Raw genomic sequence first — 72,089 nt, forward strand, 5'->3', positions numbered from 1 at the left:
TTTACTTTTATATCATTAATTCTACCTCAAATATATACAAATTTTAATTTTAAGGGAATAAAAGTAAATTTAAAGAATGCTTGTACCTGTAGTATTTGGACACAACCTTAAAAAAAAACAAAACAAAACAAAACAAAACAAAATCACAATGTTATGAAGTGTTGAAAGTGTCCAACGAAGTCAGTCCAGCATTGTCCATATTAAGAAACATTTAAGTACTCAAAATGCACATCAGTATCACAATTGACAACTGCACAAGTTTTCACAATTTGAGTACATTTTTAGGCCGAATCCGTATTCCTGAATCAAATGGTCAATACTTGCTGTGAACATTGAATACTCCCAGTGGAAAATACAACTGCAACATATTAACCAACAAAGTAATATTAAGATAGCCGCATGTTATTTAAGTAAAAGTATCACATAATTTTTTTATTTTTATGATTTACCGAGTCTTTTTAATTAACAAGTAGGAGTGTCAATGGGTTGGATCCAGTTCGGTTCCCAAGAAATTTAGTATCATAACTATCATATTTACTTTGGTTCCGAATCTGATTCTAAAATAAATGGAACCAAAATCAAAACCACCAAAAAAACATGAGTACACCAATCGGTTCTGATTCTCAAGAACAAATGAGATAAAAAGTATTTCAAATTATTATAGAAGTAAATTTTTTTTCTTTCCAAAAAATTAACATATAATGAAAAAAAAACTGATTAACATAGTTAAAATTTGTTATACTAAAGATACAAGTTAATGATTTTTTTCAAAAATAAAAATTTATCAATAAGTAATAAATTTTTAGAACAAATAATTTATTTTAAGCTCTAATCAATAATTTATAAGAAAATTTTTTTAAAAAAAATTATATAACATACATTCAATTATGAAATAAAAGAATACCTAAATTCACCAATAATATAAATAAATAAAAATGATAAAATAAATCAGTTCTAAGTACCCGAAGGAACCCGATGGATAGAACCTAACGGTTCCAATTCCTATTGATTTGGTTCCATGTTAGACCCGGCTCTAATCAGTTCCAATAAAAAAGGAACCGGGGGTTTTCGATTTTGGTTAAATATTGGGTACTCATTGACACCCCTATTAATAAAAATTATTTATGTAAAAATAATAACAAGTAAATATTTAGAAGATGAATAAAGATACGTAAAATAATTATCTTACTTCTACAGGAAATATTCATATTAATCTAAATATAAACATTATTTTTCAGCAGTGGCAGCACAAAGAATTAAATTACATACCTTGATAAAGTGATAATACATTGGGAGTGCGATGATAGATACGAAACCAAGAGCGCCACCAAGAGTTAGCTGTTGAAAGCAAATGGTTATAACATCAAGAATTTAATAGAAGCAGTTAGTAATAAAAGAAAACAAGGGTGTTTTACCAAAACGGATGAGTATTTTGTGAAAATTATTGGCCTAAGCACTTTTTAAAAATATTTATGAGTCGTGTTGGAGTGACCTCAAGCTGGAACCTCATATCACACTTCTTAACGAGAAAGTGGATAGGAACCATAGATTCTTTTTCACTCATATCTCGATGAAAAACATCTATGGTTCAGATACGCTTTCACGTCAAGAAGTGCAATATGAGGTTCTAGCCTGAGACCACTTCAGCATTATTCAATATTTATTTGGTATTAATTTAGACCCTTCTTCTGAACTTGCAGCAAGTACCCATTTTGGTCAATATAAATACCAAAATGGATCAATCCCTTTTTGGTAAATATGTAATTTTATGGGTAACCCATGACCTCAAATTGCACTGTAATATGTCAACCAACTGAGTTACATCGTAAGGAAGGTTGAAAATTGAAAATGTTCCTAACCTTACATGACTTAATTATTTTTATGTTATCGGATATGCTGTTAACTAATTTTGGATGATTTCCATACAAAAATTCAACATATATATGGCGACCCAAGCCAAATTACAACAATAAAATTTGACGAATTTTAGATTTATATAATTTTTCTATTTTTATTTTTTTGCTAGACAAACGGGATTAGTGGTATGCAAAGCCTAGGTCATGGTATCGCTATCAACAACATTCACAAACTTTCACTCATTAAGATTTTGAACCCCTACAAATCCAAAGAAAGAAAAAAATTTGAATCCGTGACACTAGTTCCAAACCATTTTCAAAATAGTGTTCGACCTAATGCAACATTCTAGATCATTTATTTAGAATTCAGAATACATCAATTGCCAATCTGTGGAAACAATCTTCGCTTAGGTTAATTGGTAACGTAAGACACATGCCCCCAAAGGTACTGTTACATACCTTTCCCTTTCCATACTTCCACCCCACTCTCTCTCTCTCATCGTACCCTAAGATTCACTTGAGGCCTCATTGAACTCAATCTCAAGGTTGTTAAGAAAAAAGACTAATGCTGGAAATGCTGGAATGACACAGAAGGGGACATAACCGTAGATGTTTTTTACGCATATCTTGTGGAAAAGCATCCACCACGTCATTGTGTCAGCCTTGTGTCCTCATTTGTGTCACCCCAACACGACTCAAGAAAAAACTAAAGCAATGGAGAGTCAAAATGCAAGATGCAATCACACACATAAAAACACAAAGATTTTACATGATTACCTCAAGATTGAGTTTTGTCCACAAATCCACACCAATTCCACGATAAAGAAAAAAACTCCCTATCACAGATTATACCCTTTCACCGAATAAAAAGAAATATATATATTCCAAAGAAAATATGACTAGGGTTCACATATGCAATTTTGGACCGATGTAGTTACTCTTTTTAACCAAAGAGTTAGGTTCAAGCCAACTCCAACCCTAAAGGTTGAACTAAAATGGTATTAAAAAAAGGACATAGACTGAAGATAACATGTGAGAATTGAATTATTACCACCTTGAATTAATGGCAGTGGAGCTATTGTCTTGAGGACCAAGTTGTCTCTATCTACACCTCCAACAGGAAGGCCGCAAAGAGAACAACCGACTACACCTCCAATAGGAAGGCCGTAAAGAGAACAACTGAGTACACCTCCAACAGTGTCGGTTCCTAATCCTCTCCACAAGAGAAATGTGAGCATCCCCAACGTCGACAAACTCTGACATTGTACATGTCTCTCATTTTAAATTTGGGCAACTTAAGGTATAGTTATAAAATATCTTTCTAAATCACAAGACTACCTTAAATCATAGAATTATCATGAGTTGATTGTATAAGAGCATTTTCTGAAGACATCCCAAGATTAAAGCTTTCTTTAAACATAAAATTGTTATTATACATACCTTCCTAGAGTAAAAGATTAATAAATGATTTGTCTCACTTGACATTAAGATTTTGTGAAAACTCTTAACAATTAAACACAAAATTGAACCTATATTTTTTTTGTTACTCATTTTAATCTCTCTAACCCATATCCCAAAAAATTTATATAACACTTAGGAATAATTTTTATTTTATTTCAATATAAAATTTATCTACAATGAAAGTGATATAGATATAAAAATTAAAATGTAAAATAAAAAAAAAACTAAGCAATAACATTACTTGTAAATGATCAAAGTAATGAAGAAGAATAATGGGAATTCAACTATTACCATTACGAGCAGCAGTGAAGATATCGTCTGGAGGACGAACCTGTCGATGTCTCCATCGAAAGGGCCATAAAGAGGACAACCATCTCCACCTCCAGTGGCGTCGATTACTAACCAATTCCAGATGATCATCATCATCATTCTGATCAAGGGGGATGGGCAGCTCATGTCGACAAACCGGGCATGAATTGTGTATCCGTAACCAAGGAACAATGCACTCCGAATGGTACAAATGTTTGCATGGCATTTCCCTAGCTTCCTCACCAATCACAAATTCATCCTTGCAGACCGAACAATATGAATCATTGATCAAATGGTTTGGCGTGATCTTAACCATTGGAATTGCATCAATCACTGATTCAGGAGCGGGTGGTGGGCCCGGTCTATCATTTTGAGTCAGTTCCTCTATCAATTGATGCAGCCCTGCCCCCAAAAAATAGTCCATAGGATTGACTCCAGGAGGAACCGGGTTTTCTGGATCGGTTATGGTTCCGGGTGGATGAATTGGGTCTGACGGTCGGAGGACAATCCAAGGCCAATGACGAGGTCCACGCTCAGGTTCAGATTCAGGTCTGGGCTCAGGTTCCCACAAATATCTCCCATCAAAATCATGATTGGGTCGTCGGATTGGTGGGAACATCATGAGAGACAGAGCCTCTAATAATCGGGCCTCTGGAGAGGGATCCGGGTCGGTGAGGTCGACCACAAGTCTAGGCCTGGCTATGTCGAGTTCGGTAACGAATTGGCCAGAACAACGTGGACAAACGATATCTGATGGGTCTGAAGATGTAATCCTGACCGCCCGATTGCATTGATAGCACCAGTAAGGACGATCTCTAATTCCATTGACCGTCGTAATAGGAGTAGGAGTGGCCTCAGACATGTTAATGGGCTTTAGGATGCAAATGGGTTCGGGTTTGGGGAAAAAAAATGTTTATAAAGATATAGAGGAGAAAAGCAAAGAATGGCTTTTGGAGTTGAAGAAAGCAATTCTCTCTTCACTCCCTCTTCTTCATCCATTCTTCTCTCCTCTCCTCTTGAACAAGGAAAGTATGTTTGAGGAATGAATCAAAGACTCTTGTTTATAGGTTTTTAATCTTAGAATACTTGACTTGAGAACAGTGCCTACTACCAACAACTAACTAAACAGGAGGAATTTATCATGAGCTTTTTTGGAGGACTTAAAGCCCATGATGACAAATCTTAGCGTCAGTCCAACCTATGAAATGGTTGGGTCAAGACGGGCCAGACAACAAAATGTCTAGGTCCAAACCTTGGCCTAGCCTGCATGTAGTCGGGCCGGTTTGCAAACTCCATAATAGAATATTTTAGTTTCTTTTTTCAGCTTTAGCCATAAATTTTGGACTACTGGGCCTCTCAATACCCAAACAGGCTATATAATTACTCTCCTCAAACCCAATCTATGAAGGATAGTGCCAAAACCCAACTCATTGACAGCCCTATGAGTCGGAGATGAACCTAAAAATGTCAAATTGGTCGGACGCTGGTTCCATAGTTTGACCAATTTGCAATTATTAAAATTTTCTTTTAATAATATGTAGATGATAAGTTTACTTAGGAAACAATGATCCACCTTACTTTTTGAATTAGACTACCATGACAAAATTTATAAGATTTCAAATATTACTAAGGGTTTTTGGGCTTATACAGATTATCAAATTAGAAATCCAACAACACAGAATTCTAAGTTTCATGGAAAAACTCAGTTCAAAAATAATCTTTTTAAGCTTCATCGTAAGGTGTTGAAAATGAATGGCTACCAAACTCCCAAATTTAAAAGGATAATTCAAAGTTGAAAATTTAAAAAAAAAATTTTAATTTTTTTTTTCTTAGAATTTTTTCTTTTATAACCTTATGACATCCAATTATGTTTTTGGATGCCACATATTGATGCTATTAGAAGTCACTCAAAGGTATGTTAAGTAACAAATGAACTTCATAAATTTGGATTTTACAATGTGGATCTCCACTCCAGGGTTTGCTCGATAACAAACTTGATAAAGTGAGGTTTGGTGGGTAACAAAACAAACTTCATAAATTAAGGTTTCCTTTGAATTGTCAGAACTCCTAAGGGAGTTTTTGTAATTAATAAAAATGCAACAGTTGGATCTGCCGGCTGGCTAAATCTCTCTTATTTTTTTTGAACTTGGTATCCATATGACATAAACAGGATTTCTATAATCTTTTTAATAGGCTTCCAAGTTGGTCAACCTATGGTCCATGATCTGTTCATGAAGATCATTATTAAAAATACCTAATTTAATAGTTAGAAATCGCCAATAAAGTTAGATATCTTGTATGTTTATGGAGAAAAAGACAAACTTTGTACCAATTAGCGAAATAAATTGCCCTCATCAGTCATCAATCGTTGACTCTTGGAGTTTTCCGCGTAACCTTCATGATATTGATTGGTGGTTTTCCTAGGCCTTTTGTCACCTATTTATTCTAGGTACATTAATTGTATATTAATATTATATCACATAACACACCAATTCATTGATATGGGCCTTGACGAGGATAATTCGTTGATATGGGCCTTGAAGAGGATGGTGGATCACATCTTTGTGTGGATGTGAGTATTGTTTGATTCAAGACCAAAGACTGATTGGAAGCCAGACTCGTCTCCTATAACCGAAGATCTACGACAATTGCCACCATTCGATGGAAAAAAAAAAAAAAAAAAAAATTGAAACGAGGAAACAATCCAAATCTTCAACCATTGACTCTCCCTTTTCTTTCTTTTACTATTAGAGAAGTCTCACCACCCATGTAACCTTCTCTATATCTTCTCCTCTCCGTCTCCACCATCAGTGTTAATTATCATCTTAAAACAGATCCAACCATGCCAATTGCACTTGATCAATACCTATACTTGTTCCTCGGCCTCTATGGTCTTGTGCACCTAAGTTATGCCTCCAACACTTCCTCCTACTATTACGACCAGTGTGCGCCGTCGACATGTGGTAAGTCCCTCCTACAGTTCCCCTTCGGTCTAAATCCACTATGTCGTAGTGCGTACATAAGGATGGTATGTGAGAATGAAACGCTCTTCCTCATCGATGAAGAGAATTCTCACTTCAAATACAAGGTCTTACAAGACCTTACCAAGCAAGTTTACTCTAACAAGTCGGTCAAGCTCGCCGACGTATCGATCTTCGGTTGTGGACCCATCCCTCCTTTCTCCAGTTTAACGCCCAACGATGCATACGGGCCACAGAAATGGATCATCCTAGCAAGCTTAAAACTCTCATCGGAATATCGAACGGGTACGTTCTTCAATTGCACCGATCAACCTGATAGCGACACGTTGCAGAGGATGATTAAGGCTCCTTGTTTGGAGTGTGGGGAGAGTAAGAACTTGTGCTATTTCTTTGATGGGTTCAGAAATGACATACCTAATTGTCTAGCCTATAGAGTTGCAATTCCTATTGCGATTCTCAACAATAACTTTGTTGGGGTTAGGAACTTGAGGAAAGTTCTTCAGGAGGGTTTTCCTGTTGGGATGGATGGGATTTGCAATCCATGCATGGAGATGGGCAATGGGAGATGTGGATTTCTTGATGATCAAGAAAGAAAGAAGAGTAATGGGGTTTGTTTCTGTAAGGATGGGGTCCATAAATACAACTGTTCTGATGGTAAGTTTGTCAAAATCAGATCATCATCTTTCCTCAATTAATTTCTTTAAATTACAAGATTTCCCAAAGTTTACACACCAATTTTGATGAATTGAAGGGCTTATCATTCAACTTAATGCTTCGGCTGAGAAGACTCATCAATTGACACCATCACATACAAGGAAAATTGTGATGATTGTAGGTAAGAAATTAGAACCTCTCGTTACTACTACTGATATGCTCTAACACTGAAGCACACAATTTCATCCTAAACACAAGTCCCACTTTTACCTGTTTAGTTGAGTTTCTAGGCCAATGGTTTTAAAACTTGTCCGAGACCGACCCAAAAAAAATTGCCAATCAAGCTGGTTTTCTGTGTGAAGGTTCACCAATAATGGGCAAGTATTCATGGTTCAGTAGACCCACAAAACTGTGCCCCATGGAATATGTGGAGCTGGATTAAGTAATACAACTCCCGGATTGAGGAGGTCTTAATTATCTAATGCTTCTTAGGAGCATCATCATATCATCTAGGGTCCACAATTGGCATTGATCCGGACTATCAAATAAACCAGCTGTAGGGTCTAGATACTAAGTCACATATATATATATATATAAGCAAAATTCTTTTCTATGATTAACATTTGTCATTGTTTGTGTACAAAGGAATTTTGGTGGGAGTAGCCTTGTTCCTGTGCGTGTGCTACATATACCACAAACGAAGGTATAATAATATGAGAAAAAATGAGTTTAGAGGCGAAGATGAGCAAGTACTAAGGCGCTACCTCGAAGGAGACTACACTACACCAGCTTCTATAGAGATTTTCTTACAGAATTACACCTTAGGAAGGCCAACCAGATTCTCCTACAAACAGCTCAAGAAGTACACCAACAATTTTACCCAAAAACTAGGCCAAGGAGGTTTTGGTTCTGTCTTCAAAGGCCAACTTCCCAATGGATTCACCCTTGCTGTTAAAATGCTTGGCGAGAACGATCAAAGCGAGACCCAATTCCTCAACGAAGTCCTCACCATTGGCCAAATCAACCATAACCATTTAGTTCGCCTTCTTGGATTCTGCTTTGAACGATCAAAACGAGCTCTTATTTACGAATTCATGGTGAATGGGTCACTTGAGAAATACATTCACCAAGAGAAACAAGGATCGAAGGAAATGTTGACTTGGAGTCAACTTCATGACATTGCTATTGGGACGGCAAAGGGGATCACTTATCTTCATGAGGAATGTCAAAGTCGAATACTACATTGTGATATAAAACCTCATAATATACTTTTAGACGATAAATTCAAGCCCAAGGTATCGGATTTTGGATTGGCATTGGCCTTGAATAGGGAGAAGAGTCATGCATCACTCACACATGGGATGGGTACTCCAGGCTATGCTCCGCCCGAAATGTGGTTGATGAATTGTGGTCCATTGACGGAGAAGTCCGATGTTTATAGTTTTGGAATGGTAGTGCTGGAAATGGCAGGGAAGAGGAGGAACTACAAGGTTGATGCTAGCAAATCGAGCGAGATGTACTTTCCCGAGTGGGTTTACGCACACCACGTGATGAATAATGATGGTGGCAATGGTGGATCGAAATGGCACGCTTGCAATGGGAAAGAAGAAGAAGAGATGGCTAGTAGGATGGAATTGGTGGGACTTTGGTGTATTCAATTCGACCAGTCTAAGCGACCTTCCATGAGAAAAGTGATCGATATGCTAGAAGGTAGTATGGTTGTTGAGATTCCTCCGAGACCATTCAATACCTCCATAATTTCCCATGTAACATCAGAATGTTACTTGACTTCTTCGAGTTCGAATTCGAATTCAAATCTCTAGGGTTACAATTTGCCAATTAATGATTTATTGTGAGATTTGAAGAGAGCGAGGTGGAAACTAAACAGTATGTTTTAAGATGTACATCACTTGTGGTATAATTCTATTTCTTTTATTCCTGAATAACTCTATCCCCTAGAGTTAAGAGTTAAGTTGCAGCCAAACACTGATGAAAGTGATCCCAACATCAATGACGCGTGTTTTGTGGTTGGTGATGTACCGTATGGTTGGGGGAGACCCGTAATGGTAGTCAACTATCATTATTAGGCGTCTCAATTGACCAGGCCAAACCAGGCTTGTGGTTGGCCTTAAATTGGCAGAAAATTCAACTCCGACGCCTGGCTCATGAATTAATTGGTGGATGCCCAAACCCGAACCAACTATTTCCAAACCAAACCCATAGTAAAGAAAATCTATTTGTTTTGTCATTTCTTTTTATTATTATTATTATAGATAATTGAAGGCTTTCCTACTGCTAAAAGTTAATAGATATTACAATAAGACCTTTGAATTTTCATGAAAACTTTAAAGTAAGTCATCTCTTCTGAAAGCTTATTAGCTGTAAAGAAAATTAATTTTCAATTTTTTTTAAAAAAGTTTAAACTTATATCTTTATCAAAATAAATTGTAATTATGTTGTTAATAATTTAGGTTACGTGGATAAATAATCAGTCCCTTAAGGTTTGGGTTTTGACCCATCCCAACTCATTGACACCCTTAATCATTGTCGTTTTTCTAGGTCTTAATATCAGGCCATTTGGTGTTATTGTGGATCAAGTCTGTGAAGAAATTTGAATTTAATTAATAATTCTTGGATGAATATTACATGAATCTTGATAGGATATTTATAGGGATTACATCAACTAAGATAAAGAAATTAACCTAATATAAATATTTTTATTTATTAAAAACTTTCTAATATAAAATATCCTAATTGATATTGTTACATATATTATTCTTCAACATTCCCTTACTTTTGAGATGAGATACATTGATATGATACAAATGTATCTCATGTATCATAATATGTTACATTTGATTCTCTAACATTTTGGTGATCGACTTATGAAAAAGCCCTCAATCCCTATTGTTAAAACACAAATTCTAACGTTCGAGATTTATCCTTGGGATGCATATAAACAAGACATGTATTATCAAAATATGCATAAATTCACAACATTAAATTTATTTTATTAAAAATATTACAAGAGAAATGGGCATTTATTTAGATAATAGTGCCACTTAATGCACGATTTTAACATACTCAGATCTCACACAGAACATAACTAACGCCATTTATAAAAGGGTACGTATTTGAAGACACACTTCAAAGTAGAATACTAACGTTTAGGATTTGTTCAAGAATGGGCAACCAAGAGATGAAGGTGCTGTGGGTTCACACCCATCCAAGGAAGGACCTTTGAGAAGTTGTCCAATTAGTTCACCTGGATCATAAAAGAACTCGACCTTCTCAACTCTCTGTGACTCATCAACCTGAAACATAACCCACATATGAGAAAAATTCATTTAATAATGATCAACTAATTTGATTTCATCACCATTCCTAGCCTAAAATTTGGGATCAATCTCAATTAAAATATTTCATTGAAATATATCTAAAGTCGCGTCTTCAATCAAATCTAAGAGAATTTAATCCCAAAAAAAATAAAATAAAGATGAACAAGGATGACAACGAATCATCATTAAATTAAACCTTATCCTAAAAATATGGGGTCACCTAAATGAAACTTGTTCCTCCATTCAATTCTACCTAAAGTCAGATTTTAAAAAATCAAATACAGAAGAATTAATCAATCAAAAAAGTTAAATGACATTAATATTGATAGTTCATTAAATAAAACAGAGGAGATATATTTAGGGGAAGAGAAAAGAAAAATAAGAATACCTGAAAGATGCCTATCCCATAGAATTCAACCTTCTCCCCAGTGGGAGCATGGCCTTTGAAAGGACCCTCCATGAAAGCCCAATGCCTGAATTTGTATGCAATTACGGGAGGACCCGAATAGACTTGAACAATTTCCAAAGCAAATCCTCGATGGAAAGTCGTGGTGAATACATTATGAGATGATTCTGATGTTTCGACGGATGGGTTGTAGCCACGTAAATTCTCGGGCAAAGAAGTTTGCAACAACACATTGTAGCCTCCAAGTTTCACTATATCTTCAAGGGCTAGTGGTGTTGTTCCTGCACATCATGAGAGACCCACCATTTCAATGACATGTTCCTACGACCTTCATATATACTCTTATTGATAGATAAACAAGTACTAAATGGTGAGATGATCGTGATGAAGTGTGTAGTAGGGTTTATAACAAGTGTGTTAGTTAATACCGTTGAGACTGAGCGTATATTTTTCAGGGTTTATGGTTTTGAAGTCTTCTACACTTATTTTATGGAAAATTTCCATTTCCCATGTCTTCACCAGTCGTTGAACTCTTCCCTCCAAGGATTCCTCTGACCATTCCTATAAAACGATGGGAGATGTTAGAGTGAAATCATGGATAAATTATGAGTATATATTCGACCTTGTTTGGACACAAAATCAACAAGATCATGTTAGGTGGGATGCCTGGAATTCTATCCATGTGTCAGCTAGCCATCGAGTCATCGGGCCACATGGATTACCACATTGGCAATCCAACACTACAACCCTCTAGATTTCATTGTAAAATAAATTTTTAAAAAAAAATGGAATTTTAAATTTAAAAAATAAAAAAAATCTTTTTGACTTGATCCAAGATTTTGAAAATGAATGACTTAAAATTTTGTGCTCTACATCCGATCATATTGTTGGATGCACATAACATAAGTGGTGCGGTCATAAAACTTTCCTTATCTTAAAAAAAAAAAATTTAATTTAAATTTAACCTAAGAGGTGTCGGATATAGATCCTTTGACAAGCCAATAAATTGTACCATGTGTATCTAAGAAATTTGAGAAGAATAAATGAAAAACTTAAATTTCATATTGAGATGCATCTTGTCTTAACCTTCCTAAGACTACAATTTTGATCGAAAATCAAAATTTTATTTTATTTTCTCTCTTTCTTTTCAATGCCACAACCATCAAATAATTGTATTCTATCTTCTTTTTTTTTTTTTAAATCTCTTGGAATATAGGAAGTGTAAGAAGTATGATGACCTGTGAGACCATTTTTTTTTTGCCATGACTTAAAAAATCGAAAGAAAATATAGAGAGGCTTTTGAAAAAAAAATTAATTAAATAAAGGATTTTAAATAAAAATAATAAACTTTTATGATTTTTTATATGTAATTATTGTAAATTTCACCACATATCTCTATGTTAGTATTGGTGGCTGATGTTTGTTTTAATAGCTTAGAACCTAACCTAGCTTTACTAACAACAAATCCTATTGTGATTGGAACTTAGTTCGTTCTATCCTTTTAAAGAAAAAGAAGATTAGCACAAAAAAACATTTAGATTGTATAGAATCCCGAATTTTTCAATCACAAGACATCGTGTGTTTTGAAGACTTCAACGTAAATATTTTTATAAATTAGGAATGCCATCACTGCACGCAACTTCCTATGATTTGTTAATTTGGATTAGGTGAACTCTCAAATTGACAACTATGTGCACTACTATCCTCTTTTTTTTCCCTCTTCGAAAAGTGACTCCACAAAGGTAGCCTATGTTTCTTCTCATGTGTCACTATCTCGTTAGACGTTAAAGTATCTCAAATAATTAAGGATACATAACATGTGTAGCCAGGCAATTGGTTCCCCTTTTCTTTTTTTCTAGAGAGAATGATTAATCCCCTAATGGTTGTTCGTACCTCTTCCACGTATCATTATCGAATTTGAAATATTAATATGAGGCTGTGTTTATTAGTAGTGCCAAGAGCTATTCATCCATTATGGAATTATTAGATATCTTGTAAGTTAAAGTCAATACTTCACTAACAATGGGGTTTTAATAATCATTTTGCATGACCCCTCTAACAGTACCATGTTGTGAAAAATGAGTCGTGATAATCCGACATAAAAAACATATGATTTTCAAAAAACATGGCTGCACTATCCTATAAAAAATTGTATCTCAAGGGAACCATGTATCCCAAGGAATGCAGATCTATGATTTTCGAATTTATCACGTCAAGTAGACGATTGAGTATGCCATGTGGGGTAGTCAAATTATCACGACTCTTTAAAAATCAGTTCTCTATTTAAAATGCACAAAAAAATAAAAAAATGAGGTCAAGTTGACCATTTGGTAGGGAAGAAAATGGATTCCAATCTTATCGATTAAACCTTGATATGAGCCAAAGAAGCAAAGCTGAAGTTTTCTTTCTTAAGGTCCCAAAAAAGTAGCAACCCGCAAATAATGTCATGTGGCGGAAGAGACAAATTATAAACAATTTATAATGTCAGTAATTAATTTACAGTCATGTTTTCAAATTGATGAGATGCCCCTTTGACCTTGTTCTTCTCTTATAAATTAATTCTAGATAACTAAAATACCCTAATCTTTAGTCTTTACTTTAAGAACCCTCAATTTTTCCTTCCAAATATGTCTTCTCCAAGTTATTTAACTTTTATATAAAATTTCTTTTAATCCATTTATATTCAATCCATTGTTTTCAATCTTGCCTTAAGGGGTTGAAGATGGGATTGATTATGAGGGGAAAAAATAATGGTTTTTTTTTTTGCTTACATGTTGAAGATCCTCACATTGAGAGCCACTTTCTAAGTTTCTACTAGTTTTTAAAGAAAAATTTCTTCAATAAAGGATGTCATGATTTTGAAAACATGGGCATCATTGAGGGGTATATCTAAACAACCAACAATAATTCTAAAGAGTATGTTTTAAGATGTACATTATTTGTGGTATAATTCTATTTCTTTTTTATTGGCAAGCTGGGCTTCTAGGGCCCTTCCTTTTGCATTCAAGAAAATTTTATGATCTTAAACATAACCATAAGTCTTCAACCTAGACTTTAGCCAAACCAGGCGAAGGAATCTTTCATCAACTGTAGCAAAGAAAGCATTTCATAGAGCCCTTTTATGAGCTAATAGTCCTGCCACTCTATTGGGTTCACTCTAGTAGAAAGCAAAGTTTTAGATAATTAAAATAATAATAATATATAAAGATTGTGATCTGTAGATTCATGAAAAAGAAGTCATACAATCTCGATCATATAAATGGAAAATCCAAGTGTCGGAAGTAATTATCTTAGATATGTCGTTTATTCCAATTATTAGATTTCTTATTTGAACAATAGGAATTATGTATGAGCATATGAATTCCTTTTTCATGAGCCTATGAATCCCTACTCGTATATAAATATAAGTCATGATGAGCTGATGTTCTTTATGCACTCTTTAAGTTACAGTACATAGAATTATAGATCTTTTTCTTCGAGATACACAAAGAAAAAGATCTATTGTTCTCGTATAAAGAGCGTCATGTTTTATAGCGTCAAGTTATCATTAGTCTACAAGGTCTACATATTATAGTAGGAGAACCATTAGAAAAGTCGTATAGAACATAGGAGAGGGAGAGAGAGAGGGTACATGGATGATGAATTAAGGTTGTTACCTTGGTTCTGCCTTGTTCAAAGAGCTTATTGACAACGTCATAGTTGGGAGGAGCACCAAATCTCCATTTGGTGTTCTTCTCTCTCCAATTATATGTGATCGATACTTATCACCCTTCACTTCCCTCTCAACACTATCAGAGGAAGCCATCTCTTCTTAATTCAGAGAGAGAGAGAGAGAGAGATTGGGTGTGGTATGGTGTGGTGTGTTTGGAGAGCAATGACTATTCTATATGGAAATGGGGATAGGTACATCCAATTGATTTGCTAAAAACACCACTTATGGATGTGTCGTGTGTGGACAGACCGCACACCAAATTTCATTTATTATCATTTATCATCATAAATAACACCCAAAATCTCCAACCATTTAGGTGTGCAATTAACGTGTCAATAAATATACTTTAGAAATTGGATTGAAAATGCTCTTATGAAAATCATTATTTATTGCACTTTAATGTGTGCCCATCCATTTAAATACTAAATCCATCCATGGAAATTTAACCTAGAGATACTTTTTTTAATTACCCCCTCCCATATAATCGTCATCTTATCTTAATTATTGGAGTTGATAAAAATGAATTTTATTTTCACTATTTTTATCTATCAATTAAGAATTATACTAATTATTTATACAATCTTATTAATTATTAATTCACCGTTCTAAATAAATAAATAAATAAAAGAGCCAAAAATTAAAATAAAACATTTCCCATGTGAGAAGTTCTTAGACAAAACTTAAAAGCAACAAAAACTAGTTACATTGCATGGGCCCAAAAAAATAAAAGGTCAAAAATCAGCCCCCTTATTTGAAAGGGAAATTTATTTTTTTTAAAAAGAATAATTTGTAAAAAAGTAATAATTTTGTGAAAATCAGCAAAACGAATCTATTTTAGCCTTTTAAGGATCAAATTTTTTTTAATTAAAAAATTAAAATTTCGGCCCTTTAAGGGCCAAAATTTTATATTATTATAAAATTATAATTTTCGACTTTTTAAGAGCCGAAATATTTTTTTATTAATTTTATATATATATATATATATATATATATATATATATATATATATAATATATATATATATATATATATAAATAAATAAAAAAATAAAAAGTTAACAATTGCGGCTGTTAAATTTTTTATTTTTATTTATTTCTAGCATGTTTAGGAACAGTTTTTAATCATTCCTAATGCTCCAAAATATTTTTGTTTTAATATTTGCAAAATATTTGTTTATTAGGTTTTTTTTATGATTTTCCCTTTGTTTAATCACGTGTTTGACCCCACACGTAGACGATTAAATGGAGGGATAAAATTTTCATTCTGATTGTTGATCCTGGTTGCAAAATAGGGAATGGACCGTAGGATACCAAATTTTGATCAGATGTTTACATGATCCATCTTTAATGAGACTTATTACCTATTTTGTAGTCGAGATTAACGTTCGAAATGTAAATTTTATCCCATCATTTTGTTATCTATGTATGGGGTCAAACACGTGGTTAAACAAAGGCGAAATCATAAAATAAAATAAAAAATATATTTTACAACAATCAAAACATATTCTGGAGCATTAGAAGCCGTTGAGAACGATTCCTGAATAATTAGGAACGGTTTTAGACTGTTCCTAAAAGTGTCAAAAAATAAAAATAAAAATAAAAAATATAACGACCAGAATTGTTGACTTATATATATATATATATATTTCAGCTCTTAAAAGGTCGAAAATTCAACCCTTAAAGGGCCGAAATAAATTCGTTTTGCTAATTTTCACAAAATTATTACCTTTTTGCGATTTTATTTTATTTTTTTTTTAGGTTTTTTTTTATAATTTCCCCTCTTTGAAAAAAATGAGTTTCTTAATGTTTTGTGCTGACTTGATCTTCTTGTTGATCTCACCAAAAGATACCAATCATGATTTTTCTTTGATCTCAGTGTGTAAAAATGTGATATTTTTCACAAAAGTGTCGTCCTCACTGGTTGGAAGATTAATTGTTGAAGCGAACAAAAAAATGATCAACGTCCCTAGTTTTAGTTTTAGTCATCTAATGTAATATTTAAATTGACATCGATTCCCACAATGTTGATGTGGAGCACACATGATTTTTATTCGTATCTCGATGAAAAGCATCTATGGTTTCATACATACATCCACATCAACAATGTGAGAATTGATATCAATTTTAATATTATTTCAGCATTTTCCTTTTAGTTTTCATCCTCGCCACACAATTTTTTAAGATAGACTTGGACGTATAATAACGTCGAAGATTCAAATCTAATCTTTCAGCTTAGTCCATTATTGAATTTTTCTTGCGTGTTGGTCAAAGTTAGGATTGGCTTCCATGTTATAAAAATCATACTGAACCAGTTGACTAATAAGGTCTGACCGAATTTTTTAACACATTCGGTACGGTTCAAATAAGTTCAGTAGCTTTGAGAGAAACATTGATTTTTTGCAGAATTGGTGGTTCAATGATCGAATCGACTGAGCTGCTTTATTCATGAACCATTTAAACAGACAAAATTTTGGACTATATTCTTCTTTTCTGAGATAAGATGCTTGGGAAAAGACTAAAATTTCAAATTAATGAAAGATTCTTTAATATCATACTTACTAATACATATTTAGTACCGTCCGATATCAAAGTCAAAGAAGACTGTTTGAAAAAAAAAAAAAAAAAACCATATTATATTTTTTAAATTCTTTGTTAAATGTTAATCTGTCCAACTAAATTGACAAAAAATTTATCAAATCATCAGCTTGATTCTTAAAATCATAAATGTGTATTAGGAAATTATTTTATTAACTCTAGAGGTCTTGAATTCAAATCACCTCGTTGGCCCCCCACAGAGATTAATCCTTATTTACCTAGCATGTGTGGTTTGTCTGGGTATTACATGTGCTTGAAGGATTTTTGGGTGAGATATATATGATGCTCTAAGAGACCTATTCCCTCGCCTTTGCTAATCAGACCTGCAGGTCCAAAACCCCGTCGTCCAAAAAATAATAGATAATATAAATCAATCAAATTAAGGAAATGAATGATTTGCATCTAATTTATCCTTTTTTGTACAAACCAAAGTAAAGATTTCGGTATTGTTAGTTGGCATCTACTTCCTAAGAAAAATAAGATAAGAGCGATGACTTTGAAAATTATTTTATCCTTTTTTTTTTCTTTTTTTTTCTAATTTAAGATTTTTTTATGTGTACGCTAGACTTGAATCCAAGACCTCATTTTTGGCAATTTGTCAAACCAATTGAGCTATGGGTCTAAAATTTCATTTAAGATTTGAATTAGGCTTGCAACTTGGTCAGGTTGGGCAAGGTTGGAGATCAACCCACGCCTAATCGGAACTTGACAAACACCAACCCATGCCCATGCCTAACTTGACCTCGAGCTTGAGATGCTCAACCTAAACCCAACCCAAGTCAGGTTGTTCGGGTTAATTCATTCCCCGTTAATACTGGATAATTTAATAATGAAAATCATTACATGACAATTGGGAAATTCGAAATATATATATATATATATATTGACGGGTCAAGGGCCATGAATTTTAGAAACTGAATGTTGACAGTCTAGGACCGTCGAAATTCTTGATGTTCCCAGATTTGATGATTTAGAGCTATCAAATTTCTCCCATCCTTCATTAATTTGATAGTTTTGACCTGACGAAAACAAAAATTTGATAATGAAAATTTTGACTCCTTGGTCCGTCTAATTTTATGAAATTTGATAGCCTTAGAAAATTCGATTGCCTAAGGCCGTCAAATATGGGCTTTTTCATATTGTAAATGACTTATATAAATATAAGTAGTATGTAAAACAACTTAAAATTTATAATTATATTTCTACAATTGCATTTCAAAATTTACAAATATAAAATTATTAATTAATAAGCTGGAGAAAATGATGATTAACCAAAGCTACCATCTTAATTTATTTATTGTTAATCGTAATTTTCAACATAACATGCATTCATATCCATGATAATATAGAATTACATAAATAAGAACATTAATAACAAAGCAGTTGTTATTAAATGAAAATAATCACACATTAGCTTTGATATGTAGAGAAACAAAGTATACATACTAAGTTCAGGTTAGGGAAAATCGGGTTGCCACCCATGGCTATACCCGAATCCAACCCGATTTGAGTTGGGCATTTTTGTTGTTGCCCGAATCCAAGACCAAACCCAAATTAACTATGTCCAGAGACCTAGCCTAAAATCAGGCTCAACCCATCACTTTCAGGTTTGGCCCACCCAAATTGTAGCCCTAATTTGAATCAAAGATATAATTAGTATTGTAAATTGAAAGAGGGACATTAGAATGACACTAGTCTTCTTCTTGGCTGCTGCATCTTCTTGCACCATCGGTCCTTGATGGAAAATCTGTTAGTGACAGAAAATTAGGTTAAAATTTGATATTTGGCTACAATTTGTAATCATCTTTAAGGCAAATGGTTAAAGAAGATTTTTTATTTTCCAGTGAACGTTATTTAGCACTTGTTGCAATTCATATCATATCAAAGAAAGAATACATCCCGAATGATCATAACCGTCTAACTGAACTTTACACTTTTTTTATGTCGATTAATCCAAATATAATAACTGTGAGATATACTTACGAATTTTCTCCACATTAATGATCAAACACATCTTACCTTGATATTATAAGTATCACTTTAGCCATTCGATATATTAAGTCAAGATAAGTTATTCCTAAGCTAACTTATTGAGATATCACCCAAAATTAGTGAAAATATTATGTGTTGGTTTCATCTATATATATAGGCTGAGGTAGCAATGTAGCATTATTGGGTGATTGATACTGACCTCATTGTCTATATGTGAGTATTTTTTTTCTTTTGCTTAGTGCCCAAAAATCGGTTTGACCTCAGCAATTGAACACTTTAATTTTCTAGATTTTATGAAAAAAATTCATTATCAAAAAGACAAAATAAATTGAGCTTGATCCAATGTGTTGAAAATGAACAGTTACCAAGTACCCAAATTTATAACCAAAATTAAAATTTGGTGGTGAAAAATAACTTCTTTTTATTATAAAAAATTCATAGAATTTCGTCCTCTACAATAATGTGGTATTGGATCAAATTTTTGAATAACACAAGATGACCTAATTAGGAAATTTCATTTTCTCATACAGGAGAGAAAATATTGCTTATGTCATTTGTACCAAATGTCAAGCCTGTGTTGGGCTGTGAGCAAAAAATTACTCGTCTATATAGCACATCAATGCCTTATTTTGTCACATTGTTTCTTAAAGTTGCGGCAATATATCATATAGTATTCAAAGTTGGATCCGAAACTACCTCTTCTTTAACAATGATGCGTGGAATTTTAAATTTTTTAATAATTCTTTGATGAATATTATATAAATCCTAATAGGGTATTTATAGAGATTATATTAACCAAGATATAAAATCTAACATGAGATATAAATATTATATTTTATTAATATTCCTAACATTGAATATCCAAATTGATATTGCAACATTAATTGTTTTCCAGCACTACCTCACTACTTTTCTTTTGTGATGAAATACATTGACAATGATATAATGTATCTCATACATCATATTCTCTTACATATTGAGGAGCTTATAAGGTTGTAATGTCAATGACATTTTAATTAAATCGTAATAGCTAATCTATGTTTCTTAGGAGTGCAAATTGGTTCGGTTTGAAGCCAAATTTTAATCGAACCAATATCGGTCGATTCCATTAAATGAAAATCGGAACCGAACCAAATTGCCATAGAACCAAACCAACCTGAACCAGACTAAGGTCGATTTGGTTCGGTTCAATTCTACAGGTTGTCAATATCTTAAAAACCAAATTGAATCAAGACATTTTTAATAAAAGTTACTAAATATAGACATGAAATTTCATGTAATGAGTTATTAATCTATCCATCAATAATTAAAAAAAATTCAGTAATGTATTTATTCAAAAATATATATATATAGGGTCCCGTTCAGCAACAAACATTTTGGCAAAACATTTTTCAAAACATGGGTTAGAGGTTTTGGGATGGGCTGATTTTTGGTGAGGATGACCTCTACGGTGAGGAGATCATCCTCACTAAAAATCAGCCCATTCCAAAACTTCTAGCCCCAGTTTACAAGTTGAAAAATCGTGAACCGTCCATTTTTTGTAAGACATTTTTTATGGGATTAGAAGTTTTGGAATGGGTTGATTTTTGGTGATGATGATATCCTCACCGTAGAGATCATTCTCACTAAAAATCAGCTCATTCCAAAATCTCTAACTCATGTTTTTAAAAATATTTTGCCAAAATGTTTGTTACTGAATATTTCCCATATATATATTCATTAGTTTTTCCATCAATTAAAGAAAGTCATTAATCCATCCATAAAAGAAAATGTTATTAATCTACCCATAAGAATAATAATCAATTTATTCATACAACATGCCTATAATTTATTAAAAAAAATAATAATATTTATTTATAATTATATTAATATAATAATTATATTTTCGATTTGATTCAATTTTATATTAGGCTTGAACCAAGAATCAAATCAAATTGATCCGTTCACTACTTTGTTAATCAAAATTCATTATAAATCAAATCAAACCAATTCAAAACAATCGATTTGATTTGGTTCTAGTTTGAATCAGACCAAAGTGCACATGTAATGTTTACCATCCATCCATCATTGATTGTCGTTACCTTCACCTCAAAATTTGGCGCCAGTTCAACGAATCTAACTCATCATTTTGATTTTGTCTCAACATGTTATATTATGGTACAAATGGCTTTATATCTGCTTTTACCATGTCAGTCCCTGTTTTTTTTTTTTTTTTTTTTTATTATTGTCTTCTATCTCTAACCAAACAAAATATGGGCTTTGTCAAAAATGAAGTCGGTGTTACTTGAGGTCTCAAATATCTAATCCATACCTACCCACCCATTTATCAAGATTGATGGACCAAACCTACACAAAAATTGTTAAGTCCAAGGCAGATCAATCGTATTTGGTCACTTTACAGGTCAAGTCTGGCTTTATAATTTTAGTTTGGGTGATTTAATTATGCCCCTCCCCATTTTGATGAATATTTGAGTTATACTTGCGTTTTGAAATTGATGACATGCCCATGATTTTTAAATTTGGTATCGCGTCTCGTCTCGTTCAACTCCAATATCGAGTCGTCTTGGACAAGTTTTTCGATACGTTTGAGACATCTCGTGAGATAACTCAAAAAAATGAACTGTGAGATGTAAAATTCGATCAAAAAATGACTTTGTGAGTTGGTCTCGTTCAATTCTGATACCGAGTTAACTCGAACAATACGTCTCGGTCTCGGACGAGTTTAAAAACTATGGACATGCCTCCATGATCTATGTCTACTATGGAAGATTAATTAAACGAGACTTAAATGTCCTCATCTTTAACCTCTAGCAAAAATAAAAACAAAAAAAAAAATTTATTCACCTTCAAATTCTTTAGAGAAGAGTTATTTTTGATCCATTCAACTTCATCTTCAATCCATCATATTTCTAATAGAAACCATTCATTTTTCTACTTATAAATTCTAATTGATTGTTGAGGTTAAAGAAGATAAAACCTAAAGTTGCAAGATTAGAGTACATAATTTTACCTTTGAGGTTCAAGACAATGGCATTTAGACTATATTTTGTTAGTCTTGCAAATATTATGGAATATTTGAAGAAAACACAAGGTATCTGATAAATTTGAAGGTCTAACTCAAAATTAATTGACAATTAGTGAAGAGATCCAAGAGCTTACAAGGAGAAAAGTGTGAGTCAGATTGACTTAAAGCATGTGAAGATATAAATTAGGTGGCGTGCAAGAGAGAAAGGTCCACTATGATACCATGATAAATTTGGGAGTTCAACTCAAAATCAATTGAGAGCAAGTGGAGAGACCCAAGAGTTTATATGGAGAAGGACAAAGTAATAAATGTCTGACGTGGGACTAAACTCAATAGTATCTCAAATATTCTTTGTGGTAATGCCTAATTCACCCTCTTTATTTTCTCTTATGAAAAAATTCTTTTTTTTTGGAAGCTCAAATATTTTATGTCTTCTTCTTTTCTTAATATTAGTTTTTAAAAAATAAAGAAAATGTACAACCGTACGATGGATAATATATATTTTTACAATATAAAAATGGGTATTTTTATTAGGTTGAAATGCAACTGTCCCACAACTATTCATCTGCAACCAATTCCATAACATTCCTAGATTTTCCTTTCCACTCCTCGTGAGAGTTGGAAGTGCTTTCAAGTGATAGTGCATGCATTTTCAAACATAGTTTTCAAACTCGTATACTCAACTCAATTCTAATGTTCATTGACTTGTTGAGTTATGACAATCGCCCAAGAGTTGACTCAGATACGTAATTGTAAATATTTATAAATATATTATTATTTTAATAATATTTCTTTTCTATTATGTGCAAAAAAATATTAAATATAACAGCACAACTTGACTGAGTTTCTTTTGGGATTATGAGATGACTTGATTGGGTTTATATTTGACTCAGGTTTTTGTTAATTCGACTTGGTGAGTTGGGTAGTCAATTTTTGCAAACATTTAATAATTACTTTACCAACTTTTTCTATTAGTGCACAATTGTTGTTGGGGTATGGTCAGCTCAAGACTGAAGAATATTCACTAAACACGGCAAAAAAAAATAACAACTCAAGACTCGACTCAATTCAAGTTGGATGTTCATTGAGTTGAGTAATAAAATATTTATCAAAATTATTAAATTCTGTAAACATAAATCATGAGGGATTGCCTCAATAAACAGTTAATACCCATAGATCATAAGTTTGATACCCAAAATGAGCATTTATCTTACCAGGTGATAAAAAAATATATATAAATATTTTTATATTTTAAGCGTATAATATTTTCTTTTTCCCTGAAAAAAATAATATAGTTGTTTATATAAATCGGCATAATTTCCTAACAGACTCAGTGAACTTCGTGTTGACTCGGTAAATTAATAATTTTTTAGTTCTATAATGATTTTCAGTGAAAATAAATCCGTTCGCACACCGTAAATGATTGAACAGACGGCACGAGAAAAAGCACTGATCCTTCTTTGTTCATAAACGTATCCTTCTTTTGAACCACGTGGTTTTCAATATTAGACCAACAACAGATTTTTATGGAGAAATAATTACCAAATTGTGAATAAGGTTTTGAAAAACCCACCGAATCATGCCCAAAAAATTAAATAAAACACAAGGATGGGTATTGGGTTCATACCTTCTGACACATTGTGTAATTATTTCCATACTTTTTTAAGAGATTTACTATCTGTTGTAATGTTATTATCAGAACTCCCTTACTTTATAAGTTTGTTACTTGAACAACCCTTACTTTATGAATTATGTTAACATGACTAAGATAGTAAAATTTCAAATCTTACTAAGGGCTGTTGGGCCCATTTGAATTATCAAATTAACAATCCGATAGCACAGCCTTCTAAGTTTCATGGAAAAACTCAGATTAAAAATAAAAAATTCAAAAACAAAAATCTTTTATAGATCTTGATCGTTGGTGTTGAAAAGGGATAGCCATCGAACTCTCAATTTTAAAATTAAAATATAGTGATGAAAATTAATTGTGTTTTTTTTTATTTTTTCTATGTGACATCATATCATATTTTTATGTGCCACAAATTGATGCAATTAGATTCCTCTCCCAATCATGTTAAGTAATAAATTAACCCAATAAATTTGAATTTTATGACGTTGATCCCCACTCCAAGGTGTGCTCAATAACATACTTGATAAAGTGAGGTTTGGTGGGTAATAAACTTCATATAAAGTAAGGTACTTTTAGAATTGTTAGAACTCCAAAAAAGTTTTTGTAATAAAAATCTACCAGTAAATCTCTCTAATTTTTTTTTTACTTTTTCATTTTATTTTGATTACTGTGTAGGTTAATAGTAATTACATAATTATAATTACATTTAAAATGCAATATCCTCTTTTACCTTGTTTTATTTTACTTATTTATTTATTTTGGATGGTTAAGTATTGCCATGCCATCTTTTACTTACGCCACCCAAGTTCTGTGTTAATTCTTTAGTGAGTTACATATGAAATGGGGTTGTGTTAGTCAAAGTTGGTGTAACAGTATAAGCTTTCTTTCTATATCCTGTACCTTTCTCACTTCCGTTTCCTATGGTCACTACTTGAATGGTTTATCCAAATAATAATTGTTTTTATTGACACAATTGATTATTTCAACCAATCCAAAATCAATATCTTGGGACAATATATTTGATGACGACCATGTTCTCGATATTATTGAAATCTAACAATAACCAACACAGGGTTGTCAAATTAACGAGAGATAAGGTGATAAGGTGACAAGGTTATTATTAGAAACTCGATGAGTTGAGGGATTCCACTAAGTTGAACTATTAAGTTTGTAATTCAAAATTTTGATCGAGACAAAGTGACTTTGTCAAATAGTGTAACGAATAATTAGGAATTCGGTCGAGTCAAATAGCTTAGTGGCTTCGTCAAATAGTGTAACGAATAATTAGGAATTCGACCGAGTCAAATAGCTTAGTGGATTAATGGAAAATATATGTGAGGGTTCAATTTAACCCCGACTCACCGAAGCATATGGGAAACCAATCCCAACTCACTAACATCGACTCAGTAAGTCAATTGATTTTAATTTAGGGGGTAATTTTATAATTGAGATTGGTACAATCTATGGAGTGGCACAGATCGACAACACCAGACTAAGAACTAATTGCCTTATTGTTTTATGTAATTATTATTGTTTTGTGTCTATGTTATTTTAAAGATGCAGGATACAGATGAATTGACACACACCCGACTCATATGGGGAGTCCGGTCTATATCCTAAGTCGGTCATGCAGAACCACTTAGTGCCACACCCGACTCATATGGGGAGTTCGGTCTATATCCTAAGTCAGTCGTGTGGGACCACTTAGCGCCACACCCGACTCATATGGGGAGTTCGGTTTATATCCTAAGTCGGTCGTGCGGGACCACTTAGCGCCACACCCGACTCATATGGGGAGTCTGGTCCATATCTTAAGTCCGTCATGCGGTACCACTTAGTGCAAAATTCGACCATTAGGGGTCGGCCTACAAAGAAAGCCTTGGCCCTTCACTAATGCCGAGCCCAACCGAGGAGTTGGTATAGCGGAAAGCCTTGATCTTTCACTAATGCCGAGCTCAATCGAGGAGTTGGTATAGCGGAAAGCCTTGGCCCTTCATTGGTGCAGAGCCCAACCGAGGGGTTGGTATAACGGAAAGCCTTGGCCCGTCTTGGAAGCCAAGCCCGATCTAGGACTTCAATCGATTATTTTATTATTTATCAAAGTCTTGGATCGCTCTGGGATTCAAGCCTGATCTGGGATTTCGATCGGTTCTTCTGACAAAGCCTTGGCCCTTCATTGGTGCCGAGCCCAACCAAGGGGTTGGTATAACGGAAAGCCTTGGCCCGTCTTGGAAACCAAGCCCGATCTAGGACTTTGATCGGTTATTCTATTATTTATCAAAGTCTTGGATCACTCTGGGATCCAAACCCGATCAGGGATTTTGGTCGGTTCTTCTGACAAAGCCTTGGCCCTTGATTGGTGCCGAGCCCAACCGAGGGGTTGGTATAACGGAAAGCCTTGACCCATCTTGGAAGCCAAGCCCGATCTAGGACTTCGATCAGTTATTCTACTATTTATCAAAGTCTTGGATCACTCTAAGATCCAAATCCGATCTGAGATTTCGGTCAGTTCTTCTAGCAAAGCCTTGGTCATTCATTGGTGCCGAGCCCAATCGAAGGGTTGGTATAACGGAAAGCCTTGGCCCGTCTTGGAAGCCAAGCTCGATTTGGGACTTCAATCGGTTATTCTACTATTTATCAAAGTCTTGGATTACTTTGGGATCCAAGCCCAATCAGGGATTTCGGTCGGTTCTTCTGGCAAAGCCTTGGCCCGTCTTGGAAATTGAGCCCGATCTAGGACTTCGATCAGTTATTCTATTATTTATCAAAGTCTTGGATCGTTCTGGGATCCAAGCCCGATCTGGGATTTCGATTGGTTTATTCTATTATTTATCAAAGCCTGGGAGTCAAGCTCGATCTAGGACTTCGATCGGTTATTCTACTATTTATCAAAGTCTTGAATTGTTGTGAGATCCGAGATCGATCTGAGATTTCGATGAGTTTTTCTATTATTAATCTAAGTCTTGAATCATTTCAGGATTCAAGCTCGATCTGGGACTTCGGTCGGTTCTTCTATTATTTAACGAAAATCCTGGTTCATGAGAGGAGCAAATCTCGATCGTAAGGGGGTCGGTACACAACGAAAATCTTGGCGAGTGAAAGAAACCAAACCCGATCAATGAGGGCCAGGTTTACTCATCTGTGTTTTTTAATTATATATATAACGATTGGTTTATAAGGGAGGCAAGTCCATCCATTGGGGGTGGGTTTAATTGATTTATGTTTCAAACCCGACAATAGGGGGTTATATCTATTGGTTTTGGAGATCGGGTTTATGATGGTACCAAGCGCAGTCAATAATCAGAAAATGACAATTTATGGGGTGTGTGACCACGTGTCACATATTACCATTCATTTATTCTCGGGCGCTCGGACTAAAAGTCCAAACCCCCGAGAGGGGGTATTGTGGAGGATATTTCTCACTATGAACTAAGGGGTGACACGTGACACCTAGGGATTCAAGTTTGGTATGGATATACGAAGGTAAGCTCGGTAGAAAGTACAAAATATGTACGAGATACGTCCCAAAATCCCCTTCTAAGTTGGAGAAGGGTAAAATCGGTAGTTGAGTCCAATTAAGTCCTAAGGTCTCATCTCTATATATATATATATGGGAAATGTTCAGCACCCTAAGTTTTACCACACACTTTAACAAATGTGTTTTGTCCTACATGGGTTAGAAGTTTTGGAATAGGCTGATTTTTGGTGAGGATGATCTCTATGATTAGAAGATCATCCTCCCCAAAAATCAGCTCATTCCGAAATGTTTAGCCCCATGTTTACACGTTGAAAAATCGTGGACCGTCCATTTTTTGTAAATCAATTTTGATGGGGTTAGAAGTTTTGGAATGAGCTGATTTTTGGTGAGGATGATCTCCTCACCATAGAGATCATCCTCACAAAAAATCAGCTCATTCCGAAACTTCTAACCCATGTAAGACAAAACACGTTTGTTAAAGTGTGTGGTAAAACTTAGGGTGCCGAACGGGACCCTATATATATATATATATATATATATATATATATATATATAGATGGACACATGAGCTAAAAGGTATGATTTTCTCCCCTCTCCAAACTTCACTTATTTTTTGTACTAAATATCTGACTTGGGCGTCGGAGTGGTGTCATTGTAGGCACACCTAGGAGAATGAGAAGAGGGGATCGCAAGGTGGCATCTTAGATCTTATAGTAGAACGAAAATCCGCATCTACAGAAATATATCTAAAGTTGCGTCTTCAATCAAATCTAAGAGAATTTAATCCCAAAAAAATAAAATAAAAATGAACAAGGATGACAACGAATCATCATCAAACTGGGCATGAATTGTGTATCCGTAACCAAGGAATAATGCACTCCGAATGGTACAAATGTTTGCATGGCATTTCCCTAGCTTCCTCACCAATCACAAATTCATCCTTGCAGACCGAACAATATGAATCATTGATCAAATGGTTTGGCGTGATCTTCACCATTGGAATTGCATCAATCACTGATTCAGGAGCGGGTGGTGTGCCCGGTCTATCATTTTGAGTCAGTTCCTCTATCAATTGATGCAGCCCTGCCCCCAAAAAATAGTCCATAGGATTGACTCCAGGAGGAACCGGGTTTTCTGGATCGGTTATGGTTCCGGGTGGATGAATTGGGTCTAATGGTCGGAGGACAATCCAAGGCCAATGACGAGGTCCACGCTCAGGTTCAGATTCAAGTCTGGGCTCAGGTTCCCACAAATTTCTCCCATCAAAATCATGATTGGGTCGTCGGATTGGTGGGAACATCATGAGAGACAGAGCCTCTAATAATCGGGCCTCCGGAGAGGGATCCGGGTCGGTGAGGTCGACCACAAGTCTAGGCCTTGCTATGTCGAGTTCGGTAACGAATTGGCCAGAACAACGTGGACAAACGATATCTGATGGGTCTGAAGATGTAATCCTGACCGCCCGATTGCATTGATAGCACCAGTAAGGACGATCTCTAATTCCATTGACCGTCGTAATAAGAGTAGGAGTGGCCTCAGACATGTTAATGGGCTTTAGGATGCAAATGGGTTCGGGTTTGGGGAAAAAAATGTTTATAAAGATATAAAGGAGAAAAGCAAAGAATGGCTTTTGGAGTTGAAGAAAGCAATTCTCTCTTCACTCCCTCTTCTTCATCCATTCTTCTCTCCTCTCCTCTCCTCTTGAACAAGGAAAGTATGTTTGAGGAATAAATCAAAGCCTCTTGTTTATAGGTTTTTAATCTTAGAATACCTGACTTGAGAACAGTGCCTACTACCAACAACTAACTTAAGAGGAGAAATTTATCATGGGCTTTTGGAGGAGCCCTTGAAGACAAATCTTAGCCTGAGTCCAACCTATGAAATGGTTGGGTCGAGACGGGCCAGACAACAAAATGTCTAGGTCCAAACCTTGGCCTAGCCTACATGTATTCGGGCCGGTTTGCAAACTCCATAATAGAATATTTTAGTTTTTTTTTTTCAGCTTTAACCATAAATTTGGTCTACTTGGCCTCTCAATACCAAAATAGGATATATAATTTCTCTCCACAAACCCAATCTATGTAGGATAGTGCCAAAACCCAACTCATTAACAGCCCTATGAGTCAGTGATGAACCTAAAACTTGTGAAATTGGTCGGACGCTGGTTCCGTATGGTCTGACCAATTTGCATTTATTAAAATTTTCCTTCAATAATATGTAGACAATTAGTTTACTCAGGAAACAATGATCCGCCTTATTTTTTGAATTAGACTACCATGACAAACTTAATAAGATTTCAAATCTTACTAAGGATTTTTGGACTTATGTGGATTATCAAATTAGAAATCCAACAACACAGAATTCTAAGTTTCATGGAAAAACTCAGATTAAAAAATAATCTTTTTGAGCTTCATCGTAAGGTGTTGAAAATGAATGATTACCGAACTCCCAAATTTAAAAATATATATCAATAGTGAAAATTAAAAAAAAAATTAATTTAATTTAATTTTTTTCTTAGAATTTGTTCTTTTATAACCTTATGACATCCAATCATGTTTTTGGATGCCACATATTGATGCTATTAGAAGTCACTCCAAATATGTTGAGTAACAAATTAACTTATAAATTTGCATTTTACGATGTGGACCTCCACTCCAGGATTTGCTCGATAACAAACTTGATAAAGTGAGGTTTGGTGGGTAACCAATTTTATAAAGTAGGATTCCCTTGGAGTTATCAGAATTTCTAAAAGAGCTTTTGTAATTAATAAAAATACAACAGTTGGGCCCGCCGGCCAGCTAAATCTCTCTTATTTTTTTTAAACTTGGTATCCATGTGACATAAACAGGATTTCTATAATCTTTTTAATAGGCTTCAAAGTTGGTCAACCTATGGTCCATGACCTGTTCATGAAGATCATTATTAAAAATACCTAAGTTAATAGTTAGAAATCACCAATTAAGTTAGTCCAATTGGCGAAATAAATTGCCCTCATCAGTCATCAATCGTTGACTCTTGGTGTTTTCCACGTAACCTTCATGATATTGATTGGTGGTTTTCCTAGGCCTTTTGTCACCTATTTATTCTAGGTACATTAATTGTATATTAATATTATATCACATAATACACCAATCCATTGATATGGGCTTTGACGAGGGTAATTCGTTGATATGGGCCTTGAAGAGGATGGTGGATCACATCTTTATATGGATATGAGTAGAGTTTGATTCAAGACCAAAGACTGATTGGAAGCCAGACTCGTCTCCTATAACCCAAGATCTACGACAATTGCCACCATTCCATGGGAAAAAAAAATAAAATTGAAACGATCGAGGAAACAATCCAAATCTTCAACCATTGACTCTCTCTTTTCTTTCTTTTACTATTAGAGAAGTCTCACCACCCATGTAACCTTCTTCTCTATATCTTCTCCTCTCCGTCTCCACCATCAGTGTTAATTATCATCTTAAAACAGATCCAACCATGCCAATTGCACTTGATCAATACCTATACCTATACTTGTTCCTCGGCCTCTATGGTCTTGTGCACCTAAGTTATGCCTCCAACACTTCCTCCTACTATTACGACCAGTGTGCGCCGTCGACATGTGGTAAGTCCCTCCTACAGTTCCCCTTCGGTCTAAATCCACTATGTCGTAGTGCGTACATAAGGATGGTATGTGAGAATGAAACGCTCTTCCTCATCGATGAAGAGAATTCTCACTTCAAATACAAGGTCTTACAAGACCTTACCAAGCAAGTTTACTCTAACAAGTCGGTCAAGCTCGCCGACGTATCGATCTTCGGTTGTGGACCCATCCCTCCTTTCTCCAGTTTAACGCCCAACGATGCATACCAGCCACAGAAATGGATCCTCCTAGCAAGCTTAAAAATCTCAGCAGAATATCGAACGGGTACGTTCTTCAATTGCACCGATCAACCTGATAGCGACACGTTGCAGGGGCTGATTAAGGCTCCTTGTTTGGAGTGTTGGGAGAGTAATAACTTGTGCTATTTCTTTGATGGGTTCACAAATTACATACCCAATTGTCTAGCCTATAGAGTTGCAATTCCTACTGCGATTCTTAAGAATAACTTCGTTGGGGTTAGGAACTTGAGGAAAGTTCTTCAGGAGGGTTTTTCTGTTGGGATGGATGGGATTTGCAATCCATGCATGGAGATGGGCAATGGGAGATGTGGATTTCTTGAGGATCAAGAAAGAAAGAAGAGTAATGGGGTTTGTTTCTGTAAGGATGGGGTCCATAAATACAACTGTTCTGATGGTAAGTTTGTTAAAATCAGATCATCTTTCCTCAATTAATTTCTTTAAATTACAAGATTTCCCAAAGTTTACACACCAATTTTGATGAATTGAAGGGCTTATCATTCAACTTAATGCTTCGGCTGAGAAGACTCATCAATTGACACCATCACATACAAGGAAAATTGTGATGATTGTAGGTAAGAAATTAGAACCTCTCATTACTACTGATATGCTCTATCACTGAAGCCCACAATTTTATCCTAAACACATGTCCCACTTTTACCTGTTTGGTTGAGTTTCTAGGCCAATGGTTTTAAAACTTGTCCGAGACCGACCCAAAAAAATTGCTAATCAAGCTGGTTTTCTGTGTGAAGGTTCACCAATAATGGGCAAGTATTCATGGGTCAGTAGACCCACAAAACTGTGCCCCATGGAATATGTGGAGCTGGATTAAGTAATTCAACTCCCGGATTGAGGAGGTCTTAATTATCTAATGCTTCTTAGGAGCATCATCATATCATCTAGGGTCCACAATTGGCATTGATCCGGACCATCAAATAAACCAGTAGGGTCTAGATACTATGTCATATATATATAAGCAAAATTCTTTTCTATGATTAACATTTGTCATTGTTTGTGTACAAAGGAATTTTGGTGGGAGTAGCCTTGTTCCTGTGCGTGTGCTACATATACCACAAACGAAGGTATAATAATATGAGAAAAAGTGAGTTTAGAGGCGAAGATGAGCAAGTACTAAGGCACTACCTCGAAGGAGACTACACAACACCAGCTTCTATAGAGATTTTCTTACAGAATTACACCTTAGGAAGGTCAACCAGATTCTCCTACAAACAGCTCAAGAAGTACACCAACAATTTTACCCAAAAACTAGGTCAAGGAGGTTTTGGTTCTATCTTCAAAGGCCAACTTCCCAATGGATTAACCTTTGCTGTTAAAATGCTCGGCGAGAACGATCAAAGTGAGACCCAATTCCTCAACGAAGTCCTCACTATTGGCCAAATCAACCATAACCATTTAGTTCGTCTTCTTGGCTTCTGCTTCGAACGATCAAAACGAGCTCTTATTTACGAATTCATGGTGAATGGGTCACTTGAGAAATACATTCACCAAGAGAAGCAAAGATCGAAGGAAATGTTGACTTGGAGTCAACTTCACGACATTGCTATTGGGACGGCAAAAGGGATCACTTATCTTCATGAGGAATGTCAAAGTCGAATATTACATTGTGATATAAAGCCTCATAATATACTTCTAGACGATAAATTCAAGCCCAAGGTATCAGATTTTGGATTGGCATTGGCCTTGAATAGGGAGAAGAGTCATGCATCACTCACACATGGGATGGGTACTCCAGGCTATGCTCCACCCGAAATGTGGTTGATGAATTGTGGTCCATTGACGGAGAAGTCCGATGTTTATAGTTTTGGAATGGTAGTGCTGGAAATGGCAGGGAAGAGGAGGAACTACAAGGTTGATGCTAGCAAATCGAGCGAGATGTACTTTCCCGAGTGGGTTTACGCACACCACGTGATGAATAATGATGGTGGCAATGGTGGATCGAAATGGCACGCTTGCAATGGGAAAGAAGAAGAAGAGATGGCTAGTAGGATGGAATTGGTGGGACTTTGGTGTATTCAATTCGACCAGTCTAAGCGACCTTCCATGAGAAAAGTGATCGATATGCTAGAAGGTAGTATGGTTGTTGAGATTCCTCCGAGACCATTCAATACCTCCATAATTTCCCATGTAACATCAGAATGTTACTTGACTTCTTCAAGTTTGAATTCGAATTCGAATCTCTAGGATTACAATTTGCCAATTAATGATTTATTGTGAGATTTGAAGAGGGAGAGGTGGAAACCAAACAGTATGTTTTAAGATGAGCATTATTTATGGTATAATTCTATTTCTTTTATTCCTGAATAACTCTATCCCCTAGAGTTAAGAGTTAAGTTGCAGCCAAACACTGATGAAAGTGATCCCAACGTCAATGACGCGTGTTTTGTGGTTGGTGATGTACCGTACGGTTGGGGGAGACCCGTAAATGGTAGTCAACTATCATTATTAGGCGTCTCAATTGACCAGGCCAAACCAGGCTTTTGGTTGGCCTTAAATTTGCAGAAAATTCAACTCCGACGCCTGGCTCATGAATTAATTGGTGGATGCCCAAACCCGAACCAACTATTTCCAAACCAAACCCATAGTAAAGAAAATCTATTTGTTTTGTCATTTCTTTTTTTTATTTTATTTTTATAGATAATTGAAGGCTTTCCTTCCGTTAAAAGTTAATAGATATTACAATAAGACCTTCGAATTTTCATAAAAACTATATATATGTATTTAAGTTTAAAGTAAGTCATCTCTACTGAAAGCTTATTAGTTGTAAAGAAAATTAATTTTCAATTTTTTTTTTAAGTATTAACTTATATCTTTATCAGAATAAATTGTAATTATGTTGTTAATAATTTAGGTTACGTGGATAAAATAATTTGTCCCTTAAGATTTGGGTTTCGACCCATCCCAACTCATTGACACCCTTTATCCATGTCGTTTATCTGAGTCTTAATATCAGGTCTTTTGGTGTTATTGTGGATCAAGTCCGTGAAGAAATTTGAGTTTAATTGATAATTCTTAGACGAATATTACATGAATCCTGATAGGATATTTATATGGATTATATCAACTAAGATAAAGAAATTAACCTAATATAAATATTTTAATTTATTAAAAACTTTCTAATATAAAATATCCTAATTGATATTGTTACATATATTATTCTTCAACATTCCCTTACTTTTGAGATGAGATACATTGATATGATACAAATGTATCTCATGTATCATAATATGTTACATTTGATTCTCTAACATTTTGGTGATCGACTTATGAAAAAGCCCTCAATCCCTATTGTTAAAACACAAAATCTAATGGTCGAGATTTATCTTTGGGATGCATATAAACAAGACATATATTATCAAGATATGCATAAATTCACAACATTAAATTTATTTTATTGAAAATATTACAAGAGAAATGGGCATTTATTTAGATAATAGTGCCACTTAATGCACGATTTTAACATACTCAGATCTCACACACGACACAACTAACGCAATTTATAAAAGGGTACATATTTGAAGTCACTCTTCAAAGTAGAATACTAACGTTTAGGATTTGTTCAAGAATGGGCAACCAAGAGATGAAGTTGCTGTGGGTTCACACCCATCCAAGGAAGGACCTTTGAGAAGTTGTCCAATTAGTTCACCTGGATCATAAAAGAACTCCACCTTCTCAACTCTCTGTGACTCATCAACCTGAAACATAACCCACATAACTACATATGAGAAAAAATCCTTTAATAATGATCAACTAAGTTGATTATGTCTTAAACTAAGCGATCGAGAACGATCATAATCATCATCATTCCTAGCCTAAAATTTGGGATCAATCTCAACTAAATGTATTTCATTGAAATATATCTAAAGTCGCGTCTTCTATCAAATCTAAGAGAATTTAGTCCAAAAAAAATAATAATAATAAAAAATAAACAAGGATGACAATGATCATCATTAAATTAAACCTCATCCTAAAAATATGGGGTCACCTAAATGAACTTGTTCCTCCATTCAATTCTACCTAAAGTCAGATTTTTAATCAAATACAGAAGAATTTATCAATCAAAAAAGTTAAATGACATTAATATTGATAGTTCATTAAATAAAACAGAGGAAATATATTTAGGGGAAGAGAAAAGAAGAATAAGAATACCTGAAAGATGCCTATCCCATAGAATTCAACCTTCTCCCCAGTGGGAGCATGGCCTTTGAAAGGACCCTCCATGAAAGCCCAATGCCTGAATTTGTATGCAATTACAGGAGGACCCGAATAGACTTGAAGAATTTCCAAAGCAAATCCTCGAGGGAAAGTCGTGGTGAACACATTATGAGATGATTCTGATGTTTCAACCGATGGGTTGTAGCCACGTAAATTCTCGGGCAAAGAAGTTTGCAACAACACATTGTAGCCTCCAAGTTTCACTATATCTTCAAGGGCTAGTGGTGTTGTTCCTGCACATCATGAGAGACCCACCATTTCAATGACATGTTCCTACGACCTTCATATATACTCTTATTGATAGATAAACAAGTACTAAATGGTGAGATGATCGTGATGAAGTGTGTAGTAGGGTTTATAACAAGTGTGTTAGTTAATACCGTTGAGACTGAGCGTATATTTTTCAGGGTTTATGGTTTTGAAGTCTTCTACACTTATTTTATGGAAAATTTCCATTTCCCATGTCTTCACCAGTCGTTGAACTCTTCCCTCCAAGGATTCCTCTGACCATTCCTATAAAACGATGGGAGATGTTAGAGTGAAATCATGGATAAATTATGAGTATATATTCGACCTTGTTTGGACACAAAATCAACAAGATCATGTTATGTGGGATGCCTGGAATTCTATACATGTGTCAGCTAGCCATCGAGTCATCGGGCCACATGGATTACCACATCGGCAATCCAACACTACAACCCTCTAGATTTCATTGTAAAACAGATTTTTAAAAAGAAAATGGAATTTTAAATTTAAAAAAAAAAAAAAATCTTTTTGACTTGATCCAAGATTTTGAAAATGAATGACTTAAAATTTTGTACTCTACATCCAATCATATTGTTGGATGCACATAACATAAGTGGTGCGGTCATAAAACTTTCCTCATCTTAAAAAAAAATTATTTAATTTAAATTTAACCTAAGAGGTGTTGGACATAGATCCTCTGACAAGCCAATAAATTGTACCATGTGTATCTAAGAAATTTGAGGAGAGTAAATGAAAAACTTAAATTTCATATTGAGATGCATCTTGTCTTAACCTTCCTAAGACTACAATTTTGATCAAAAATCAAAATTTTATTTTATTTTCTCTCTTTCTTTTCAATGCCACAACCATCAAATAATTGTATTCTATCTTTTTTTTTTTTTTTTAAATCTCTTGGAATATAGGAAGTGTAAGAAGTATGATGACCTGTGAGACCATTTTTTTTTTGCCATGACTTAAAAAATTGAAAGAAAATATAGAGAGGCTTTTGAAAAAAAAAAATTAATTAAATAAAGGATTTTAAATTAAAATAATAAACTTTTATGATTTTTTTATATGTAATTATTGTAAATTTCACCACATATCTCTATGTTACTATTGGTGGTTGATGTTTGTTTTAATAGCTTAGAACCTAACCTAACTTTACTAACAACAAATCCTATTGTGATTGGAACTTAGTTCGTTCTATCCTTTTAAAGAAAAAGAAGATTAGCACAAAAAAACATTTAGATTGTATAGAATCCCGAATTTTTCAATCACAAGACATCGTGTGTTTTGAAGACTTCAACGTAAATATTTTTATAAATTAGGAATGCCATCAATGCACGCAACTTCCTATGATTTGTTAATTTGGATTAGGTGAACTCTCAAATTGACAACTATGTGCACTACTATCCTCTTTTTTTTCCCTCTTCGAAAAGTGACTCCACAAAGGTAGCCTATGTTTCTTCTCATGTGTCACTATCTCGTTAGACGTTAAAGTATCTCAAATAATTAAGGATACATAACATGTGTAGCCAGGCAATTGGTTCCCCTTTTCTTTTTTTCTAGAGAGAATGATTAATCCCCTAATGGTTGTTCGTACCTCTTCCACGTATCATTATCGAATTTGAAATATTAATATGAGGCTGTGTTTATTAGTAGTGCCAAGAGCTATTCATCCATTATGGAATTATTAGATATCTTGTAAGTTAAAGTCAATACTTCACTAACAATGGGGTTTTAATAATCATTTTGCATGACCCCTCTAACAGTACCATGTTGTGAAAAATGAGTCGTGATAATCCGACATAAAAAACATATGATTTTCAAAAAACATGGCTGCACTATCCTATAAAAAATTGTATCTCAAGGGAACCATGTATCCCAAGGAATGCAGATCTATGATTTTCGAATTTATCACGTCAAGTAGACGATTGAGTATGCCATGTGGGGTAGTCAAATTATCACGACTCTTTAAAAATCAGTTCTCTATTTAAAATGCAAAAAAAAATAAAAAAACAAGGTCAAGTTGACCATTCGGTAGGGAAGAAAATTGATTCCAGTCTTATAGATTAAACCTTGATATGAGCCAAAGAAGCAAAGCTGAAGTTTTCTTTCTTAAGGTCCCAAAAAAATAGCAACCCATTAATAACGTCATGTGGCGGAAGAGGCAAACTATAAACAATTTATAATGTCAATAATTAATTTACAGTCATGTTCTCAAATTGATGAGATGCCCCTTTGACCTTGTTCTTCTCTTATAAATTAATTCTAGATAACTTAAATACCCTAATCTTCAGTCTTTACTTAAAAGAACCCTCAATTTTTCCTTCCAAATATGTCTTCTTCAAGTTATTTAACTTTTATATAAAATTTCTTTTAATCCATTTATGTTCAATCCATTGTTTTCAACCTTGCCTTAAGGGGTTGAAGATGGGATTGATTATGAGGGGAAAAAATAATGGTTTTTTTTTTTTTTTTGCTTACATGTTGAAGATCCTCACATTGAGAGCCACTTTCTAAGTTTCTATTAGTTTTTAAAGAAAAATTTCTTCAATAAAGGATGTCATGATTTTGAAAACATAGGCAACATTGAGGGGTATATCTAAACAACCACCAATAATATATTTTTATTTTAGATTTGAAGGGAGAGAGGTGGAAACTAAAGAGTATGTTTTAAGATGTACATTATTTGTGGTATGATTCTATTTCTTTTTTATTGGCAAGCTGGGCTTCAAGGCCCCTCCTTTTGCATTCAAGAAAATTTTATGATCTTAAACATAACCATAAGTCTTCAACCTAGACTTTAACCAAACCAGGCGAAGGAATCTTTCATCAACTGTAGCAAAGAAATCATCACATAGAGCCCCTTTATGAACTATAGTCCTGCCACTCTATTGGGTTCCTCTAGTAGAAAGCAAAGTTTTAGATAATTAAAATAATAATAATATATAAAGATTGTGATCTGTAGATTCATGAAAAAGAAGTCATACAATCTCGATCGTATAAATGGAAAATCCAAGTGTCGGAAGTAATTATCTTAGATATGTCATTTATTCCAATTATTAGATTTTTTATTTGAACAATAGGAATTATGTATGAGCATATGAATTCCTTTTTCATGAGCCTGTGAATCCCAACTCATATATAAATATAAGTCATGATGAGCTGATGTTCTTTATGCGCTCTCTTTAACTTACAATACATAGAAGTATAAATCTTTTTCTTCAAGATATACAAAGAAAAAGATCTATTGTTCTCATATAAAGAGTGTCATGTTTTATAGCGTCAAGTTATCATTAGTCTAAAAAATCTACATATTATACCATTAGAAAAGTCGTATAGAACATAAGAGAGGGAGAGAGAGAGGGTACATGGAAGATGAATTAAGGTTGTTACCTTGGTTCTGCCTTGCTCAAAGAGCTTATTGACAACGTCATAGTTGGGAGGAGCACCAAATCTCCATTTGGTGTTCTTCTCTCCTTCTCCAATTATATGTGATCGATACTTATCACCCTTCATTTCCCTTTCAACACTATCAGAGGAAGCCATCTTTTCTTAATTCAGAGAGAGAGAGAGAGAGAGATTGGGTGTGGTATGGTGTGATGTATTTGGAGAGCAATGACTATTCTATATAGCAATGACACCACTTATGGATGTGTCGTGTGTGGACAGACCGCACACCAAATTTCATTTATTATCATTTATCATCATAAATAACACCCAAAATCTCCAATCATTTAGGTGTCCTCTTAACGTGTGGTCTAGGCAAAGGTCAATAAATATTCTTTAGAAATTGGATTGTTAACCGAAAATGCTCTTATGAAAATCATTATTTGTTGTACTTTAATGTGTGCCCATCCATTTAAATACTAAATCCATCCATGGAAATTTAACCTAGAAATACTTTTTTTAATTACCCCCTCTCATATAATCATCATCTTATCTTAATTATTGGAGTTGATAAAAATGAATTTTATTTTCACTATTTTTATCTATCAATTAAGAATTATACTAATTATTTATACAATCTTATTAATTATTAATTCACTGTTGTAAATAAATAAATAAATAAAAGAGTCAAAAATTAAAATAAAACATTTCCCACGTGAGGAGTTCTTAGACAAAACTTAAAAGCAACAAAAACTAGTTACATTGCATGGGCCCAAACCAACTTGAATTGGACTAAGGTCGATTTGCTTCAGTTCGATTCTACAGGTTGCCAATATCTTAAAAATCAAATTGAATCAAAACATTTTTAATAAAAATTACTAAATATAAACATGAAATTTCATATAATGAGTCATTAATCTATCCATTAATAACAATAAAAATTCAGTAATGTATTTATTCAGTAATATATATATATATATATATATAGGGTAGCATTCAATGGCAAACTTTTTAGCAAACTTTTTGGCAAAACATTTTTCAAAACATGAGTTAGAAGTTTTGGAATGGGCTGATTTTTGGTGAGAATGATCTCTACGGTGAGGAGATCATCCTCACCAAAAATCAGCCCATTCCAAAACTTCTAACCCATGTTTACAAGTTGAAAAATCGTGGATCGTCCATTTTTTGTAAACTGTTTTTGATGGGGTTAGAAGTTTTGGAATTGGCTGATTTTTGGTGATGATGATCTCCTCACCGTAGAGATCATCCTCACCAAAAATCAGTCCATTCCAAAACTTCTAACTCATGTTTTGAAAAATGTTTTGCCAAAACGTTTGTTAAAAACTTTGCCATTGAACGTGACTCATATATATATATGGGTAGCGTTCAATGGCAAACTTTTTGGCAAAAGTTGGCCATTGAACACCCCCTTCTATATATATATATATATATATATATGGATAGCGTTATTACAACCCCTATTATGACTCGTATTGCGACTCACCATTTGTCTTATATGGGCAAAAATGTTTGGAATGGGCTGATTTTTTGTGAGGATGATCTCTATGATGAGGGTATCATCCTAGCAAAAAATCACCCCATTCCAAAACTTCTAACCCAATCAAAATTGATTTACAAAAATTGGACGGTCTAAAATTTTTCAACTTGTAAACAAAGGGCTAGAAGTTTCATAATGAGCTGATTTTTGGCAAGAATGATATCCTCACCTTAGAGATCATCCTCACAAAAAAAATCAATCCATTCCAAACATTTTTACCCATATAAGACAAAATGGTGTGTCGTAATGTAAGTCGTAATAGGAGTCGTAAGAACCCGACCCTATATATAGGATTAGTTTTTCCATCAATTAAAGAAAGTCATTAATCCATCCATAAAAAAAAAATGTTATTAATCTATCCATAAGAATAATAATCAATTTATTCATAAAACATGCCTATAATTTATTAAAAAAATAATAATATTTATTTATAATTGTATTAATATAATAATTCGATTCTCGGTTTGATTCGATTCTATATTAGGCTTGAACCAAGAATCAAATCAAATTGATCGATTTACTACTTTGTTAACTCGAAATCGAATCAAAATTCATTATAAATCAAATCTAACCAATTCAAAACCATATTATTTGATTCGGTTCTAGTTTGAACCAGACCAAAGTGCACATGTAATGTTTCCATCCATCATCGGTTGTCGTTGCCTTCACCCAAAATTTGGCGCCAGTTCAACGATTCTAACTCATCATTTCGATTTTCTCTCAACATGTTATATTATAGTACAAATGGCTTTATATCCGCTTTTACCATGTCAGTCCCTGTTCTTTTCTTCTTTTTCTTTTTTTGTCTTCTATCTCTAACCAAACAAAATATGGGCTTTGTCATAAATGAAGTCGGTATTACTTGAGGTCTCAAATATCTTGTCCATACCAACGCACCCATTTATCAAGATTGATGGACCAAACCTACACAAAAATTGTTAAGTCCAAGTCAGATCAATCATATTTGGTCACTTTACAGGTCAAGTCTGGCTTTATAATTTTATTTTGGGTGATTTAATTATGCCCCTCCCCATTTTGGTGAATATTTGAGTTATATTTGCATTCTGAAATTGATGATATGCCCATAGTTTTTAAACTTGGTATCGTGTCTCGTCTCGTTCAACTCCGATATCGAATCATTTCGGACGAGTTTTTCGATATGTTTGAGACGTCTCGTGAGATAACTCAAAAAAAAATGAACTGTGAGACGTAAAATTCGACCAAAAAATGACTTTGTGAGTTGGTCTCGTTCAATTCTGATACCGAGTTAACTCGGATGATACGTCTCGGTCTCGGACGAGTTTAAAAATTATGGATATGCCTCCATGATCTATGTCTACTATGGAAGATTAATTAAACGAGACTTAAAAGCCCTTATCTTTAACCTCTAGCAAAAACAAAAATAAAAACAAAATTATTCACCTTCAAATTCTTTGGGGGAGAATTATTTTTAATCCATTCAACTTCGTCTTCAATCCATCATATTTCTAATAGAAACCATTCATTTTTCTACTTATAAATTCTAATAGATTGTTGAGGTTAAAGAAGATAAAATCTAAAGCTGGAAGATTAGAGTACATAATTTTACCTTAGAGGTTCAAGACAATGGCATTTAGACTATATTTTGTTAGTCTTGCAAATATTTTGAAATATTTGAAGAAAACACAAGGTATCTGATAAATTTGGGGGTCTAACACAAAATTAATTGGCAATGAGTAAAGAGATCCAAGAGCTTACAAGGAGAAAAGTGTGAGTCAGATTGACCTAAAACATGTGAAGATATGAACTAAGTGACGTGCAAGAAAGAAAGACCCACTATGATACCATGATAAATTTGGGGGTCCAACTCAAAATCAATTGAGAACAAGTGGAGAGACCCAGGAATTTATACGAAAAAGGACAAAGCATTGAATGTTTAATGTGGGACTAAACTCAATAGTATCTCAAATATTCTTTCTGATAGTGCCTAATTCACCCTCTTTATTTTCTCTTGTGAAAAAAAAAAAAAATTTTAGAAAGCTCAAATATTTTATGTCTTCTTCTTTTCTTAATATTAGTTTTTAAAAAATAAAGAAAATGTACAACCGTACGATGGATAATATATATTTTTACAATATAAAAATGGGTATTTTTTCTAGGTTGAAATGCAACTGTCCCACAACTATTCATCTGCAACCAATTCCATAACATTCCTAGATTTTGCTTTCCACTCCTCGTGAGAGTTGGAAGTGCTTTCAAGTGATAGTGGATGCATTTTCAAACATAGTTTTCAAACTCGTATACTCAACTCAATTCTAATGTTCATTGACTTGTTGAGTTATGACAATCGCCCAAGAGTTGACTCGGATACGTAATTGTAAATATTTATAAATATATTATTATTTTAGAAAAATAATAATATTTCTTTTCTATTATGTGCAAAAAATATTAAATATAACAGCACAACTTGACTGAGTTTCTTTTGGGATTATGAGATGACTTGATTGGGTTGATATTTGACTCAGGTTTTTGTTAATTCGACTTGGTGAGTTGGGTAGTCAATTTTTGCAAACATTTAATAATTACTTTACCAACTTTTTCTATTAGTGCACAATTGTTGTTGGGGGTATGGTCAGCTCAAGACTGAAGAATATTCACTAAACACAGTAAAAAAAATAACAACTCAAGAGTCGACTCAATTCAAGATGGATGTTCATTGAGTTGAGTAATAAAATATTTATCAAAATTATTAAATTCTCTAAACATAAATCGTGAGGGATTGTCTCAATGACAATTTCAGACCAATAAACAGTTGATGCCCATAGATCATGAGTTTGATACCTAATATGAGCATTTATCTTATCAGGTGATAAGAAAAAAATATATAAATTTTTTTTATATTTTGAGCGTATAATATTTTCTTTTTCCCAGAAAAAAATAATATAGTTGTTTATATAAATCGGCATAATTCCTAACAGACTCAGTGAACTTCGTGTTGACTCGGTAAATTAATAATTTTTTTAGTTCTTTATCGATTTTCAGTGAAAATAAATCTATTCGCACACCGTAAATGAATGAAAAGACGACACGAGAAAAAGATGGTATGTATCATGTATGGGTCCCTGCGCGTGCGTTTATTTTCTCTTTTGCTGACACTAACGGATGACGTAGACACGTGGGGCCCAAGCCCAACTACTTTCTATCTAATTTAATCGCTACTCCTCCTGACCCTCACACCTTGACACTCTTCTCCAATTCTTACACTCTCATCTCCAACTCTTAACGCTTCAAGAGAGAGAGAGATCAACAGTGGTGATCAAATGAACGGTGATGATGGAGGGAACAGACAGAACGGCAGGAATCAAGGAGATAGGGACCAACGAAGGAGGGGTGGTGGTGGTGGTGGTGGTGATTTTCCTAAAATGGCCCCACCCCAGAGAGGGGGAGTGATGCGTCAAATTGTGTCTGATATAATAAGATCAACTGTATCACCTTCGTCTCCTAATCCCCCTGCATCGTGATCAGGCTTTGCTTCTTAGGTAAATTCAGCTGAATAAATTACCATTCATTTTTATTCCCAAAATGTGAACAACGATATCTTATTTTTTATTTTTTTAAGTCACTATCTTGCACTTATAAAGTTGCTAGCTAGATCACTGATTTTTTTTTTTTTTTCAAAGTTACAATCTCGTTAGTTAGTTTATATAGTAACGATCTCACTAAATATATATATATATATATATATATATATAACGAAATTGTGAGATCGTCACTTTTCTGATCATCTGAGAGATTGTTACTTAAAAAAATAAATATCAGTGATCTAATTACTTTATATCTACAAGATAGTCACTTAAAAAAAAAAAATTGACATATTTTGGGAATTAAAATGGTTAGTGTGCCAGTTTCATCAAAAGTTTGATCACGTACGGTTTAGGAAATTTATCTTGTTTCTTTGTTTTTGTTGTATCCGTCCCCCAGCCCTTATAAGGGTAAGTTTGCTATTAATGTACTAATTAGTGTTCTGTTGTAATTAATCTTAAATAATAAATTTATTTTGTCATTTCTGCATGATGAGTTATTAGTTATACATTCAGATCTGATTGACATAGGTAGACATTCGTATCCAAAATCGAATTTAGGGTGACTGATCATTTCTTCATAAACGCATACTTCTTTTGAACCACGTGGTTTTCAATATTAGACCAACAGCAGATTTTTATGGAGAAATAATTACCAAATTGTGAATAAGGTTTTGAAAAACCCACCGAATCATGCCCAAAAAAATAAATAAAACACAAAGATGGGTATTGGATTCATACCTTCTGACACATTGTGTAATTATTTCCATACCCTTTTAAGAGATTTACTATCTGTTGTATATAATGTTATTATAAAAACTCCCTTACTTTATAAGTTTGTTACTTGAACGACCCTTACTTTATGAATTATGTTAACATGACTAAGATAGTAAAATTTCAAATCTTACTAAGGGTTATTGGCCCAGATGAATTATCAAATTAACAATCCAATAGCACAGCATTCTAAGTTTCATGGAAAAGCTCAGATTAAAAATAAAAAATTCAAAAATAAAAATCTTTTATAGATCTTGATCGTTAGTGTTGAAAAGGGATAGTCATTGAACTCTCAATTTTAAAATTAAAATATAGTGATGAAAATTAATTGTGTTTTTTTTTTTTTTTCTATGTGACATCATATCATATTTTTATATGCCACAAATTGATGCGATTAGATTCCACTCCCAATCATGTTAAGTAATAAATTAACCCAATATACTTGAATTTTATGATGTTGGGTGTGCTCAATAACATACTTGATAAAGTGAGGCTTGGTGGGTAACAAACCTCATAAAGTAAGGTACTTTTAGAATTGTTAGAACTCCAAGAGTGTTTTTTGTAATAAAAATCTGCCAGTAAATCTCTCTAATTTTTTAGACTTTTTCATTTTATTTTGATTACTGTGTAGGTTAATAGTAATTACATAATTACATTTAAACAGCAATATCCACTTTTACCTTGTTTTATTTTACTTATTTATTTATTTTGGATGGCTAAGTATTGCCATACCATCTTTTACTTACGCCACCCGAGATGTGTGTTAATTCTTTAGTGATTTACATATGAAATGGGTTGTGTTAGTAAAAGTTGGTGTGACAGTATAAGCTTTCTTTCTATATCCTGTACCATTCTCACTTCCGTTTCCTATGGCCCCCTACTTAAATGGTTTATCCAAATAATAATTGTTTTTATTGACACAATTGATATTTCAACCAACCCAAAATCAATATCTTGGGACAATATATTTGATGACGACCATGTTCCCGATATTATTGAAATCTAACAATAACCAACACAGGGTTATCAAATTAACGGGAGATAAGGTGATAAGAGAGTGGGCCAAACCAAGTAAGACCCGACAAAGCTCAACCCCCACCACAGAAAAGAACAACCTATAGTCTTGGTTTCAAATTTCGTCCGTGAGTGAGACGGATAGATGTGGCATCTCAACTATGCATAATCTAACAAGATAAACGATAAATGACTTGGACAAGATTTTGAAATTATTGTCCGAGTTAGTAAAACTCGGCCGAGCCAGTAATTGTTTTTTTTTTTTCATAATTTAAATACATCTTATCTAAATAAAATATGATTTTATGTAAACATCTTTTATATAAATATATATGTATGAATAAATATTTGTAAAACAAGTTTATTGGTTTATCTCGTGTGAGACAAGTTGACTCATCCAAAACATCCCGATCTCCTCCATGAACCAAACCAGATGTCAAACCAAGTTTTGAAACGATGGTTGAAGCATGTCAGTTTATTATACTCCAGGTAATAGAATATATGATGCAATGTATCATATTATAATATATGATTAAGTGTATCCCATATATTATATTGTATCATATCATATAGTCTAGAGGATTTACATTTAAAGGTGTCCAACTTAGATAAGTTGGTAAGGCATATGGACCGATGATACCATGACCTAGGATTAGAGGTGGAGCCAAGATTTTCTTGTAGTGAGGGCAAACTATAGTTGATGTTACACTTGAAGAGCTTGAAAATGAATGGTTTGGGAGAGAAATTTAGAGATTGAATCCTCAATTAAAAGGCAATATCATTTTCCAAAAATTGGAAGGAGGGGTGGGGGTGCAGAAATTGGAGGGAGACGAGGGGGTGGGAGCAAATGAGGAGGGAGATGAGGGAGTGGAGGTAAATGGGACATGTACCTATTTGAAAATACAAGGGTATCACAAAGTTCTGTTGGGGTGTTGGGGTAATTGCCCCCCATGTCCTTAGTGGCTCTGCCCCTGCCACCCTGTTGAACCAACATTCATCTTAGCCACAAACACTTGTTTACCTACAAAAACGAAAGGAACCGTGCAATGATGTGCACGATGTTGTGCATGAAATTATAGATGATTTTAACATCGGAGTATTAGGTGTAGTGGCCAGGATCTCTCTTTCCAAAAAGGAAGAGGTCTTGAGTTCAAATCCTCTCCTTGACAATTTTGAGATCGAGATCTGACCATTACCACCTCTTCCAATTTGAAAATATGTGATTGATTTATTTAGGAATTATATGATTTGATTAGAAAATGATGGTCATCTTTATCTTATGAAGATAGGTCTAGAATCCAATTTAGGTGTAAGCCATCGGCAACACGAAAAATAAAGCTTAAGGTGTGAAACAAAGAAGTCCTCGGCCAGGTGTGGATGTGTGATCTCATAGCGGAGTTATGATCTTCGTGTCAGTTAAAAGAGCTCATCTTAAGGACAAATTCCAAAAAAATAGTGAACCAAAAGGAGAAAAGCACCAATATCATAGCATACACTTCTTGGATACAAATCACTAAAATCATTTAATTTGGTCAATCAAATCGAAATAACCCAATTCCTTGGAAGAATTAGGGTATACTAGATTTTCTCATTTTAAAAGCATTAGAATTGGTCAGACCTGCTCAGCCGTATAGGGTGCCCTAACCACTTTACAATAAGAGAAACAAACATGCTAGTAGCCATTACACGTGTGATCAATGAGAAGAATAAGAGCTGTGATGATGGGGTGGTGAAGAAGATAGAGCTGCACTTACTTCAGCAACAATTTTCTTCATAATCCCACCTCTCTTGGGAGGTGCCACAGTGGCAAAATTACCACTACCCTTCTTTTGTTTGGCCGCATCTTGGGTCTTCTCCTTCTGTTGGCGCCATCCACCACCACTCTTGATTTGATTCCCACCATCACTCATTCTTTCCTTTCTCTCTCTCTCTCTAGCTGAGTGGCAATACTGGAGGTGTAATTGAGGGTGGAAGAGGTATTTAAGAATGAAGAAAGGTTGTGATTGGTTGATCAATATACGTCATCCTTGCAACGTCATGTTGAGATCAGATGGGGAGATGTTCTTCCATCCAAAAACATTGGACAAATGATGTCCGGCTTATATGGTTGAGATTGGTTTTTGTAAAGTATCAATGGGTACACATCTAACCAAAACTCAAAACCTTGGTTTTGAATCCCTTTTTATTGGAAATGATTAAAAACAGCCTCTTGGAACAAAATTGATTGACAAACGAAATCATTAAAAATTGATAGAGACCAATAGTTTAAGAATAATTCTTTTTTTTCTTTTTTTGTAATGTTTTTTATTCCAATTTAATTAATATGAGAACTAGAATCGTAACCCATGGACTGAAACCAAAAAATTAACAATTCAAAGCTGGAGTTGATCCATTGATGTATCTAGATATACTTTCTTTTTTCATGAGTATTCCCACCCTTCAGGTGAGACTAATCCTACGATCACACGCATCGTCCCCTCAGAAAATTCTACATGCAACTAATTGAGTTGAGCGTCAATCAGACCCTAGAGGGTGGAATTCATTGCTTCGTGGGATTTTGAATCTCTAGATATACTTATTTTTCTAATGAAGGTGCTACTTTGTTAAATTGATTAGTTTATGATTGTTGATTACTAATATCTTATCTAAATCAAAACTAATTCATTGTAGATGTACTAGATGATATGACACCCTCCCATTGGATTTATCCTTTATTAGTGGACCTTAAATTTTTCCAAATTTTGGAAAGGAAAAAATCATCTTCTTTATTTATTTTCTTTTCATTGATTTATTTAATTCTTTCAAATCCTTATGAGAAATCTCAATATCAAGAGGGGCATCTAAAGTAATCACCTCATCTTCATTTTATAAGGGTCAAAGATGAGATATTTTAATTATTTTTCTTAATCTATTAGGGAAAATCATAGTCTAAAGAACTTGTAATCATTTTGAAAATTTCAAGAATCGCGAATACACGTCAAAACCGATGGATATATTTCAAAGTTACCCATAAAAAAATTAATTAATTAAAACTTTCACGAAAGGGTCTTCATCAATCCTCAATCAATGAGCAACGTTTGAATTACCTCACCAATGACCAAAGGTCAAACTTATATTTTGTAAGGCGGCCATACCTTTATACGTGGAAGAGCTTTAAAATCAGACTATCCCACGTGGTACATTCAATCGACTCTCCTGGTGTGACAAGTTTGAAACCGTGGACCTATATGTCTTAGGATATAAAATTGCACTTTCCAATAAAAATGTGTATCTCGAGAGAATCATGCATCCCAAGACGCACAAAATCCACAAATCTCAAACTTGTCACGTTAAGAGAGTCGATTGAGTATGCCATGTGAGGTAGTCAGATTATCACAACTCTTACAAAAACGAGTAGGGATCTAAATTGGTGTCATGTATCTAACTAAGGTCAAGTGGCACTCCATTTTATACTACATGACATTTTTGGAACTCACTGACCATATGGATATGTGGTCCATTCCTTGGCGAACCTACATACCAAAAATCATAGTGTTTGATAACTTATATCCACTATATCTAAGTTATTGTAAAAGAGTTCAAATCCAATGATTAAAAATCATTTTTAAGACAATGCTACAATCAATGGATGCACATCACCAATCAAACTGATATTTTATTTTCTTTTTAGATTCATCGAAGGACCACATAGCCCTACAGTCAGTCAGTGCAACCTCCAAGAAAAACCATGTGGCATAAAATGGGGTGCCACCAGACCTTGGTTAGGTCCGGGACACTGTTATGGATCCCTACTCTTAAAAAATTATTTAGATCACCATCAAAATGATCTCTATTATTTATTTTATCAAATAAAGATGCAAATGTTTGGGCTTCAATTCCAAAGTGACATTTATAAAGAGGATAATGCTGAAGTAATATTAAAATGTACATTGTTCGTAGATTTTGATGTGTTCGTGCACACGAAACCATAGATGCTTTTCATTGAGATAGGAGTGAAAAGAATCCATGGTTATGGACGCACCACGACATTAAAATGTACAAATCAATGTACATTACAATTTTACTCCAACACAACCCTTATAAGAAATATGTAAAAGAGATAAACCCGACCAGATAAGACCTTCACCAGCAAAGTTGGCTTCCATGTTTGATACAGATACAGCCTGCAGGAGTGCGCGGGACCGACCACCACAAAACAACATTAAAAAAAGGGGGATTTTCAGCATGTAATGTGAAAGCATAAAATTCCGAATCAATTTTCAATCAAATAAATAAATAAAAATTGGCTGAGAATGGATAGGATCGTGGTCAATTTGGGAAAAATTCAAAGATTCGTCGATAGACATCACTGTTTTATAATGCATGGAATGAACAAAGTCCTTAACCAGTCTGGCAATTTGAAAATAAAATAAAAAAACTTCACTCTTGATTCTACTAGATATTTGAGAAGTCAATTGATGTAACCTTCACACCTAGGAAAAAAAAAAAAAAAAACCTATGAGAATCACCATTTTTATTGAATATATGTACAGGGATGTGTTGGGGTGACATCTAAGACTGACAATTATTTCTATACAATCACCCATATGCCATCTATTTTTTTAATATTTTTTACAATACCATTAGTTATCATTGGATCTTGTAAAATTAATGACATCCGAGTGATGTTAAAATAATTGTAACTTGTAGATATCTCCGAACATGATTTTGACTTGCCTAATTTTCTAAGTTTTAAAATTGTACTCTCCTCAGAAGGAGAAAGGACAATCTTAGATAATGATACTCATTCAGGGAAAAAAGTACAATCTTAGACAGTGATACTCATTCAGGGAAAAAAATTTCTAAAACCAATGTCAAATATAGCATCGTTTGTAGAATATTCCATCTTTGAGACACTATATGGAACTTGAGTTGACACTGTTGGAGATGTTCTTAGAGCAATTTCAACCGGTCTCTAAATTTATAAACAAAAATATCCGAACCTAGCTCCAACCAGTTTATAAATCTCTGACAATCCCTCTAAATCACTATTCAAGGCTCTAAATCTAGAGACGTTGGAAAATTTTAGAGTTGGACTGTAAATCACTATTCACTATTTTAAATACCCATTGTATCCCTACTTTTTTACATAAATGTCATTTTAACTTTCATCTTTTTATAAAACATATTTTAAATAGAGTTTTTACCCTTTACTTATTTTCATTCAATATGAGATTTAAAGAATGAATAATGATTTAAAGGTGTGACCAATTAAAGCTCAAATTGGTTCGAACGAAAACACCTTCTCTAAATTCAAAGAAAAAAAAGTCAATTTGGAGCCAAATTTTCAAGACATGGGTTGGAATTGCTCTTTGGGCATTTATGGTGAATATTTGAGATACATCTTCCAATTGATGAAAGGCCCCCCTTAACCTTAGTCTTTTATTGTATATTAATGCAAAATGACATATATAGTCCCACCTTCTACCCATTGCTAAAAAATCCTCATTTTTCTCCCGAAGACCTATCAATTTCTAGTTCGTAAATCATTGAACTTCTTACTCAAAATTCATTCATTTCTTTAATATTTTTTCCAAAAGTCCCTAGGTGTGAAGGATTAAGGTGATAGAATATTAAGGGTATAAAAAACTTTAACCAAGAGACTGAAAAATTACTTGAAACGGAATGCATTTAGGTAATTTAAGATTGAAAATGAAGATTAAAAAAAAAAAAAAAAAACTTGAGTCATTCTGTAGGGACTTCGTTTTACACTACATTTGACACTGCACTGACGGACATAATCATATTACAGTCGTATCTCGAGGAAATAATCTATGTCCACCGCATCAATGCAGTGTGAAACACAAAGTCCCTCTACAATTATTATTCGATTGTAATCCAATCCAACCTTATAGCGGCGATTTATTTGATAGGACACACGGCAGGATGAGTTCGAATTTTATGGGCCGGAGGAAAACACAAGCCTTTACGTCACTCAGGAAGAGACGTGTAAATTCGATATTTCCCATCCATACATTATATAAACTACAAGTGAGGGTTCAGTAACTCAGAAACTGCATTACAAGTGGTACAAAATCTAGAGAAATGTATCTGAATTTCCATGAGAAATATAGAGATGTTTTCACCTTCAAGAATGCATAGATTTCCATTGATATATATCTAAATGTGATTTTACAATCAAAACTTAGGGTTCTCCTTTCTATAAGAAAATTAAACAAACAAGAAGGATTTCTGATTATGAGTATATATTTAAGAAAAGAACAAGCAACACAAGTAAAACATTGAGGACGGAGAAGGAGAAGATTACAATTATCATAAATCTAAATTACGAATCATAGCAAAAAACTACAAAAGAATACCTAATCTTGGACACGTGGCACCGAAAGCTTTAAGCAATGGCCGACGTGACTGTCTCTATCTCTTCGGGTCGCCACATACTCTTCTGAACACACAGCAATCCCTCCTTGTTCTTGGAGAAAGTCAACCGAATCTCCCACTGCATAGACCTCACCATGTTTTCCACCTCAGTGATGGTCTCCACATCGTCACGCACAATCAACTTTCCTTCTGGCCTTAGTATCCGATCAACTTCTGCGATCACCGCCATTAAGTTGCATCTGCAGTCGGAAAATCATTCCCCAGAAATAAGACAAGGATGTAGTGAAGAAGAATAATGAGAACCATAATAGGCACATGGTTCGACTCGGAAGTATCCAAGCAAGATATTAATTGTGAATTGCCCATAACATTGACTCCGCCAAGTTTTCAAAACTCTCTAGAGTCAAACAGTTTTGGCATTTTCTTAATCTAAAACAATTGATTTTCAGAATTGTAAATCTGTTTTTAGATGAAAAAAACTACATACAGGCTTGGAATGGAGATCCAAGACCCTAACAAACACTGAACCACAAATTCCCCATTACAAACCCAAATTAAAATTTTGAAGCCTTGAAATCTAAGTAAAGTGCAATTTTGTGTTTTGAGCATCTATTAATTCAGTTTATAACATAATATATTTATGTTATTAAAAATATACACTATTAAAATTTATTTTAACCGCTTTGACAGGTATTGACTTGTTCAAGATGAGTTGACTAATCCAAGACAACTTTGTCTCGGTAGGTGCATAGACTAGACCACAAACTGGGTCTGAAAACCATGTGTGGATGATTCTCTTTATTGAGGTTTAATACTGGAATTTCCATAATATATGACTAGTACCTCTTTTTGAGTTTGGAGAGGATGTGATCTGCATGAAGAAGGTCGTAAGTTCTGGGGTAGGTGCTAAACGATTCACACCAGTCATGATAGATCCCAACGAGACCCCGTTCATAAATTATGGGAAGCGTGTCTGGTGAATCAATTGGAACCACATTCATGACCCACACATTCAAGTCTTTCAGAGCTGCAGCGAAACTGTAAACACAACCATGGAAAAGCACAATCAGGATAACAGGAAAAGAAATTAAACAGAACTATATGCCTTTCAACCGTGTGGCAAAATAAATCAAGAGCAAATAGTTGTTGAGATGAACAAAGAGATTTCCAATGAAGCCTAAAGCTCACACAAGATCAATAAGATATGCAAAATCACTGACAATAATGATAATCTCAGACTATTTAGATAGAGCTACAATTCATTTTGCTTACCCTCCATAAACAGATCTCATGTCCATGACATTCCTCACTGTAGACCAGTCGATTCCCATCCCACTCAGATACGACTTGCCCACAACCCGTTTCCAATGTTCGTAATCCGCTGTGAAATCTTCTGGAGCTGCTTTTCCATAAACTCCAACCTGAGAACTGTTTAACCAGTAAGGTGTTTTTTCCAACCTTGCCGGCCATTGCTCTGGCCATTGGGACCCACGCTCTGATGCATCTACTGGCACCTTGTGCAGACATGCCTGCAGAGGCACATTCCTACAACCACAAAAACATGTGTCAAGAAACTTTAAGGAATAAATAACAACTGATTTAATGCACTCATATAATAAAGAAAGATACCAGGCTGCATTTGGATCATCAGACTCTCGGCACAATGGAGGCTCGTTTGCGGGTCTTTTCTCATAGCACTCATTGGATAATGGCTTCCTGAATATTGCTGCACCAACTTCGTTCACTGTATCATTTTTAATCTCTACCAGCTCCCAGCACAACTTCTTTGTTAGTTCAGCCATTTCTACAATAGATTTCATGAGAAGAAACATTGTTAGAAATTTATCCAAGAAATCCCTCTCTTAAACACAAAGTGACTAGGTAAGGAGGTATCTACCTTTCCAGATCATAGAATCCTCTTCGCCTTTCCTGTAAACTGGAGTAGCTGACCACACAAAGTGACCACCAGGTCGCAACATGCGGTTCAGCTCTAAGAGAAGTTTACCACCTGTATATTTTAAATCACAATGAGCTCCTATAACAAAATCTGTTATTAAAACAAAGAATCAAATTGCGATTGTAAGATTGAAAATACCTTCAACGTGCCAAGGCACCCTACAGCGTGCACAGTGGACAACATCAAACACCCTACCAGGGAAGGGTAATCTCTTGGTCCCCATCACTGCTGATATACCTGGTATGCCCCTTTCAAGTGCGAACTGCACTTGGGCTTCATGTTCATCCTTGGGAGCAAATGACATTGTAAGCACATCCTTATCAAAAAGAAATCCTCCAAAACTGGCCACACCACATCCAACATCTAGTACTACACGGGACCGTTTCCCCCATGCTATATCAGACAAACCCTGCAGTGAAGACCAAATAAATTAATGTTGTTCATAAATCTTATAAAGACAACGTTTAACTGATCTCAACCAATTAACAGTTCTTTGGGGAAATTCATAGTTAGTCAGTAAAAAGATTATTAGAATAAGAAGATAAACTATATTGAAAGCGAAACAAAGTAAACATAGTGAACACACATTTCTTTCAGTAAGCTATTATATGTATTAGATTAGAGATCAAAGAGAAAGGCGAGAAGATTTAAAAAAAGTATTTAAGTAAATGGTGATTCAAGACTAACCAAAATTCCACAAAGTACATACCTCCCTTCCTTTATAGAGAAGTATCCAGTCAACTACTAGATTTTTCCTATCAATAGGTTCAGCAAAAATATTTTTTTTTAATTTGTGCAAAGAAACTCTCTCGAAAGCATGACTAAGATGAATGAAGTGTCATAGAAACAAAATACAGTTATAAAACATGCAACAAGTATAACACAAATTCAAATTTTTGAAGGGAAGGAGCAATCATTTTAGGAAATTATTATATCCATTTGGGTCTTCTAGTTATGTGCTATAAATTGTATGAGTTTAAGAGTCTTTCCTTCGAAGATTTAAGATGGGTATAATTTGTAATATGGGAAGGCTAATCCATGCACTTTGCCCTCTTCGATGTTCACCTCAACCATCCTCTATTCTAATAAACTACTTCTATATCTTTCAAAAACGTGAAACATGATGAAGCACAATTTGTAGAAATTATTTATCAAAAAAAAAAAAGCAATTTGTAGAAATTGGACCCAAAAAAAAAAAGGTGAGAAAAAAATAGAGAGAGACGAGTGATAGTTCAAGGAGATATAAGGGAAAGAAGCATTTACTTTCTCAATGAACTCGATGTAATGTAGAGCACCATTTTTAAACTGAGTTCCACCACCAGGAAAGGTAAGGTATTCACCAGAAACTTTAACCCAATTCTGATGCCCCTTTACCTCTGCAAGCTTGGTGTGGGGAACATTGTAGTACCATATCTGCAAGAAACACACACAATAATAATCCATCTTTCATTAAGGAAACTAAAAACAAAATGATTTATCATTTGAATACAAAGGCAAAGATGTAGGCACTCTACCTTTTCCCTGCTAGTAGGCCACTCAATAGGCCGTCTGTATCCTTTGGGTAGAGAAACAAGGCAGGTGGGAGCTTCTTCAGGACAATGCCTTTCTCGATGTTCATAATGCTTCGTACTCGGAAGCTTCCTAATTGTTTGCAAATTGTCAAGGCAAGGAATGTAATCCGATCCAGCAGTGACATTACAAACTTTCCAGTTGTACCCATAGCCACCACCCTCTTTGATCCCAGAAGACTGTTGTTGAGATTCCTTTTCATTCTTCGATTCTACGGCCTGAGTTGACCACGCCCCATTTTGAGTGGTAGTCTCATTAAGAATCTCCGATTGGGCCCCATCAGGAAATACCTCATTTGAAACCTGATTTTTAGATTGATTCTCTTGACTTTCCTCTTTCTTCTCCTCTATTGACCATCCATTTTATTATCCTGATTTGCTTCATTTGAGTCCTCGGACTCTGATTTCTTCTCAGTTTCTGATTTCTTCTCACTCTCATCAGATTTCTCTCCACCCTCTGAATTAGACACTCCATTATCTGCCTTTGATTCCCCTGGCTCAGTCTTCTCTTCAGGATTTTCTTCAGCATTAGTTTCATTCGTTTGCTCAGATACCTTCTCATTCTCCTGGACATCAGAGTTGCCTTCATCCTGAGAATTGTTATTATCGGTGTCTCCTTTCATTGCATCTTCAGGTAAATCTCCCGGATTATCTTCAAATTGCCGAGATTCGGTCTCAATTACCTGTTGTTTCATCTCTGTTTTGCTCTCCTCATGGGAGGACAAATCTACATTTTCCACTGGAACTACAGATGAAGATGTCATCATCCAAACACCAACCAAACAAAGGGCAACAAACACGACGATAGTTACGGTTGAACAGTAGGAGGATGACTTCCTATTGTCCATTCTTGAATTTTTTCCAAATGCCATTTTTTTTTCTTTATGTATAAATATCCCTCCAAAGTATGAACCTGAAGGAAGCAAGAACAAAAAAAAAAAAATCAATTAAAAAAAGTCTACAAACATATCTTCTTATCACATCATTAAATTTCAAATTCAACAAATCTAACAAAAATATTAGTAAAATACAGGGAGATCCGCATCTGGAATTAGCAGATCTGCGATAATTTAAACAAAATGGGGGGGTTGGTGAAAAATGGTGATTCAAACAGGCAATTAAATCAGCATAAGTAAGAAGCTAGATCAGAAAAGGAAAAAGACCTGAAATTACAAGATCTAGAGTGATAAGAAAAATCAAAACAAAATTATTCCAGAAATGGAAATCCGAACAACTGGAATTATAAGTTATTACATAGAAGAGCTTTAAAACTGAGAACTAGCAAGTGTAGCTGTAAAATCAGATTTTATGAGCAGAATTAAACAAATCCATCTGAAGAAAGAAGGCAGATATTAATCGGAAATCTTTGTTTACAAGTTACAACAATATAAACAGAAAAACAATTCAAAATACTGAAGGGAAAAAAAAAGATTTCCAGTAAAATGAACCCTAAAAAACACTAAGCACTAAAATTTTATTGAAAACCAGGTGATTTACATGCAGAGAAACTCCACAATCTTCTAGTTTATTTAATTCAAGAATTCAAAGTTCAAAACAACTTTATAACTTAGAATCAGTCCATATCTTATGCAGTTTCCAACAAAAACATAAAATCAAAAATAAAAGCCAAACAAACGCATGGAAGTACACTAGATCTACATCAAATACATATAAAACAGAGAGAGAGATCCACATTTTCATTCTATAATTGAGAAAATACAACATTATCAGCTCAAAAACGAGAAACAAGCACGAAAACCTCATCTAAAGATCTGTACCTCAAAAGATCTATAAATAACGAGAGATCGATATAAAAGGTTATAAATAACGAGAGATCGAAATAAAAGGTGACCTGATTAACGAGAATCCAGGAGCCGTTCTTTGCTTAGAATATCACTATAGATCTGAAGAAGCTTTCTTCATTGATCCACTTTCCTTCTCTTTACTTTGAGAGAATCCGGGCGGAGAGAATATATATATAGAGTTGAAGAGACTTTAGTTTTTATTGTTTTATTTTATTTTACTATTTTAAAATTAATTTTATATTCGAGAGAGGGGTAGACGGCATCGGCGGCAACGAGTTTGATGCGATCATGCGAGCTTTTATAAGAATTTGTTGTATTACAAAATACATAAATCTTGATGTATGATGCCTCGTGGAACACTTTTAAGTTCTTCTTACGTTAGAATCCAATTAATTAATTAATTAACTATATGGTAAAATATTTTCAAGATTTGAAAATCAAAGCCAAACCCATACTTCTGATGACGTGTCGATTCATCCTTGCTTCCATAGCATTTTTTATATGAGCAGTTCGCATCAAACTCGTTTCCCGCGAAAGCAGAATATGAAGGGAAATCTTTTCTGCGAAATGACAGCTGGACTAATTGATTACACGCGGATTCGTAATAAACCGTATATCAATGGATATTTTTATGGGAAGGGCTACTGTCACACACCGAAATGGTTCATTTCACCCACCTTCTTATCATACCCATTTTGACTAATCTATTAAATGTAATTTTAACCTAAATGGCTTATTTCACCCATCTAAAGTAAAGTATTGAAACATTTCTTTTCTTACTCCTCTATCTCTCATTTATTATTCTTATCAAACCAATTTTAAATAGAGCACACCAATTCACATCTTCTATATCTTCTTTTTTTTATCTTTTTATATAAAAAGAAAATTGTTTGGGACGATATTTTCAATTGACTAAAATAGCATTATCTATGAATAAATTTCATGTATATCCTTTTATTTTATCTTTTAGCAATTCTACATCTAAATAATTTTTATTAAATTAGTGGTTATATATATTTATTATTTTATGTAACTATTTTGTAATTTAATGATCATCTATAACTATTTAGTGTTTTAATGATCTCTTAATTCTTATTATTTATTTTACAGTTTTTTTTCTTCGAAAATTTATAATCATTTATTATTTTTTTATTAATTGATTTATGTTATTAATCTCCTTGAATTAGTCACATTCCTCGAAAAAATAAAGACATTGAGATGAGAAAAGAGAAGAGAAAAAAATCCTAATTTTGATCTTTAAAGAATTACTTTAATGGTCTCTTAGATAGCGTTTGGATAGGACTCCTTTGTCACTTTTGACTTTTGCGGGGAGTTAGAAGTCGTTTGGATAATTTAGATAAATAACTCTTTTGAAGAATTACTCCGCGCAAAAGTAAAAAATTACTTTTTATGAAAAAGTCGCTCAAACCTACTTCTCAATTTCGCATCTTGCGGGGAGTACTATTCTAACGGCTCATTTTACTGAAATACCCCTAACTTTATTAATTTTCTACGAAATACCCCTAACTTTACTGAAATACCCTGTTTTATTAATTTTCTACGAAAATACCCCCATTTTAAATACATTATATTAATATTTAATATTTAAAATATTATATTATATTAATATTTATTATATTATATTATATTAATATTTATAGTTAAAATGTCAAAAACAGTATAGTTTGAAGGCATATTATGATACTAAAAAATTAAAAACAATAACTAGTATAATATAAGGGTATTCTGACCTTTTTTCTAGAAGTCACGAGAAGTCAGTATGGTTCCCAAACAAACTTCCAGCACAAAAGTACTTCTGCAAGTACTTCACAGAGTTGATTATCAAACGCCATTTATGCACAGAATTACTTTTCCAACTCCTCCACAGAGTATTCTAGCTCCTGATCTTTGGAACAGTAGTTCTGCTATTGGTATCCAAACACGCCCTTAATTTTCATTATTTATTTTACATTTAAAGTTTTTTTTTTTTTTTTGTTATTTGATATTTGATTCATGAGTCATAAGAAGTGAATGAATAAGGTAATGAGATTAATCTCTTTAAATTGGTCTCCTTCCACTAAACAAGAAAGGGTGATGAGATAAAAGGAAAATCTTTAATTTTGATTTTTCAAGAATCAAAAGAGATGGAGATGATCAAAAGATTGAAAGAAAATTCATTAATTTTTATTTTTTCATTATACTCTTTAATTTTGAAGGACATTCTACATGGTCAAATTTGTTATCTCAACGAGTGATTGTATCGCCATTAAAGAGACATCATTGTTGTATCTTAAGAGGTGTACTGCCATGAACTTGATGGCATCAAAGGCTATGATTGAGTGGGGGCGATTAACACCTTAAGGACAACATGTTCTACATGGACTTCAGTACTTTTACTAATGAAAAAATTAAGTTTAGCTATTATTTCTTTAGTTTAATCTTATTTTGTTGTATTATACATGATAAATTTTCTAATGTTAATGCTATGAAATTTTTTAAATCTGTGAGAAAAAAAAGTATGTGCCTATTTTATTTGGATAAATGAGGGAATCCTACTTTTATAATGAATTTAATATCCATCAATTTGAATTTATTTTACTATTAATAAATTTGAATGATCTTATTATGTTGAGTAAGCCTTAATTAATCCATTATAATTTTTTTGTAATTCTTCAACAGTCCAACTGAAAAAAAAAAAAAATTTAAGACAGATTTCTTGAGGTTCAATTCCTATCTTCAATCCCCGTATTTTCATATAATTTTTTATATATTTTTTATTGAATTTGATATTCATCTTCATTCAACTCCTATATTTCTCCTAATAAAATCTTAATTTAGATTTTGAGTCCTTTTAATGGTGAATTGATTTGTTTACAAATTGTAATAAATGTGTTAATTTAAGAGAGCATGAATGAGTGAAAAATAATTATGATAGGAATAATATACCTTTTTTTTTTTTGTCATAGCAGAAGGGTTTTTGCAAGGAGGTTGAAGATATTGGGTCGAAGACAAACTTTGAAGGTGGGTTCAATAAATTTAAAATAGAGGTAATTCGATCATTTACACAATCTACATTTCATCCAAGTTAAAAATCATTCACATGTGATGTATGTTTTTGTAATAGAAAATCAATGTCTCAATGATTTCTGTGTGTGTATATATATATATATGGGAGGGGTTCGACGGACGTTTTGGAAAACATATAAGAAAACCACGTTTCTCATACGTTGGATGGAGAGAAACGGACGGGGGAGATGGGGAGAAACGTCAGTTCAATTAAAGGAACGGAGTTTCTTTATTTATCAAAAAACTCCCTCAACTTTTCCCTCATTTCTCTTTGTTTTTTTTTTTTTTAAACAAAACTTCTCCTCTCTGTTTCATTGAAACTTGACAGAAATCCAAACAAACCCATCTCTCCCTCTCTACTCTCGACAGAAAATCCATCTCTCCCTCTCTACTCTCGACATAAAATCCATCGTCTAGTTGTACTAGATGAGTATAGAATCGTTGCTGGATTGGATTGACTCACCTCCGTTTTGGCGATTACTGGTTTGGAAAGCTCGATTTGGCGAAAAATTTCAGATTTGGTGCTTGTTCGATTGGTGAGAGGGTAACGACACCTAGAGAGAAGTAGAGACTTAGAATTTGAATGTTGGATGAAGAGATTACCAAAGAGGAATCTCCTTTGGAGAGACCGATTTGGATTTGAAGAGAGGTGACGAGAGTTTCAATCTGATGGAAAAATTATGAGTAAGAGAGGTGGTTACTGGTGGAGGAGTCGATCAGTGCAGTGGTTTTCGGTGAGGAGGATAAGCGTTGGAGATTGGAGACATGATCGGTGATGGAGAGTGGATAATTCGCTGGAGGGATGGTAATCGTCGGAGAGAGGGTAACGGCCGGTCGTAGGTTGTGGTAGATCTTCATTTCCAAACAGAAACCGCTCTTGGTATCCGCCATTAGAGAGAGAGTGAGAGAGAAGAGACTTGACCTTCGTGTGAGACTGTGAGAGTGTTTTGAAAGTTATTTCCTTTAAAAAAAAAAAACAAAAAATGAGGGAGTTTTTAAAAATAACGAGTTTCTTTTTATCAATTGAAATTGACGTCAGACGAAATCTTAGCCGTTGTTTTCTCTAAATCTAACGAAAGAGAAACATGATTTTCTCATTCGGTTTCTAACACGTCCCTCGAACCGCCCCCTATATATATATTTTTGTAATAGTTAAAAGGTTTGACAAAGAGGCTGAAGATAATGGTTTGAAGACAAACTTGAACGAGTTCAATATGCTTAAAAAATTATCTTAAAGATTTAAAATTTTGTACTCTCTCTTAGAAAATCTTAGTTTAAAGTTCTTTTATTGGTGAAACAATTTGTTCACAAATTTGCAGAAATAAGTTAGTTTTAAAAATATGAATAATTATATTTAATATTATTTATGAATATTATTTTATTCTCTCTCTTTCTCTTAGCTATCTATTTTATTTGGGCATGAAGTTTATGCAGGGAAAAAGATGAATTCTTTTTTATCCTTTTGAAATTGGAGCTCAAGACATTCCTTATTTTGAAACTTTATCAGAGTTGTTTTCTTAAAAAATGATTTTCATAAATGATTAGTATCTTTTAGAAATATAAAAAAATATTTTTCTTTCTAAAATATTTATTATTATTGGCTTTGAATATTTATCTCTTGATTTGGATTAATGAGTGAGAACAAGATTTCATTTATAACTAAATAATTGACGAGAAGAAATTTATTATGAAATTCCATGCTTTGATTTGTATGGTGAGCATGTATAAGTTTTGTATGTGTTATCATGTTTAGAATATTCATTTTTTACTTGATTTTTTTTTTAAATTCATATTTCTTTTTGCAAATAAGTTTATTAGGCATTTTTCTTTTGTTTCCTAATATGATTTTATAGCCTCGAATACATGTTCTTGATCAACATTGCCCGAAGACTGTTTTTTTACAGGTTAAATGAATATAAAATTTGTGATTTAATGGTTAACAAGTTTGATTATTATCTTTTTTAATGATTCGGGGTTCTTATAGATTTGTCTTGACATCGTTAGAAAAATCTAATTTTATTGATTTTGTAATTTATTTTCATAATTTTTGTTTGAAAATTAGATTTTTTACATCATTTTTTTAATTGCACGTGATAAAAGCATCATAATTTTAGGCCACTATCACATAATTCATATTTTTTTAATTTCACTCATGTGCATCGCACATGCATTCTACTAATTATCTTAAATGGAAATTATCACACATCTGGGGTGCTCGTAGCAAACATTGATGTGACGATAGAAAATCTATTTATTAACCTTCAAATGAATGGTTGAGATATTTCCCAAAGGAAATAAGTAAAAGTTGGGGTGCCAATAGAAGTGCTCTCATTTTTTATTTTATTTTTTTGGATATAGGATAGGATTTTATACTTAGTCTAATCATAATTGTAAAATCTCTATTGAAATTGTTTGATAAGGTGTTATACCATTTTGTAATGTTGAGGTTATAATCTAAAGTAAAAAAATCGAGGGCATATAGAGACTCAAAGTCACAACTTGGGGAGCACATTTAGTCTGCTTCTTACCATCTCAACTAATCCCTGGTGACAAGATGGGATTGCACACACCATCCCACCTTGTCACACGTGCAATCTCACCTTGTCGTGTTAAGCTAGTTAGGTATCTACTTTTTTAGTGGAGGGGCATATAGACACTTGAAGCAAAGACTTGGGAAGCACACCCATTCGAAGTCACGAAGATTTAACAATGTCTGATAAGGATTTTTTGTGATTTATGAAAGATTCTAGAGTCCAATTTGGTGTGAAATTTTTAATTAAGATACAAAGATATTTCCTAGAGATGTTGATCACCTTGAAATCTTTCCCATCTCAGACATCCGTTGGGCAATTAGTGTCCAATGTGGTTGGACCCTAGAAAAAAGTCTCATTACTATATAGCCTTTTTGGTAATTTTATGTGATAGGTACTTACACCTTAATTAAAAGCGTTTGGAAAAAGAAAAAAAAAAAACATTATTCATGAAATATTATAGAAAAGACATCACGTCGGTGAAGGAAAGAAAGGGCTTTTGTCCATAGCGCGGATTATACGCCACACGTGGAATGTGAACTCATCATCCACCGACACACAAAAATTGGACTTAAGAACATACCATCATAACGGTGTAACGGCGAGAAAAAAACGTTATTTTGTAATGGTTAAAAATTACCGATGAGAAATGCTGTATTCCAACGGATAGAAAACTGTCAATCAGTTAAAAAATATATATAATAAGTTGAGGCTTTAGCTTATGTGTTAGTGAGCCCTCCATAACTCTGACTTTGAGGACAAAAATGGGCGATTGGCTCTTACCAGACGCACTTCCTCTCATCATCACACTGTTTGGGTCCACCATTATCAATTAAAGTCAAGTCAAAGTCAATTCATCTTCTCTTAATCATACAAGATCTACAGTTGAGTTAAAATGCGTACCAGTACAAAGGCACTTGACTTGAAGCAGAAAATCATTCTCATCGGAAGTACAAGGTGGAGAGATAGAAAAAATAATAAAAGGTGACTATAAAATTTCGATTCTAAAATTGAGAAAGAACTTGATGTCCTTCCTTAAAACAGAATATTGATACATTGTAAGTGCCATAGTTTTATGGGCACACTAATACAGGTCTATCTTTGGTAGATTAAAGGAAAATTAGTCTTCCTCTTAGAATGATTCCATGTGCTTTAATACTCATAATTTAGAAAATGGGGAATATAGAAAGAGGTGCGTGAAGAAGAAGGGCAGTGCAACAAGATAATAATTTTAAGTATTTTAATGAAAAATGCACAAATTTAAGGACAAGCAATCACAAGAAAGGTATAAGATTAACCTGAGGGATTGGCTCAATAACAATTTCAGACCAATAAGTGATTAATGCCCTTAGGTCGAGAGTTCAAATTAATTCGTCAAGGACGCACCCCCACTTACCTAGTATGTGTGATGTGTAGGTGTTGCACGTACCCGAAGACTAGTCCTTGAAACAAACAATGATTTATGGATTGGGTAAAATCAAGATACTGACCCGGTCTACTATTTACAAGGGTACGATTACGAATATATATATATATATATATATATATATATATATATATATATATATGGGTCAGGTTCAAGGGCCGTCTGAGAAACCGTCTAAGAAAACTTTCGACGGTAAATAAAATTTTAAAATATGGGTTAGAAATTTTGGATTGAGCTGATTTTTTGTGAGGATGATCTCTATGATGGGAAGATCATCCAAAAAAAATCAGCTCATCTGAAACTTCTAACCCCGTTAAAAGTGATTTAGAATGTGGACCGTCTATTTTTTACACTTTTTATCACTAATTTGTAAATCACTTTTGATGGATTTACAAGTTTCTGATGAGCTGATTTTTTGTGAGGATGATCTTCTCATCAAGTGACCATCCTTGCAAAAAATCAGCTCAATCCAAAACCTCTAACCCTTATTTTGAAAAACGAAAGTTTTCTTAGACGGTTTCTCAGATGGCCCTTGAACCGCCCCCTATATATATATAAGACTAGAATTTATTGAAAAACTTATACTGATAATCATAAAAAAAATAATTTATTTTTCACATTACTAACTACTAGTGGATGGCATGTTCGTTTGCACATAAATCATAAAAATTAGTATTTATATAAGATTATAATTATCTTTATAATTAATTTAAGCTTTCATTTTATAATGTGTCATGTCATTTAAAGTTAATTCTGTAATTTAAAAAAATCTATTAACGTAAATTTGCATCAACAACACTCACCTTTATCTTTACTATTATATGAAATATGTGGTTTTTTCAAATTTAAGTCAGTCCAATTTTTACTTTCATTTGTGCAAAACGACCCTTAGTAAGACTTAAAATCTTACTAAGTTAGTAAGAAAAGTGTTTTTCTTTTTGAAATTTTAATCAATTACAGTAAGTTTTAAAATCCATTTGAACCGGTTTAGGTTAGGAGGAACCTACTTGATCGGTCCAAACCAGGAACGAAACCGGCTTAGTCAATCCCAAAAACCGGTTATCGAAACTATGTTTTCGATTTCGATGGCTCGATGCTTCTCTCTTCAAAATCAGAATCCATATTCAAGTTAGTACATATCCGCCCTTTGTAGATTAAATAAGACATTTGTTAATGATCGACTTCGATACATCTACACGAATTTTCCTGAATCTTTCGGTGTTATAATGTTTGATTCATCCATTTTCCCTTAAACCCTTTTAAATTACTTGAATGAGGAGTTATTTTTTAATTTTCGTGTCGAATTTCTTTCAGTTTATGTAGGCTTAGGCTTTTGAGGATTTTCCTTGGATAACAAATTTTACTCATTACTTCTTCTTTCCTCTTTTTTTTTTTTTTGTGTGCATAGACATGATCTATCTATATTGGAGGAGTTGGTGTTTCATGGTCTGCGTTTGTTGATTATCTCATAGCATCTGTAAATAATCGGATGGTGATCATGTTTTAGTCAATTTTAAAATGTGATGCTGTCCTTAAAAATATTGGTTGTTATTTTAATGTCATTAGGATGTTGTAGGAATGAAGGATATTAGCCCTTGTTTTGCTAATTTTTGTTGCATTATATATTGTTTGAGTGAAAATGCGGAAAAACCCTGTCACGATTAATAAGCACAATAATATGCGAAGAAAGTAAACGGACCAAAAGAACACCAAGAATTATGTGGTGCGGTAACAATGCCTACATCCACGGATGGATCAAATCTTCTTCACTACAAGATCTAAGAAGAACAATACAAGAAAGATGCACGTACTAAAGTTTTAATATCAAACCCAAGCCCTGAAACCTGTCCATCAGTAAAACTATGTAAAACATGTCCACACATTACTATTTATAGGTAACAACAGATAAACTTATCCTAACCATTAGGGTAAAATCCCACCAACATATGTCAAAAGTACGGTTTCTGAAGAAAAACACTCTAAGTGACATTAAGTCTAGTGGTGGGATGAGACAAAAAGGAGGACATGAGGCCATTTCTTTCAATAGGGGGATCCACAATTCTAGCAATCCAGAACTTTAAACTTGAAATGGTGAGCTGATAAGTAATAGCTAAAGGGTATTCGAAAGCGACAATGGGTTCTTGTGAATGCTGCATGTTTGTCAATATCCACAAATTTGTGATTGAATTGTACCTTGTACGAAAACCTTACAATGCTTTTTTTTTTTTTTTTTAATTTCAAAACTTTTTGTCTTGGAATGAAGCTTTGGGGTTTTACATTTTATTCTTCTCCTGTTGAAATGCTGTGGAACATTCTTGTTCATAGATCTCATTCAAAATTTCAAATGACCCTAGTGCTTATATATATATTGTCTATATTCAAAGGATGTTGGTAGAGCCAAATGTATTATATGCTGCTATTGCCCAATAGACTTGAGGTACAATTGGTATATTGTTGTAGGATATAAATGTGGTGGTTACTGTGACATATAAATAAACATTCCATTAGACTCTTCATTAAGCCATAAAACTGGTAATGGAAACTCTTTGATCCTTTATGCCGTCGATCAACCTATTTTTCTATGACCATATGACAGATACTTCATTCTTGGATCCTCTATACCATTGATAAACAATGGTTTGCAAATTGCCAACCAAAGATTTGTTTCCTACAAAGTATTTAAGAAACAACTTGAACATTTTATTTGGGACCTAGATATAGATGAACAGAGGAAACAAAAACATTTGAGAATTCATCATCTCTATTTTTTTTCTTCATTTCATTTGGAAGAACATAATAAATATCACAAAGAAGATTTATTCTATTTTTGGGAAAAAGTAAAGATTTTATCAAAAGCAATGAAAGAGTACAACTGGGCCTAGGAGGTCTTGGAGGACCTACCTCAAGCAAACAAGAAATAAATGGTTATCTAAAACCATCTCCCTATCATAATGAGAGTGAAAAAGAAAGACTAGCTACCCATCTCCCTTTAATATCCCATATAAATGTGAAATCTCAAAGAACAACCCTCTACATTCACTAAAGAGCTTAGACCAAAGAAGCATATAGGACTAATGTTTAAAACAATAGTGTCTCCTCCTCCTTCCTTTCGAATACCCTTTTTTTTTTTTTTGCTCACTCCAAAGGCCCAATATGCCATGAACGAGAACAAACTCTATGAAAATCCCAAATTGTACCAATTTTGAAAAGGTTCCAACACTGAGTTTGGTAAGGCCCAACAAATCAAATAGGCTAAATAGAGGTGACCCACCCGTTTAACCGATTCACCACTAGAATTGTTGTGCTAGTCAAATGATCTACTGTAAAAGTTTATCAAGGAAGCAAACCATGCACAAAAAAAAAGGAATTTTGAACCACCTATCACATTAATTGTGAGAAGCAAACCATGAAAAATCAACATTATTGTGAGAAGTATCCAAAGTTTAGAAGGATCTTATTGTGAACAAGTAGTTGCGACTCCATGATCACAACTGTTTATCCTTATCTAAGGAAAAGGGGTGATGGCTTTGATGCTAGTGAGCACACTAGCAAAAGTTTTCTCCTAAGTTCAAAATCCCATAAGACCTCATTGCCAAAGTGAATCATGATGTTATGTAATAGAAATCGTATAAATCCATCTTCACAATTCTTGTTCAATGTATTTTGTCTTAGTCTCTTCTCTAAAGAGAAACCTGTACATGTCACATTGTCTTATACTTCATGTGTTTCTTCATTTCCCATTCCTATGTACTCATCTCTTCAACTGTTTGGGAGCTTTTCACAATCAGTATACATAGCTTTCCCCTGGACATCATTAGCAACAAAATCTTTTGTAAGTCTTCTCTCCATACTTCAGAGAAACCATTCATCCAAGATCTTTCCACAAAAGTGTTGTGTATGGCCCTAATCTCAGGTTACTTTTGTGGAGGTATGCAGGGTTTGGGTACATCACCCTAAAATTGTATTGTTTTTTATGACTTCATCAATAAGAAATCGTCATCACCACCCGTGGATGTAGGCACTTTTTCCGAACTACGAAAAATCTTGTTTCGTGTGTGATTAGTGATTTTTCTTCACTTTTACGCATATTCTTAGTGTGGTCATTGTCTAATTTGTAAGGTATTTGGGCGCTTCTGCACGACAAAAAGTTGCACTTGGTTGTCCCCACATATAGGTGGTAGTGTAGAATCTTCACTCTACAAAACCACTTCAATTCTCTCCTCCTCTGCCTCATTTTCATAATTTGGCATCTTATTGGACAGAGCAAAAGTTAGAGGGATAGGAGTTCTGATTCTTATCTTCACCAGCAACACTTGCAGGCCCCCTTGATATCCTAGATTTTTGTTTATTATTGATGAAGAACAAATAACCAATCGAAAAAAAAAATGATGAACAAACATAAGTTTAAATAAAAACCAAAAGCTTGAGTGATTATTGTAGGGTTGTAGCTAATCAGCAGTCTATACAGTACATGAAAAATATGTGTTTTCTTGAGGAGTGTGCTCGTGCAGTTGGCTTCTGATGTCATTGATATCTTATAAATATAAACTTTTTGAGATTGTGAAAGCTCAACTCCTCTTTTGTTGTTTTTCTTTTTTATTTTATCTAATCAATGTAAATATCTTAGCTGATTTATTAATTTAGAATGAAACCGACAAGTATTATAAGCATGTTATATATAACTCTCTCTGCACAATCTGTCAAATGACACCCAAACCACACAATCAATGTGATAATTGAGTTGGAAAACAGCTAAATTGGAACTGGGACTCCACCAGTAGGTCCCTTTCATTAATGAGGCTAAAGATCAAATTTTAACAAATCTATAAAAGAGTCAAATTTCAATAACAGAATTTCAGCAATCTATTAATGTAGTGGTGCAGCACAGCCTCAAGTGCTAGATTAGCTGGACCCATTCTCATCCAGTTTAGAAAAAATTTAGTTAAAAAAAAAAAAAACTAAATTCCATGAAGATGGGATTGTTTATTGGTTAATCTGCTATTTGGTCCTATAATCTGTTAGAGTTTAGTTCCACATCAGACACTCATTGCCTTGTCTCTCTCCTTATAAGTTCCGGGACCTCTCCACTCATTGGCGATTGGTTTTGAGTTGGACCCCCAAATTTATCATAATCTCTCAAGGCTGTAACAACCAAACTACTCGTGGCGGCAAGAAAATCATTCAAAGCATAGCTAGCTGAATCATATAAAGGAAATGCAAAGGCAAACATTAATAAAAGCATATTCAACACATCCCCATATGCCTCAAGACCTAGACTCGGGAGGTCTACAATGATTAGCAGTCTTAGATTGGATCAAATCTTCTTCCTTAGCTTCTCTTTTTAAGTCCCCAAACAAAGTAACAAAGCCTGCTGACATGCATGAGTTGGAATTGCTAGTAATAGGTCTGTAATCTGTCCCAATGTAATATCTATATCATTCGTAGATGTTGCTAGTATCCATCCAAGTTGGAAATTACATTGAAATAACAAAATTCAAACTTTGTTTCAATCAATATTATTATTGCTACTCCAATTACAAAATCTCCATGATTTTCAGACCATTCGTGGGTGCATTTTAGCACTTATGTGTAGGTTAGACTCTCTACACAATATGCTTAAGATCATCCATAATGGCAATAACACTTCACTCGCATTAAAAGGGAAGGAACAGAACATTGTAAAGAATTTACATAAAATATGCTTCAAACTTCTTATGTAATAATAATCTCTTATTTTCTGTTACTTCTAAGTATAATTACAAGAATATCTATGTGGAGCCCCATTCAAAATAGTCTTCCTTTCTACCCCTTGGTTTTGCTTTTCTTGGTGTAGCAGAAGGACCAACAACTGGGTACGAAATCACTCATTTTCCTGAAACATACACACAAGACATGTTCAAGAATCATGTGTGCAACACTTATAAGAATCAATCTGTGTAAAAAAGCATCTATCACTCCATAATTTATAGTGGCACACCAACTCATCGATCAGAATCAATTCAGTTGGTGGCCCTACAGCTAATCCAATTATATTTTTAGCTATGGAGTTTGAAGGTGAGGTCTACTCAATTGCTGGGCAGTGTCTAATATTGAGGATAATAAGCTTAATTTTGTATGACAAACACACACACACACACACAAGCACACACGTGCTGCAAATAATTCAATTTGAGCTGCTTCTCCTTCTTTCCTAAGTTGTTTTTTGTGACTTCTACAGACTAATCAAACATGCAACTTGAATTTTATTTATATTCAGGTATGCCTACTACTTCGGAATTAGTACAATTAGTCAATTTTGTGTAAAAAGATAGACAAATGGGGAAAAAACCCTTTTTGTAATGAATCATATTCACAAGGAGAGGGTTTTCTCTCTTTAAATAGACACATAAAATAAAATAGAAAAAATGGAAAAGATAAAAAATTTGTAAAATTGGGATTTGAGCTATTTTGTCTTAGACCTTCTTCATGCCCAAAAGAAAATGGAGAGACAAATTAGAAGAAAAACTCAACAAACATAATCAAGTAATTTCTTATTTTAATCACTGATATTCATGATTTTTTTTTAGTGTTTGATACAAATCAAACCATGGGTTATGTTCAATTTTATTTCCTTATAGAAAAAATAAATAAAAAAATAAAAAATAATTACCTGCTTCTACTGCTATTGCTGCTACTAATGCTTCCACCCATACTATCCGATCCATTGTTTTCGTTCTCTCCTGAACTCAAGAACCTTTTCTTCCACCACTCCTTATCGACACCCTTCTCCCCTTCTACGGATGGAGGTCTTGGTGATACCTTTGAACAAGGACTAGTTGTTGAACTCTTCTTCTTCTGTCCCCAAATAGTCGGGAAGAACATCTTTAGAAGAAAAGGTTCATTATTCATGCTTTCGCTTCTCGACATCTGCGCTTTCCTATTTTTCTTCTTCTTCTTATTCTCATCTCGGCCAATAGAATCATTCCTCAACTCTCTTTCTTCAACAACAGTTTTTTGTCCAATTCCTTGCACCTTTGGATGCTCAACGAGATCTTTTAAAGATAGCTCGTAAGAAGATTCGGGCATGTTTTTTACCATCTCCATCAACTCTTGCCGACCTCTTATGATCGCTTGTGATCGCAACGTAGGAGAAAGGATGTGATATTGGTGATGATTGTAGGGGCGAGATTGTAATGGAGTAGCTTCTGTTAGTGGACTTGTCTTCCATAAGGGCGGCGATATAACCCCCGATTCCTCTTCCTTACTTGCTCTAAATTCAA

General features: G+C 33.9%; 8 protein-coding genes across 9 annotated transcripts in view; 2 read left to right on the plus strand and 6 right to left on the minus strand.

Annotated features, from left to right (window-relative positions):
* Positions 1-210: 210 nt before the first annotated feature.
* Positions 211-4,634, minus strand: LOC147402876 (E3 ubiquitin-protein ligase RZF1-like). 2 transcript variants are annotated; one of them, XM_086437610.1, is made up of 3 exons: positions 3,609-4,634; positions 1,270-1,338; positions 211-358 (listed from the first exon to the last, which is right to left on the minus strand). In XM_086437610.1, the coding sequence occupies exons 1-3, from the start codon at positions 4,486-4,488 to the stop codon at positions 306-308; spliced, it is 1,002 nt and encodes a 333-aa protein (XP_086293736.1). In that variant the 5' UTR covers positions 4,489-4,634; the 3' UTR covers positions 211-305. The 2 variants fall into 2 exon arrangements, with proteins under 2 accessions (XP_086293736.1, XP_086293735.1); XM_086437609.1 differs by lacking the exons at positions 211-358; positions 1,270-1,338 and adding an exon at positions 2,330-3,112.
* A 1,658-nt stretch (positions 4,635-6,292) lies between these two features.
* LOC147402877 (putative receptor-like protein kinase At5g20050) lies at positions 6,293-9,584 on the plus strand. Its single transcript, XM_086438260.1, has 3 exons — positions 6,293-7,261; positions 7,359-7,442; positions 7,907-9,584. Exons 1-3 carry the CDS (start codon positions 6,469-6,471, stop codon positions 9,082-9,084), a joined length of 2,055 nt encoding a protein of 684 aa, XP_086294386.1. The 5' UTR covers positions 6,293-6,468; the 3' UTR covers positions 9,085-9,584.
* Positions 9,585-10,243: 659 nt separating this feature from the next.
* On the minus strand, positions 10,244-14,869 carry LOC147402878 (pathogen-related protein-like). The gene is made up of 4 exons (XM_086438261.1): positions 14,662-14,869; positions 11,434-11,566; positions 10,988-11,286; positions 10,244-10,575 (listed from the first exon to the last, which is right to left on the minus strand). The coding sequence occupies exons 2-4, from the start codon at positions 11,507-11,509 to the stop codon at positions 10,429-10,431; spliced, it is 522 nt and encodes a 173-aa protein (XP_086294387.1). The 5' UTR covers positions 11,510-11,566; positions 14,662-14,869; the 3' UTR covers positions 10,244-10,428.
* A 13,393-nt stretch (positions 14,870-28,262) lies between these two features.
* Positions 28,263-28,996, minus strand: LOC147402879 (E3 ubiquitin-protein ligase RING1-like). Its single transcript, XM_086437611.1, has one exon. It carries the CDS (start codon positions 28,977-28,979, stop codon positions 28,269-28,271), a length of 711 nt encoding a protein of 236 aa, XP_086293737.1. The 5' UTR covers positions 28,980-28,996; the 3' UTR covers positions 28,263-28,268.
* A 1,572-nt stretch (positions 28,997-30,568) lies between these two features.
* LOC147402880 (putative receptor-like protein kinase At5g20050) lies at positions 30,569-33,635 on the plus strand. Its single transcript, XM_086438262.1, has 3 exons — positions 30,569-31,718; positions 31,813-31,896; positions 32,346-33,635. The coding sequence occupies exons 1-3, from the start codon at positions 30,920-30,922 to the stop codon at positions 33,521-33,523; spliced, it is 2,061 nt and encodes a 686-aa protein (XP_086294388.1). The 5' UTR covers positions 30,569-30,919; the 3' UTR covers positions 33,524-33,635.
* A 1,073-nt stretch (positions 33,636-34,708) lies between these two features.
* On the minus strand, positions 34,709-39,416 carry LOC147402881 (pathogen-related protein-like). Its single transcript, XM_086438263.1, has 4 exons — positions 39,200-39,416; positions 35,935-36,067; positions 35,489-35,787; positions 34,709-35,034 (listed from the first exon to the last, which is right to left on the minus strand). Exons 1-4 carry the CDS (start codon positions 39,350-39,352, stop codon positions 34,888-34,890), a joined length of 732 nt encoding a protein of 243 aa, XP_086294389.1. The 5' UTR covers positions 39,353-39,416; the 3' UTR covers positions 34,709-34,887.
* Positions 39,417-52,217: 12,801 nt separating this feature from the next.
* On the minus strand, positions 52,218-58,013 carry LOC147402882 (putative methyltransferase PMT26). The gene is given in 10 exon segments (XM_086438265.1): positions 52,218-52,716; positions 53,321-53,515; positions 53,750-54,022; positions 54,107-54,281; positions 54,375-54,485; positions 54,573-54,843; positions 55,698-55,847; positions 55,949-56,352; positions 56,355-56,915; positions 57,855-58,013. Coding segments are annotated over 9 exon segments (2,328 nt in total). The 5' UTR covers positions 56,875-56,915; positions 57,855-58,013; the 3' UTR covers positions 52,218-52,487.
* Positions 58,014-70,462: 12,449 nt separating this feature from the next.
* The window catches only part of LOC147402883 (uncharacterized), a 1,866-nt gene continuing 239 nt past the window's right edge, over positions 70,463-72,089 (minus strand). Inside the window, exons 1-2 of the mRNA XM_086438266.1 lie at positions 71,480-72,089; positions 70,463-70,702 (exon numbers count right to left, since the gene is read on the minus strand). The exon at positions 71,480-72,089 is cut by the window's right edge and continues 239 nt beyond it. Of these exons, the coding sequence (XP_086294392.1) occupies positions 70,633-70,702; positions 71,480-72,089 (680 nt within the window). The 3' untranslated portion in view covers positions 70,463-70,632. The remainder of the gene's footprint in view (positions 70,703-71,479) is intronic.

Source organism: Akebia trifoliata, chromosome 4 (genome assembly GCF_017979445.1).
Source record: "Akebia trifoliata isolate Shusen 1 chromosome 4, ASM1797944v1, whole genome shotgun sequence".
NCBI classification, from domain to species: Eukaryota; Viridiplantae; Streptophyta; class Magnoliopsida; order Ranunculales; family Lardizabalaceae; genus Akebia; species Akebia trifoliata.

Bases quoted from the DNA above. Each gene is read 5' to 3' on its own strand.
- LOC147402876 (XM_086437609.1), bottom strand. From the start codon at position 4,488: ATGTCTGAGGCCACTCCTACTCCTATTACGACGGTCAATGGAATTAGA. The intron at 3,113-3,608 runs GTAATAGTTGAA...GTACAATGTCAG, and splicing joins CTTCACTGCTGCTCGTAATG to AGTTTGTCGACGTTGGGGAT.
- LOC147402877 (XM_086438260.1), top strand. From the start codon at position 6,469: ATGCCAATTGCACTTGATCAATACCTATACTTGTTCCTCGGCCTCTAT. The intron at 7,262-7,358 runs GTAAGTTTGTCA...GATGAATTGAAG, and splicing joins TAAATACAACTGTTCTGATG to GGCTTATCATTCAACTTAAT. The intron at 7,443-7,906 runs GTAAGAAATTAG...TTGTGTACAAAG, and splicing joins GAAAATTGTGATGATTGTAG to GAATTTTGGTGGGAGTAGCC.
- LOC147402878 (XM_086438261.1), bottom strand. From the start codon at position 11,509: ATGGAAATTTTCCATAAAATAAGTGTAGAAGACTTCAAAACCATAAAC. The intron at 11,287-11,433 runs GTATTAACTAAC...CATGATGTGCAG, and splicing joins ATATACGCTCAGTCTCAACG to GAACAACACCACTAGCCCTT. The intron at 10,576-10,987 runs GTATTCTTATTT...GTTATGTTTCAG, and splicing joins ATGGGATAGGCATCTTTCAG to GTTGATGAGTCACAGAGAGT.
- LOC147402879 (XM_086437611.1), bottom strand. From the start codon at position 28,979: ATGTCTGAGGCCACTCCTACTCTTATTACGACGGTCAATGGAATTAGA.
- LOC147402880 (XM_086438262.1), top strand. From the start codon at position 30,920: ATGCCAATTGCACTTGATCAATACCTATACCTATACTTGTTCCTCGGC. The intron at 31,719-31,812 runs GTAAGTTTGTTA...GATGAATTGAAG, and splicing joins TAAATACAACTGTTCTGATG to GGCTTATCATTCAACTTAAT. The intron at 31,897-32,345 runs GTAAGAAATTAG...TTGTGTACAAAG, and splicing joins GAAAATTGTGATGATTGTAG to GAATTTTGGTGGGAGTAGCC.
- LOC147402881 (XM_086438263.1), bottom strand. From the start codon at position 39,352: ATGGCTTCCTCTGATAGTGTTGAAAGGGAAATGAAGGGTGATAAGTAT. The intron at 36,068-39,199 runs GTAACAACCTTA...ATCGTTTTATAG, and splicing joins TTGAGCAAGGCAGAACCAAG to GAATGGTCAGAGGAATCCTT. The intron at 35,788-35,934 runs GTATTAACTAAC...CATGATGTGCAG, and splicing joins ATATACGCTCAGTCTCAACG to GAACAACACCACTAGCCCTT.